Here is a 72,089-nt window from a genome sequence, read left to right on the forward strand (position 1 = left end):
CTGATTATTCTGAAGCTTTCTGCAGGAACCTTTTCGGTAATAAAGCTGATTCTATCAGAAGTCAAAGAAGCCGTTTTGTTTATAGACGTTCATAAATACACAAGATCAACGACGTTTATAGTTAACCTAACCGAACTCAACAACGAACACATTCTCTATTATACAAACGTCGATTTGAGCACTCAGAACTACTTATCATCTTCAAGCTCAATATACAGAAAAGCAGCACACGCTTCATAGTAGATATCTAATCTTTTGAGATTATATTATGTTGACTGTTTCTTACTTTCTCTACAAGCTATTCACGTAACTATATCTTTGAGAAGAGTTTGTAAACTGGAAAAGAGTTTTTTCCAGTACTTTGTTGTATTTGTTTTACTGTGTTGTGTAACTAAGAGTTTCAGTAGACTAAGGGTAAGCCCTACTGAAGTGGGTGTGTACAAGTGTTGTACTATAAAATCCAAAGTCTTTTAGTGATACCTCCTGGAAATAGAAAAAGGGGAGACGTTGAAGATTTTATCTTCGAACTTCCAGAAACAACCACTGATCTACTGCCTACTGTTATATTGTATTTCACCGTACTTCATCGGATCGTTTCCGCACTTACTTTTGTGATCTGGTGGACTTACTTTCGAACAACATAAGCTATAATCTCTAACAGATTCTAACACCCTTTGCAAAAACACCCAACAAAGGAAAGAGTTTATTCACCCCCTCTAAACTCTATATCGATCCCCAACACATTTAAAATAAACATTTTGACACATTAAATCATAAATATTTAAATAAACATTTTAGCATATTAAATCATAAAAATATCCATAAACATTTAGAACCAACATGACATTCAAAATAACATTTTGACATATTAAACCATAAACATTTAAAATAACATTTTAACATATTAAAAATCCATAAACATTAAAAATAAATATATTAACATCATAAAAATTCATAAACATCCATAATCATTGAAAATAATCATATTAGCATATAAAATAGCATTCAGAACACACTCATGACGTTTACTAATATTTAGATATAAAATTACCGTTTTACCCCTAGACGTAAAATTTCACGTTTTTGACATTTTCTTAATTTAATTGACTCTAGCTTGTCCCAAATAATTATTTAAGTTTACATGACGTTTTAAATTAAGCTTTAAATATAACATATTAATGCGTTTTAATCCCGAATTAAACCAAACCTTAATATAAAATTCTCAAATTAAAAACTTAGACTTTTAGTAATTATTTGAGCTTAAATATAATTTTTCATAATTTTATACATAACGTTTTTATTCTGTAAAAAACTTAGACTTTTCAATTAATTCTTTAATTAACGTTTCGTGCGGCGATTAAATCCCAGATAAATCTAAAACTCATTATTTTGATCCCAAATTTTATACATAATGTTTTTATTATTTATTCTACCCTTCCAAATCATGAGCCACTCCCGTGGACCCATGGTTTCAATTTTAGTTATAAACTTTTTGTTTTTGACACAACTTCAAACACACTGAGCCATCTCTCAATATACTCGAGCCACGCCCGAGCCACCTCGAGCCAAACCCAAGCCAACCCATCTAGGAACCCTCTTGGATCATTAGAACCCATTGGACCTGACCCTAAGCTCCAGAACCGAAGCTACACATAAGCTGTAGAAACAGCCCGAAAAACCCACCTAGGCACCCTTGAGCCTAAATCGTTTTTCCATGAGCCAAGCTCGAACCCTCTTGATCCAACCTCGACCCAGACCCTCTATGGACCCTACAGGACCCTTAGTACCCTTAGGAATCAACCCAATCCCCTGAAACCGAAGTCCCCAACCAAGCAACACAAACTGGCCGAGACTCCTACTTGGCATGGGCTCTTTGAGTCTGTTGCTAGGACCTATCCAACCCAACCAGGCGCTGAACCATCCCCTCTAGCACCCTTCTAGGACCCTAAGGATCTAACCTAGCCCAGCCCAAGCCCTTTGGCCGAGCTCCTTCACCATCTGCGCAAGCTGCCCTCCTGCACGCCTCCCTTGCTTACCTCTCGGGTGGGAGCTAGGACTCCTTCCAGCCCCTGGTGTACGAGTACTAGCATGGCTAAGACTCCACCATTGACTCATACATGGTACTAGCCCAGCCCTGGTCCCAACCGAACCCAAGCTAGGCCATCAAGCCCTCAAAACCGTGCCCTTCCTACACCTTGACAGACTATGATTTCAACTTGATCGTTTCTGGTGTGCAGCGTTTGTGTGCGTGTTCTAGGACTCTAAAAATTGTGTAAACTTGTCCCTTAACATCCTATCCCATGTCAGCCCCCTTCGTGCAAGGTATATATATTATGTTTTGGACATAGAAACAAAAGTTATTGTCATAGCATGTAGTAAAAACGAAAATAATTCAAAAGGGATCCTGTTTTTCATGCAAACTTTAATCAAAACAGTAATAGGATGTGATCGATGAGAAAAAAGAGATGTATGGCTTGGCTTTACGTATTTAACGTGCGATTATTTGTTGACGATTGAAGAACAACCGGGAGGAGGGCCTTGGCATGAATTTCTTTGCAACTTTTGAAATTTTCTCCTCAAAATATATTGTGTGTGCTGTGACTAGTGATGGAGAGAATTGTAAGTTGATAGGAGAGTGGGGCGTGTGGTTTAATGGAGATGGTTTGTATTTTAAATACTAATTAACTCACTAACAAAAACTTAGGCCCATTACGAAAGTTAATTAGACCCAAATGGCCCATTAGTGCTTAATTAAAATATTCTTTAATAAAATTTGTGAAATTATTAGCCGGGTTGCCAAAACGTTTGTATTTTTTTTGAAAATCCAACACCGATAAAATTACGTCCCGACGTATAAAATCACCTCAAAACTCATTATTTTCAAAAATAATAAAAAGCATCACCCTTCATTTAAATAATTTAAAACAACTATTTAATAAAAACATTTTCTATTTTTCAGCCCTCGGTTTTCGTTCCTCGATCGCAACTCGAATAACCTTTAAAAATATATTTTAATGCAACCATGTAGAAAAATATATTTTAAACATGTCAATATACACAACATAATTAATTTATGCAATTAAAACAATTAATTGAAATGCACAAAGAATTTAATAACTTGCGTGTATGTGGTTCGCGTAGACTTTTAAATTTTCAGGGCGTTACACGACCGTAACTTTTGAAAAAACGAAACAATGCATAACCGAAATTATACTTTTAAAACAAATTCATTTATCTTAGATCTGGATGAAAACGTGAAGAACGATTTTGTTGATAGGATTTTCGAATCATCCTTGGATCTGAATAACAGTAGAACTTCGATACTCGACAAAACATGGGAGGGAAAAACTTGAAATCTTGAGAGGACTTTGAGAGCAAATTCTCGAAATTATGACTGAATTTTGGTTGTGAAATTTCGAATGGGATAAGGTGATATTTATATGTGTTGGAACATTTCATGTTCGCAATCTTGATTTTGATGTTAACAAAACTTGTTATTTTGTTACTAATTGTTTATCGTAGTGCGCAGGATTCTGCAACTGATAAGAAGCCGAACTGATAAGTTATCTCGCTTAATCTAAAGCTTTTGAGAACGCCAAATGATGGTGCCAACTGATTGCCTAAGCTGAATCAGTCCAACTGATGTATCGAAGAACAGTTCAACCGATTGATCAGTTGCTAAGTAATTCAGCAGAAGACCTTCAGAAACCCGACCAGCTGATGAAGAGCTCAACTGATGTAAAGCCCAACTGACCAGTTCAACTGAACCATTGTAATCAGTTCAGCTGACGAGACAACTGATTTCACCAAACCAGTTCAACTGACGCATCAGTCATGAATCAATCAGTATGGAGAACACAACAAACTTATTCAATGGAATCCAGCTGTGCGCACTGGGTAAAATATCTGTACTATCAGTAGTACAATTAATGGACGTTGCAGCAAAGATTAAAGCTGAGAAATTCCTGGAGACATGTCAGAAAAGTCGAGAAACAAAGTCCAAGGAACGAATTCAAGCTGCAACGGATACAATAAATGAGTCTCACTGTACGATCAGTTTCTCGCCTATATAAATAGAAGATCAGTGAATACTCAAAAACATATAACAACACAAGAAGAGAAAAGAGAAGAGAGAGCACGCTTAATACTTATCAGCTTTCAAGAAGCAATCAGCCCAGAGGGACACTTCAACGTGTTATCAGCTTAGTTTAGAAGCTCATTTCCTTCAATGTGTAGAAACACCTTTCTGGTGTATTCCTTGTTCAGTTTCCACACACACACACTCGCTCACTCTACAGTCTTGCACAAAGACGTTATACTTGTGTATGTAGTCTTTGATACACATACGTTAAACAAGTGTTGGCTGAAAGGTGCCGCCTTCAGTCTAGGCTAGGAGTTCAATTGAGGCAGTAGTGTAAGTTCTAAGCTGGGTGGGTTTCTACAAGTAGTTGTATAATCAAAGTCTTCTAGTGAATCCTACGTGAGGTGGTAGAAGGGGTGACGTAGGAGCAGTTGAAGTCTCCGAATATCCATAAACATATCTTGTGTACTTAACTGATTAACTATTGTTTTCAAACTGACTTGATCAGTTAGAGCATCCGTCAGTTCAGTTTTCACCATAATTGAACTGATATATGCTACAACTGATCCCCTGCTTTTCAGTTATTCAGTTTACATAAGTTAAAATATTTTTTAATACAACAGGTTTCTTCAGGGATGATTACTTCGAGTTTCTTCCGCTTGGTTTTAAACCAAACTCGATTTAATTTATCGGTGTTAACATTCTTAGAACACGAGCTATTGCAGCTCATTGGAGAATATAGTGTTCGAATCATCTTCGAATGTGCTAGCACACTCGATCCTTCAATATATAATGAGGTGAAAATCTTACCATAATTCGGTTGATATTTTTTCCATAATTTGATATGCTTCTTTCATACATAATATCATACCATACTTGGGAAAACGTGTTCAACAAATATCCTTAATTTTTGAAATTTGATGTTGGAATGTATGGTTGAATGTAGACTGTTTTTTTTCTTGTACAATTTATAATGTATCTAAACAACATTGAAATTTGAGAACTTTCTTGTTAATAAAACTGCACTGTATGTAATATTTTCTTCCAAATTTGATGGATACTCAAGCCCTGAATTTCGAAATCCTTGAATATTTGCACTGGATTTTCGAATTTCATGTATTTATTGAAAATTTTGAATATCATGTATTATTTAATATTTTCGAACTTATTATTTCTACAATAATACCATAATTCAAAAATATATTTTTATACATGTCTATAACTAAATAAATAATTACATGTCCAGAATTTTGGATTCTTACACAATAAATATAAGAATAAAGGTATACTTGATAAGAGGGAATAAGGTGAGAATAGAATGAGCATTCTCATCTCATTCTTTATATTCATGCCTGGCAAGACTTTAAAATGAGAATATTCATTCTAATGAGAATGGTTATTCATAATAATTATTTTTAGGTATTTTTATTTTAAATATTAATAAGAGAAAATGATGATAATTTAATAATGATGTTAATATTAATAATTTAAAAAAATAATATAGTTTTATGACAATGTTAATTTTAAAATATAACTACCATTCAATTCTCATCTTCATTCCATTTTAAGATTGATTTCATTCATATCTTATTTAATTCATTCATATCAAGCATGTCCTAAAAAATTTAGACCCAAAGAGTCAGGGTTCAGAGCGTTCAGCTCAAAAGGCTCATCAGCTCAGTACCCGTCCAAAGGGATGCCTGGGATACTGTGCAAGAGGCTTCAAGAAGGGTTAATGCCATGGACAAGTCATTAAGGTATGATTGCAATACGAGGTTGTTGCTAATTTCAAAGTATATTTTATAAAATTTGCAACTTATGGAACTTTAATAATCTTTGGGCAGTGAGGGTAAAAAAAATGTAAATATATATACAAAGTTTTTACATGGTGAACACCCACTGTCGGAATTTATATGACCACCGACTGAAGTAACGTCTGTCTATTGGATGTACAAGATACTATATCAGCGATACTCATATAGGTGTCTATAAACATCACTATGGACACTTTTGTAAGCACTATTTTTAATTATACATCTAATATATGACTTTTATCTTATTAATAATCAATTTATTTTTTTGACAGCATTAATAATCAATTTATGATATATATATAATTTATACTAGCCCAAACCCAAAGTTAAATCCACTCCAATCGGGCCACGATTCCTCTGCTTATGATACTTCCATATGCTACACCCCTTAATTGGTCGACATGTGTAGCTTATCTGTTTTTTTTGTTTTTGTATTTTGTTTTTTAAATTTTCGGCAGTATCTCATAACGGCGATGAGGATTTGCTAATTGTTTATGGTATTTCGCTCGATTTATAAACAAATTTAATATAATCGCTTCATATTTGATTCGATTGATAACATTTTAAGAACCGAACTATTGAATTTTTATTTATTTTGTGATTTATTTATTCACTGTCATCAAAACACCTGATCGATCCTGACAAAAATATCTGACTTGTAGATAAGTTAATTTTTTTGTGTATATAATTATTTATTTAAATATAGGCTCATATAAAAAATGTATTTTCTTATTGTCAAAATAATTAATTTAAAAATATTAAATAATACATGATATTCGAAAATCCAATATAATATATTCAAGAGTTTTGAAATTTAAGTATGTGATATCAATCAAATTTGTAAGAAAATATTATATGCAAGAAAATTTTCGCTCAAAAAGAAAGTTAATAAATTAAATATAATTTAGATATGTCATGAACTTGTACAAAAAAAGAAATATACATTCAAACACCTAGTCCGATACAAAATTTGAAAATTGCATATACTTGGGGATCAAGTTTTCAAATTTTCGTAGGTGAATATGTATGGAAGAATTATCTCAAAATTATGAAAAAAAAATAAATCGAATTATAGTAAAATTTTTACATCACCACTTGTAATACCTCCACCCAATTATTAAAAAATTATACCTTCAAATTCACTCTATATTTTGAAAATATTTTCCCAAGTGTTGCAATATTTTCGAAAATTTTGCAAGGCGAAGTTTTTTCCATTTTTCGAGTGTTACGTTCAGGCCAAGTTAACTAAATCCGATCATCACTGTTCCAAATATATTATTATATGTTATGAACAACATATCCAAAATTCAGCCTAATCAAATGGTTAGGTTTTTGTATATAGCATTTACAAGAAACCTGCTCAAATTTTAGACGAAAACATCATATCTACGATATTTCGTTCAAAAACAGGACAAAAAGACTTCAAACCAGATCTTCACTGTTCATATTTAGTTGATGTAATTGTGAACGTAATATGAAAGTTTAAGCATGATCCAACGGTTCAATAAGTCAGCTAATATCCTGCAAGATGACTTAATTTCCGGTCGAAGTGCTGTTGCATTTTGGAATTTCCTTTTGCGTGATTCTTATGTGGCTTTCGAATTCTTCAAGCAATAATAAGGTGAGTGAGCTTGTTTTTAAAACTACTAATTTTGTTTATGACTTTGTTCATTTGTTAAATTTTAGGTCAATCATTATTATTATTCTTCTCTTTCTTGTGATGTGATACCCCCATATTTTGGTACTGTAAGGATTTAACTGGATATGAGTGGGAATATCAACATATGATAAGTTTATGGCCCTTACATGGTGTGATTGTAACCGTTATGTGGTCTCGCCTCCTTAGAAGAATAAAAATTAGGGATTGATATTACTAAACTATGGAAAGTAGAGAAATCTCAGTACCTATGCTAATTTTATTTTTACGTTTGTGCACATAATATATGTTATATGAACTGTGCTATGCATGGTATAATGTTTTCAAAGATCATGTGTATTTGTTATGCATATGCACGAACGACCTCACTTATTAAGTGACAATCATATTACTCACCCCTTATTCTACCCTCCCAAATAAGTTAGAAGAGGAAAATGAGAAACATGAATAAGACCAGTTTTGAGGCTGATAATAAGAAGGATCAATAATTTTATTATAGTTTTCCCTTATTTAATTTTAATTCAAGTTGTAAACGCTTTCGCAAATTTTTATCGTTTTCAGAGTTAATGTTGTAAAGAAAATTTTATTCTATAGTAATTGTGAAATAAAATGATTTTTGTTTATATTGGAATACGAGGTTTGTTGTTTCACAATTATGTAATTTTTGAACAATGCTGGTGTCGACTAACCTCAGTTTCGGGACGTAACAAAAATTGTATTATTTTGGTGTGAATCTTATGCTAAAATATAGATAAATGGTAGGAAATTAGCTGATCACGTCAAATACGTGACCGTTTTGTCTTGAAAGTGCATATGATTTTATGTATTCTTTGAAAAGAGCTAAAGCTATTTTGTATAGGGATAAAAGAGTGAAAATAGCTTCTTCTTTTTTTTTTTTTGGCTATTTTTTAATTTTTTATTATTAAAAAAAGTTGCATGTGATGTTTGCTTGGATGATTTCTCAGCCACTCGGCTTCTTCCCCAGCTTTATCTAATGCTATGAACTCGGATTCCATAGTGGATCGAGCTATAGATGTTTGCTTGGATGATTTCCATGACACCGCTCCTCCACCTATTGTGAATACATATCCGCTAGTGGACTTGGAGTCTTTTGTGTCAGATATCCAATTGGCATTACAATATCCTTCTAAAACTACAAGATATTTAGTATATATCAAACCATAGTTCAATGTATATTTTAAATATTCAAGCACTCTTGTTAAGGCTTTCCAATGTTCTTTACTTGGATTACTTGTGAACCTACTTAACTTGTTTACTGAATATGCAAGATCCGGACTAGTACAGTTAGTCAAGAACATTAGACTACCAATTATCCTTGCATATTCAAGTTGTGAGATGGGATCTCCTCGATTCTTTGCTAAATGAACACCTAAATCTATAGGTCTTCTAGCAAGACGACTGTTTAAGGCACTAAATCTTTCAAGTACCTTTTCAATATAGTGGGTTTGTAATAAAATAATTCCATCAGGTATTCTAAAGATTTTAATCCCTAATATAATATCACATAGCCCCAAGTCTTTCATATCAAAAGAATTTTTCATCATATTCTTGGTATTTATAATTAACTCATGATTACTTCCCATAATCAACATGTCGTCTACATAGAGGCATACAATAACATAAGCTTTTGCATTACCTTTAATATAAACGCATTTATAACATTCGTTGATTTTGAAACCATTGACTTCAATGTGGTGTCAAACTTTTCATGCCATTGCTTAGGTGCTTGTTTAAGTCCATATAGTGACTTGACAAGTTTCCACACCTTCTTTTCTTGTCCGAGAACAACAAACCCCTCGGGTTGTTCCATGTATATTTCCTCTTCCAGTTCTCCATTCAAGAAAGCTGTCTTCACATCCATTTGGTGAATCTCAAGGTTATGCAACGCAGCAATAGCTATGAGAATACGAATTGATGTAATCCTAGTAACTGGAGAGTATGTGTCAAAGAAGTCATATCCTTTCTTTTGTTTGAACCCTTTAGCCACCAAGCGGGCTTCATATTTATCTATAGATCCATCTTCTTTGTGTTTCCTTTTAAGGGTCCACTTGCATCCTAAAGGATTACAACCCGGAGGGAGATCAGTCAACTCCCAAGTATGATTATGCATGATGAAATCTATTTCATCATTTATTGCTTCTTTCCAGAAAGGGGCTTCTGGATTGAATAGAGCTTCTTGAATAGTTCTTGGTTCATCATCTAACAAGTAAGTCATAAAGTCAGGACCAAAAGACTTTTCAACTCTTGCTCTCTTTCCACGTCTTGGTTCTTCATTGATTTCTTTAGAATCAATAATAGATTCATAAGACCATTTATTAGAACCTTCTTTTCTTTCCTTACAAGGAAAGTTGGATTCAAAGAATATGGCATTCCTTGATTCTATAATTGTTCCTTCACTTATATCAGGAATTTTTGACTCATGCACCAAAAACCTATATGCACTACTATTATAGGCATATCCAATAAAAATGCAGTCAACAGATTTGGGTCCTATTTTAACTTGTTTTGGCTTTGATATTTCTACTTTCGCCAAAGACCCCCACACTTTTAGGTATTTGTAAGATGGTTTGCGACCCTTCCATAATTTATATGGAGTTTTATCTTTCCCTTTGTGTGGTATTTTATTAAGAATGTGGTTTGCAGATAATATTGCTTCCTCCCACAAGTTTTGAGGTAAGCCAGAATTTATCAACAACACGTTCATCATCTCCTTAAGAGTACGATTTTTACGTTCTGCAACTCCATTTATTGAGGTGAGTATGGTGCTGTAGTTTGATGAATTATGCCAGAGTTAATGAAAAATTCTTCAAATGGAGCCACATATTCTCCACCTCTATCACTTCGAATCATTTTGATTTTTGTACTCAATTGATTCTCAACCTCATTCTTATAATTTTTGAAAGCTTCTATAGCTTCATCTTTGCTTTTCAATAGATAGACGTAACAAAATCTTGTGCAATCATCAATGAATGTTTTGAAGTACTTTTTCTCACCTCGAGTTTGCACAAATTTTAAATCACATACGTCAGTGTGAATTAATTCGAGTGGTTTAGTGCTTCTTGTCACAGAATGGAATTGAGTTTTATCCATCTTTGCTTCAACACAAATCTCACACTTATCTTGTGGATTTCTTTTAAATGAAGGTATTACATTTAAATTTGCAAGTCTTTGTAATGTGTTGAAGTTAACATGCCCTAATCTTTCATGCCATAAATTAGAACTTTCAAACAAGTAAACAGAATAATTAACTTTATTCTTCGCCTCATGGCGGTAAACATTCATTACATTCATCTTAAAGAGACCATTATCTTGGTACCCTTTGCCTACAAACACACCATTCTTAGTTAGGACAAACTTGTCTGATTCAAACACAAGTTTAAAGCCAGTCTTACTCAACAAAGATCCAGAAACTAAGTTCTTTCGAATGTCTGGCACATGCAGCACATTCAACAATGTTATCTCTTTTCCGGAAGTCATCTTCAACACCACTATGCCAATTCCTACGACCTTAGACGTCGTAGAGTTTCCCATAAACAATTTCCTATCACTTACAGAAGTGTAGGATGAGAACATATTATTTTCAGCACATATGTGGCTAGTGGACCAGGTATCTACCCACCATTCCCTTGGATTATCCACCAAATTGGTTTCAACCACAACTGCAGATAGATCAAGTTGTGATAGATCTATCGGTACATTCCTATCTTCGATGACATTGGCTTGCCTTAGTTTCTGATGTTTGTTGTCTTTCCTTGGAAGACGACATTCCTTGGCCATATGATTTGGTTTGCCACAGTTGTAGCAAGTTCTTTTGAACTTCTTGGCCTGCCCTCGTTTCTTCTCATTTGTAGGGCGCTTTCTCTTGTGACTAGTGCTAGATTCTGTCAGATTTGCCTTGGCTTCGGTCTCCATTGCTCTTTTATGTGTTTTGGCTTCAGAAGTTCGACTATCTTCTTCAATTCGAAGCCTCACAATCATATCTTCAAGTTTCAACTCCTTGCGCTTGTGTTTAAGATAGTTCTTGAAGTCTTTCCACATTGGTGGCAATTTCTCAACTATGGCCGCCACTTGAAATGGTTCATTGATATCCATCCCCTCTGCCAATAAGTCATGAATAATAATTTGAATTTCTTGTACCTCACTTATCACAGATTTGGCGTCCACCATTTTGAATTCTAGGAATTGCCAAGAACGAACTTTTTAATGCCTGCGTCTTCTGTTTTGTCCTTATTTTCCAAGGAATCCCAAAGTTCCTTTGCGGTGTTGACAAAAGAGTAGACACCGTATAATTTATCATCAAGTCCGTTGAGTATGTAGTTTCTGCAGAGAAAGTCACTGTGGTTCCAAGCGTCAAGTGCAGATCTTCGTTAGGTATCAGTGTCGTCTGCAGCAATCACAGGGGGATCTTCCTTGAGGAATCGAGACAGGCTAAGTGTAGTGAGGTAGAAGAGCATTTTATGCTGCCAACGTTTGAAGTCGGCACCAGAAAACTTTGGAGGTTTTTCACCGTGAGCAAGGGGAGCAGGAGTAGTGGGCACGGGAGTGAATGACGCGGTCGACATATCCAGAATAACAATGATAAAAATGAAATTTTGTCTTGCGATTGTTTGATAGATATTACCCTGGATATGTTGGATGTCTTGAAACACGAGCAAAGCGCAACAACTTGAATCACGAACAAAAACGCAACAACAATAAGAGCATGTCGAGGCAAGGAAGATCATTTCTCCGCAAGACGAAATTGCCCGTATAAAGTGCTATACGTTGCAGGCAATCATCCCCAAGATACAACGACGTCTATTCGAGAGTTTGTAGCACTACAAATCTCGAATGCAGTGAACAATATATGCAGCAACTTTCAAGTATTCCGAAAATAAAGAATGCAGCAATATGGGAAGAAGAACAGCGGTGAAAAATTCAGCAGCCTTTGAATATGGTTGGAGGGATTATTTATAGATAATCATCGGTTGCATTGAGGAGACACGTTTCCTCAGACCGGATGCGTAGAGGAGACACATTTCTAGGCAAAGGACACACGGTTTGGTGGAAAAGCAGCCTGGAGCAGGTGCAAACATAGCCAAGAGACGCACACACTGATTGGAGCTTTCGCAAACAGAAAGGCTTGCGCATATGCGCGTCATTATGCGCGCCTTGTTCTGTCCGCAATGCAAATTTCCAGAAAGGTTCGCGCATATGCGCGCCTTGTTCTACCCATGTGCGTAGAAACAGCAAGTCACGCGCATGTGCGCGGATTTTGGGCGCGCATATGCGTGGCATCTTCTGTAATATGCTCTCACTAGCTTCTTATGTGCTTGTCAACAAAATTATTTTCAAATAAATTTTGTCCAAAAAGATTAATACTGGTCAAAGAACGCACCGTCCGGGGCCGGGCCGGGCCGAACGCGCGTGTGTGTGTTTCTCCAAGACACATCCTATTAGCGTTTTCCCACTTCTAAAAACTTCTGGTACCCGTTGAGACCCAAACCCCTAGCTCAAACTAGGAGCTTATAAGGGAGACTTCATATGTCTACTTTTCCAATTTGGGACAACTCCCACTTCCTTTACCACTTTTCTCTTTTATAATTTCTTTTATCCAATAGTTAAAAGCTTTACAAATTCAACAAGTGATTATTGAATCATATGCAAAAATGGTTATAGACGCCCTCAATGGATCATCACTGGACTTAACTAGCTTTCGAGCAATAATAGAAAAATTGCAAAATCTTAGCACCAGATTTACCAAGCTGCAGCTTTACTTATGCAACTAGATCAGAGAGGCCGGCCATCATTTCTATGTGGGTAGAATAGTCTTTACCTCCATCTACTCTTCTTTCGGATGTAATAAACTTTGATTTATTTTAATAATGTTGTGAAAAAGTAAAAATTTACGGTAAAAAGTAAAAATCTCAAACTCTTAAAATTATCACACTACACACTTTATAATATTTTTCTCTCAACTCAATTGTGATTTTCTTCACAAATGAGAGATCTATTTATAGAAAATTTTTACAAATAATCCAAAAATAAAATACATCATTACCTACATCATCACACACTAATTTTCAATATTCAACACCTAATTTTACCTAATTTTCAACATTCAACATTCACATTTTCAACACAAATATTTAACACATTTTTAAATAATTTTTCAACACTCCCCCTTGTGATGATGATCATAATGATTGTATACATTACGTGTTTTTATACTGCCTCGTTAAAAACCTTACTAGGAAAAACCCATTGGGATAAAAACCATAGTAAGGGAAAAAGAGTGCAGTCACGTAAACTCCCCCTCATGTTGACACGAACAATTCTTCACAAATTTCGTAGATTGCGCATCCCAATATTATATATGTGCTTTCTGAATATTGTCGTAGGAAGTGCCTTTGTGAAGAGATCTGATGAGTTTTCACTTGATTGAATGTGACGAACATCAATACATTTATTCTTCTCAAGCTCCTTGGTGAATGCGAAGAACTTAGGAGGAATATGTTTAGTTCTGTCGCTTTTTATGTATCCTTCTTTCATTTGAGCAACACATGCAGCATTATCTTCATATAGTATCACAGGCTTCTCGTCGAATGATAATCCGCATGAGATTTGGATATGTTGAGTCATTGATTTTAACCACACACATTCACGGCTTGCTTCATGTAGTGCAATAATCTCGGCATGATTTGATGAAGTTGTTACAAGTGTTTGTTTCTGTGAACGCCAAGAAATTGCAGTGCCTCCACGAGTAAATACATATCCAGTTTGAGAACGTGCTTTGTGTGGATCAGATAAGTATCCAGCATCGGCATAACCAATTATACTTGGATTAGCATCTTTTGAATACAAAAGTCCCAAGTCTGTCGTTCCTCGTAGATAACGGAATATATGTTTAATTCCGTTCCAATGTCTCTTTGTTGGATATGTGCTAAATCTTGCCAATAAATTTACGGCAAAAGATATATGAGGCCTTGTACAATTTGTAAGATACATAAGAGCACCGATAGCACTTAGATATGGTACTTCTGGACCAAGAATATCTTCATCATCTTCACATGGACGGAATGGATCCTTTTCTATGTTTAATGATCTAACAACCATTGGAGTACTTAAAGGATTTGATTTGTCCATATTAAAACGTTTAAGGATCTTTTCTGTATAATTTGTCTGGTGAACAAATATTCCACATTCTTTTTGTTCAATTTGTAAACCCAGACAATACTTGGTTTTTCCAAGATCCTTCATTTCAAATTCTTCTTTCAAGTATGACACAACTTCTTGAATTTCCTTATTTGTTCCAATGATGTTTAAATCATCAACATATACAGCAATAATTACGCATCCGGATGTTGTTTTCTTAATGAAAACACAAGGGCATATTGAATTATTTACATATCCCTTTTTCATCAAGTGATCACTTAGCCTATTATACCACATTCTGCCGGATTGCTTCAACCCATATAATGATCTTAGTAATTTCACAGAATAACATTCTCTGGGTTTTGAACTTTGTGCTTCAGGCATCTTAAATCCTTCAGGGATTTTCATATATATATTACTATCAAGTGATCCATATAAGTAGGCTGTAACAACATCCATAAGACGCATTTCTAAATTTTCAGATACTGCCAAGCTAATCAAATACCGAAACGTAATTGCATCCATCACAGGAGAATACGTTTCTTCATAATCAATTCCAGGCCTTTGAGAAAAACCTTGTGCAACAAGTCGAGCTTTATATCTTACTATTTCATTTTTCTCATTTCGCTTTCGAATAAAAACCCATTTGTATCCAACAGGTTTTACACCTTCAGGTGTAAGGACTATAGGTCCAAAAACATTACGTTTATTTAGCGAATCCAATTCAACCTGGATGGCATCTTTCCATTTTATCCAATCCTGCCGATTTTTACATTCACCAAAAGATTTTGGTTCATGATCTTCATTATCATTTATGATGTCGATTGCCACATTATAAGAAAATATATCATCAATTTCTTCTATATCTTTTCGGTTCCATATTTTTCCAGTATTAATATAATTGATAGAGATTTCATGATTCTCGTCAGTTTGTGGTTCTGACAAAACATTTTCATCATCATGTGTTTCTTCAGGAACATCATTCTCTATTTTGTGATCATTATGTGTTTCTTCAGGAACATCATTCTCTATTTTGTGATCATTGTGTTTCTCTATGAATTTTCTTTTTCGAGGATTTTTATCCTTGGAACCAACTGGCCTTCCACGCTTCAGGCGTTTAATGACATCATGACTATCTTCAATTTGTTTCTTCGGAATTTCAATTCGAGCAGGGGCATTTGCAGCATGTATATATGATTTAGTTACCCCTTTTGTGTCTGCAAATGCATCTGGTATTTGATTTGCTATTCTTTGCAAGTGCACAATTTGCTGTACATCTTTTTCACATTGTTTTGTTCTTGGATCCAGATGTAACAATGATGATACATACCATGTAATTTCTTTTTCGGTATGTTTCTGTTCTCCCCCTAACATTGGGAAGATTTCCTCATTAAAATGACAATCAGCAAAACGTGCTGTGAACACGTCGCCTGTCTGTGGTTCAAGATATCGAATGATCGATGGACTATCATAACCAATATAAATTCCAATCTTTCTTTGAGGTCCCATTTTCTTTCGTTGAGGTGGTGCAATAGGCACATACACCATACATCCAAAAATTCTCAGATGAGAAATGTCTGGTTCTTTACCAAATGCAAGCTGCAATGGGGAGTATTTATGATATGCACTTGGTCTGATGCGAATTAATGAAGCAGCATGTAAAATTGCATGTCCCCATATAGAAATAGGGAGCTTTGTTTTCATAATCATTGGTCTAGCAATCATTTGCAGACGTTTAATCAATGATTCAGCCAATCCATTTTGAGTATGTACATGAGCAACAGGATGCTCAACAATGATTCCCATAGACATACAATAATCATTGAAAGTCTGGGAAGTAAATTCACCAGCATTATCAAGTCTAATTTTCTTGATTGTATAATCGGGAAATTGATTCCTCAATTTTATTATTTGAGCAAGTAATCTTGCAAATGCAACATTTCGAGTTGACAATAAACATACATGTGACCATCTGCTGGAGGCATCAATCAATACCATAAAGTATCTGAATGGTCCACATGGTGGATGGATTGGTCCACAAATATCACCCTGAATACGTTCAAGAAACATTGGTGATTCAGTTTGGATTTTGGCTGGTGATGGTCTTATAATAAGTTTTCCAAGAGAACATGCTTTACATTGAAACTTATTATTCTGAAAGATCTTCTGGTCTTTCAATGGATGACCATGTGTATTTTCTATAATTCTTCGCATCATTGTTGAACCAGGATGTCCTAATCGATCATGCCAATTGGTTAATATTGAAGAATTATCAATTACCATGTTTGATTCAATGGGACGTATATGTGTATAATGCAATCCAGTAGGGAGCATTGGTAGTTTTTCAATCACATATTTCTTTCCTGATTTATATGTGGTAAGACACATATATTTCTCATTCCCTTCATTCATTGTTTGAGTATCATACCCATGGGAATATATATCATTAAAACTCAACAAATTTCTTTTCGATTGTGGTGAATATAAAGCATCATTGATCAAAAATTTTGTACCATTAGGTAACAAAAATTGTGCTTTACCACATCCTTTAATCAAGTCTACAGGACCTGATATTGTATTCACCGTTGTTTTTGTTGGTTTTAGTTCCAAGAAATATCTTTTATCTCGGAGGATAGTGTGCGTTGTACCACTATCGGGTATGCAAACTTCAGCTTTGCTCATAGCATTTTCCATATTTGAACTTCAAAAAATATGCAATGAAAAAAAATTAATGACAATACATATGTAAATATAACACATATCATAATTGTACAATAAAACATTATCATATAAATACATGAAAAATAAATTATTGTACATTTATATTCTACCACTATATTGTTCATTTTCAGAGAAATCATTGAGAAAATCTGCAGCATCAATATTGTTCATTTCTATCCCACCAACATATTGATCATTTCCAGAGAAATCATTCATAAAATCAGCAGCATCAAAATGAGTTGAATCACTCAAACGGTCACTTCGCTCAGTGAAGTTGGTCTCTTTTTCTTTCCCCTTTATCGATTCTTTATAGAGCTTGCAAAGGTGCTCAGGGGCTCGACAAATACGAGACCAATGTCCTGGAGTGCCGCATCTGAAACAAGAACTTTCAAATCTTTTCGAGTGATTTTCATTAACACTCATGTTCTCATGATGCCTTTTCTGTGGGTGGTTCGTGACGCCCTTTTGAGATGAGTTATAAAAATAACTATCTCTATTGTTTTCAAAACCACGGCCTCGACCACGACCACGACCAATTCCACGTCCACGTCCACGACCTCGACCTCGACCTCGACCTCGACCAAAACCTTGTCTTTGAATTTGATTTTGGTTTCCAGGTTTAAATTCATTTTTACTTACAGCATTTACTTCTGGAAATGCTGATGATCCAGTGGGTCGGGACTGATGATTTCTCATTAGTAGCTCGTTGTTTTTTTCCGCCACAAGAAGACAGGCGATGAGCTCAGAATATCTCGCAAATCCACGCACTCTATATTGTTGCTGTAAAGTTATATTTGATGCGTGAAACGTGGAAAATGTTTTTTCAAGCATTTCCGATTCTGTGACCTCATGTCCACAAAATTTTAGCTGCGAGATTATTCGATACATCGCTGAATTGTAATCACTGACTTTCTTAAAATCTTGGAATCTTAACATATTCCATTCATCACGGGCGGTCGGAAGTATAACTTCCCTTATATGTTCAAATCTTTCTTTCAATCTTTTCCACAGAGCCATGAGATCTTTTTCGATGAGATATTCACATTTTAAACCTTCATCGAGATGTCGACGCAAAAATATTATAGCTTTTGCTTTTTCTTGTGATGAAGATATACCATTTTCTTTAATGGTCTCGCTTAGACCCAATGACTCAAGATGCATTTCTACATCGAGAGTCCATGGCATATAATTTTTCCCCGTAATGTCGAGTGCAACAAATTCGAGCTTTGTCAAGTTTGACATGGTGGTACTAAAAAAAATTATGATGCATTTTATTAGTTAATGAATATTGCAATACAAAGTAATGGATAAACAACAAATACAAGCATTCGTAAAAATAAAGAAAACACATGAGGAGGATATTCTCCGATAAGTACAAGATTCGTGAGTATTATAACCAAAATAATTAAAAATAACTTTGTGAAAGCCATCTTCTTTTTTCTTCAAAAATTTGATGAAGAATAATTTTAGAGAAGAAGAGAAAGTTGGAGTGATTGAATGTGTTTGTGAGATCATATTTATAGGGCAAAAACTAGCCGTTTTGTTACCGTTTATGACCGTTGGTGTACAAGAAAATAAATGTATGTATTTGTATAATTTTATGGTAATAATATGGTGTATATAATATTAGTAATGTTTTAAATAATTATGTATATCATATCACAATATTATAATGAGGTGTCATAAGATATTTTGTTTAAAAACCTTATAGACTTTTATACTTGTCGTATCCCTTACCGGGAGTGTGGGATGTCGTCTTAACATCCTCCCAGGATTTATAACAAGTTTTTTGAAAAATTTATTTTTATTATTTATAATAACATTATATTATATATTAAATATATAAACAATAAATAAATAAACAATAAAATAAATATTATTACTTTTGTTACTTTTTTCTTCTGTTTTGGAGCTTGGAAAAATATGGAGGACTTTTAGAGCTTCGTGCTGATAACGTGCTGTGAAAAAGTAAAAATTTACGGTAAAAAGTAAAAATCTCAAACTCTTAAAATTATCACACTACACACTTTATAATATTTTTCTCTCAACTCAATTGTGATTTTCTTCACAAATGAGAGATCTATTTATAGAAAATTTTTACAATTAATCCAAAAATAAAATATCATTACCTACATCATCACACACTAATTTTCAATATTCAACACCTAATTTTACCTAATTTTCAACATTCAACATTCACATTTTCAACACAAATATTTTTCACATTTTAAAATAATTTTTCAACAAATAATAATTTCTTCCATTAGTTCAAAAAAAATGATGATTGCGGTTTAACTCTCAACCATGATAAATAATAATCTTGCTGAGTCAAAGTGAGATTAAAATTATGATTGAAAATTGGATTAGTTTTTTATATACCAGCCATTATAAATTTAATTAAATATATATATTTGTTCCGAAAAATTAATATATCGTGACCGAAATTATCATTTAAAAGAAATTATATAATTTAACAACACTTATCACCATAACTTCTTAGGGGTGAATTGTGTACGTATAGTTCTATTAATCGTTGCTGATATGATTAATAAATCAATTTTACTTATCCAAAAGATCGTTCAAGCCCAATAAATATAGGAATAAGGATATGTTTTGGTAGAAGAAAATAAAACAGGAATAGAATGAATATTCCCATCTCATTCCTTATAATCATGCTTGATAAGACATTAAAATGAGAATGTTCGAGAATGATTATTGTCATATTCATAACCATGTTCATTCCATCCATTTGGATATATATATATATGATTATTCTCACTCTCAATTCTTATCTATTTTACAAAAAATTTATTTTCATAATAATAATAATAATAAATAATATATATTATTATTACTATTATTTTAGGTACTTTTATTTTTAATATTAATAATAAAAAAATAAAATGATGCTAATTTAGTAATGATAATAATAATAATAATAATAATAATAATAATAATAATAATAATAATNTTTTAAAATAATATATAATCGATAATCATTATTTTTATTATTTTAACAATACTAATTATAACAATAATAATAATATTTCTTGAATAAGTTATTATTTTGAGTTTTTAATTTAAAAATATTGATTATTAAAAATAATTTCATTTCATTCATTTTTTCCTATATCAGTCATTGAAATGAAATATAACTATTATTCCATTATTATCTTCATTATATTCCAAGATTGATTTCATTCATAACTTATTTCATTCATTCATTCATGTCAGTTATGTTCAGCTTAAAAGGTTCAGTCCCAAGAGATGCCTGGGATACTGGTGTAAGAGACGTCAAGAAGTATAAGTTAATGCAATGGACAAGTCATTAAGGTATGATTGTGTTAGACATAACTTAATTGTGGCGATGAGCAATGTGATTTAAAATCAGCAGATCTTTAGACAATATAAAAGCAGTAGTCTTCAGCTAACGAAAACCAGAAGCAGAACTTAAAGTTCTAAGATAACCAGAAGCAGAACTTAGAACTCTAGGAAAACAGAAGCAGAATTCAGTTCAAACCGAAGTAACTTAACGTCTTTCGCATAAACAGAACTAGCCTTGAATGTTACCGTTACTTTATCAAGTACTAGAATTAATTGCACCATTAATGCTGTATGAAGCTATTTATTACGTCTTACCAATTTTGGTATAAAACAAGACTGATTGTTTTGAAGCTTTTCTGCAGGATCTATTTCAGGTATTAAAGCTGAATATATCAGAAGTCAAAGAAGCCGTTTTGTTTATACACGTTGGGATCAAAACTTCTATAAATATACAAGAACAACGTTGATAAAGTGACATACTGATTGCAATACTCACAACGTTGATTTGAGCACAAAAACTCTCTTATCTCACAAAAAGCTTGACATACAGAANTGTTGATACACTAAGAGTTTCAGTAGGCAGAGGGTAAGTTCTGCTGAAGTGGGTGTGTACGAGTGTATACTGTAAAATCCAAAGTCTTTTAGTGATACCTTCTGGAAACAGAAGAAGGGGAGACGTAGAAGATTTTATCTTCGAACTTCCATAAACAACTATTGTCTACTGCCTACTGTTTTTATCATTTCAATTACTGAACCATCAGATCGTTTCCGCACTATTCTGTGATTTTTTGGTTGGACACTTGAACAAGATTAGCTACAATCTCTAACAGGATTTTAGCAACTTCAAAAGAAGAAATCAGAAAAGAAAAGAGTTTATTCACCCCCTCTAAACTCTACATCGATCCCCAACAAGTGGTATCAGAGCAGTGTTATTCTTGTTCTTGAAAATCTACAACAGATGGCACACTTTAGCAAGGTTCCCATGTTCTCAAAAGAAGACTTCGATGACTGGAAGATCCGTATGCAAGCTCATCTAGCAGCTCAAGATGACGACATGTGGTTCGTCATCACAGATGGTCCGTTAAAGATCTTAAAGCCTAATACAACCATTGCTATCACTGATGGTGCGCCGCAAATGGTTGAAAAACCAAGAAGCGAATGGACTAGTGAAGATAAAAAGAAAGTCAATCTGGATAATGTCGCAAAGGACACACTCTATAAAACTCTTGATAAGAACACCTTCAGCAAGATCAAGATGTGTTCAACTGCAAAAGAAATATGAGAAAAGCTCATTAAAATCTGTGAAGGAAATGAGCAGACTAAAGAAAACAAGTTGTCCGTGGCCATGCAAAAATTTGAAAATCTGAAAATGAAGGACGGAGAAACTCTAAACGAGTTTGATGAACGTTTCAGTAGTCTGGTTAATGCGCTAGCAGCTCTTGGTAAAGACTATGGCAACAGAGAAATAGTGCTCAAAGTCATGAGAGCATTGCCTAAGGAATGGGACGTAAAAACTATGGCCATGAGAGTATCTAGAGATCTGAACAAATTAGAACTGCATGATCTATTTGCAGACTTGAAAGCATATGAATTTGAACTGGAAGTACGAAGTGGAGAAGAGCCATCATCGAGTACACCTACCAAGACTCTTGCTGCTACCGCTGTTGCTCCTGTTACAGTTGTTCCAAATGTATCACCTACTACTACTACTGAAAGCACATCTGATAGAACTGCTGAACAGATCAGCAATGATGCAATGTCTTTGTTTGTGAAGAAATTCTCTAGATTCATGAAGAAGAACAACAGAACGTATCAGAATCCTAACCGAAATTTTAAGAAAGAATCACCATCCGGTGATATTGCATGTTTTAACTGTGGAAAAATTGATCACTTTATTGCTGATTTCCCAAAGCCCAAAAAGGAAGAAAAGAAGAAAAAGGAGCACAAGAGGAATGATAAGGAATCCAGAAGAGATCGCAAAGCAATGGTTGCTGAAGAAAATAAGTCCAAGTGGACAGATTCTAGCTCTGAGTCTTCTGACTCAGATGATCATTCAAGCGACAGTGATGCAGAAGAAGTCAAATGCCTTATGGCAGACATCGAATCAACCTTCACATCTGGAGAGATATTTGATTTTAACTCAAATGAATTTACACGAACTGATTTGGTTAATGCACTGCATGGCATGGTAGAAGAGTACTCAAGACTTTCTTAATCATTCGAGGAAGTTAAGACTGAAAATCAAAATTTAAAGGATCAAATCAGTAAGTTTACTTGCTTGCAAGAAAACAGCTGTAGTGATCTGAAAGTTGAGATAAGTAAGTTGAAAACTGCGAATGAGAGAGTAAATGCAGAATACCAGACAATGAGATCTGAAAATCAGAAGCTATCACTACTGGTAAATGCATGGAACAAGTCTTCTGTTTCTTTGGAGAAGATGCATGAGTTATAGAAACAATCTGGAGACAGAAGTGGTCTCGATTTCAGTAACAATGAAAGCACTTCAGAAACTAGTACGAAACCAATACTGGATAAAGGCAAAGGAAAATTCATTTACTTCGTTAAATTCAGTATGGTACATGAACCTGTAGTACTGACTGTTCAAGGTGAAAAGTCTGTAAATCAGACGGACAGAAGAAACCATTATGGTCTGGGTTATATTAAACCTGAGAGTAGAGTCCATTAAAGTGCTGGATCCAGTAGAGGATTCAACTCAGAAGGACAACTCTCTATGAGGGTTAAAAACTACCAGTACTATAATAGTAGACCTGTTCAAAAGAGATACAGACCAGAAACCAAGAATAAAAGGGAAGAACTACATTCTAAAGTGCATTATGTTAAGAATACTAGACCTTCTGTTGCACACACAAAGGTGGATACCCGAAGTACAAAGTCACCAAGAATTGTACAGATGTAGGTTCCTAAGGGACTGATAAGGCTTGGACCCAAATAGACTGGGTACCATTTACTAAAACTTGTGCTTGCAGGAACAGAAGAAAGTCAAAATTAGCAACTCCATATGGTATCTGGACAGTGGATGCTCCAGACACATGACTGGACAAAAGAATCTATTATCAGAAGTGATAAGTTGTACTGGACCAAAGATAACTTTTGGGGACAACTCAAAAGGTAAAACCGTGGGTAAGGGTAAGATTACTCATGGTAACATTACTATAAATGATGTACTTTTGGTTGAAAACCTATGTTATAATCTGATCAGTATCAGTCAATTATGTGACAATGGATATTCAGTAGTTTTTCAGAAGCACTTATGCATAATTAAAGATGTGGATGGATATGCAATCTTAACCGGGAAAAGAGAAGGAAATACATACAGAGTTTCTTGGAATGTAGATCATATTAATGTTCCTACGTGTTTAGTTGCATCTCTCAGTGATAAACATTGGTTATGGCACAAGAGATTGAATCACCTAAACTTTAAGTCAATCAATATTCTCAAAAAGCAGAACATAGTTGACGGTTTGCCTGATATTAATTTCGTTAAAAATCACGTATGTTCTGCATGTCAACTTGGTAAACAGATAAGATCCAGCTTCAAGAACAAAGGTAGTAAATCAACTTCAAGATGTTTGGAATTATTGCATATGGACTTATTTGGTCCAATCCCTATCATAAGTTTAGGGGGAATGAGATACACTCTTGTTATTATTGATGATTTTTCCAGATTTACTTGGGTAATATTTCTTGCTGGAAAAGACCAGACCAGTGGCCTTCTGATCAAACTTCTGAAGAAAATTCAAAATGAAAAATCAGTTTCTGTTATTAAAATCAGAAGTGATCGAGGTACTGAGTTTACTAACAAGGTACTTGAGTTATATTTGGATGAACAGGGCATTCATCATGAGTATTCAGCTGCCAGAACGCCTCAACAAAACGGAGTAGCTGAAAGGAGAAACAGAACTCTTAAAGAAGCCGCTAGAACAATGCTAGCAGATGCTAACATCTCTCAGCGCTTCTGGGCAGAAGCAATCAACACTGCATGCTATACACAAAACAGAACCATGATCAACAAGAGACATAATAAGACTCCTTATGAGATATGGAAAGGGAGTAAGCCTAATGTATCTTATTTTCATGTATTTGGTTGCAAATGTTTCGTGCATAATAACGGTAAAAACTATTTGACTGCATTTGATTCGAAATCAGATGCTGGACTGTTTCTTGGATATTCAGCAGTGAGCAAAGCCTTCAGAATCTTCAATAATAGAACTCTTAATGTTGAAGAATCCATTCATGTTGTTTTCGATGAAGACAGCAATGCTCATGAAATTACTAACACTTCAAATCTGAGTAACAGGTTGGACAACATTCATCTAGAACTGGATAGTGAAGATGATACAGAACCACGTGTCAACGATGCACAAAATCCAGAACCAGACATCCCTATAGTAGAACCAGCAATACAGACACAGGATGCACCAGAACCAGTAGTTGACACTCCAGAATCTATTGACACCTCACTTGAGCTTGGTCCAAATCCATCAAACCAGGAAGAAATCCGTCTAAACCCTTTTATCTGGAGAAAATCACATCCTCCATCCTTGGTTATCGGAAATCCAGCAGCTCCTTTAAGGACAAGAAGACAAATTCTTAATGAATATATGCATGCTGCTTTTATTTCTCAGGTTGAACCAAAGAAGATTGAAGAAGCTCTTCTGGATCCTAGTTGGATTGAAGCAATGCAAGAAGAGCTGAATCAATTTAAAAGAAATGAAGTATGGTTTCTTGTACCTAGACCAACTCATCAAGCAGTCATTGGAACTCGGTGGGTATTCAGAAACAAGTTAAATGAAGAAGGAAATGTAGTTAGAAACAAAGCAAGACTGGTGGCTCAGGGTTTCAGGCAAGAAGAAGGAATAGACTATGATGAGACCTTTGCACCAGTAGCAAGGCTTGAAGCCATCAGAATATTCTTAGCCTTTGCTGCTTTCAAAAATTTTAAAGTTTATCAGATGGATGTGAAGAGTGCCTTCCTAAATGGTTTACTGCAAGAAGAAGTTTACGTCGAACAACCTCCAGGTTTCATCGATCATTTTCTACCACATCATGTTTTCAAATTACACAAAGCTCTGTATGGTCTGAAACAGGCACCTAGAGCATGGTATGACACTCTATCACAATTCCTTGTTAATCAGGATTTCACCATTGGCACAGTAGATAAGACTTTATTCACGTTTGTTAAGAATAAGCACATTTTGTTAGTACAAATTTATGTTGATGACATTATCTTTGGGTCAACTAACCCCAAACTATGTGAAAAGTTTGCTAAGATGATGCAGGATAAATTTGAGATGAGTTTGATGGGAGAATTAACATTCTTCCTAGGACTGCAAGTCAAGAAACTGGAAACAGGAATCTTCATAAATCAGGCTAAGTATACGAAAGAATTACTGAAAAAATATTTTATGGAAACATGCTCTGCTGCTTCCACTCCAATGAGCTCATCTACTAAACTTGACAAAGATGAAAATGGAAACTCAGTATCGTGGTCTTATTGGCTCATTGTTATATCTCACAGCTAGCAGACCTGATATTATGTTTGCTGTTTGTATTTGCGCAAGATTTCAGACTAACCCTAAGCAATCTCATTTTATTGCTGCTAAGCGTATTCTAAAATACTTAAAGGGTACTCAGAATGTCGTCCTATGGTATCCCAAGGACTCATCATTCAATCTTATTGGATATTCAGATGCTGACTATGAAGGATGCAAACTGGATAGGAAAAGCACTAGTGGTTTTTGTCAATTTCTTGGTGACAGGTTGATCTCCTGGTTCAGTAAAAAGCAGATTTCCATAGCCACGTCTACTGCAGAAGCAGAGTATCTTGCTGCTGGAAGTTGCTGCTCTCAAATACTGTGGATACAGCAACAACTCAAAGCTTATGGAGTTCAAGCCTCTGAATCACCCATCTTCTGTGACAATACCAGTGCCATTGTAATCACGCAAAATCCAGTACTTCATTCCAGAACGAAGCACATAGATATCAGACATCATTTTATCAGAGATCATGTACAGAAGAAAAATATTCGTCTGGAATACGTTTCGACTGATCAACAAGCAGCAGATATCTTTACAAAACCTCTGCCTGAGAATAAGTTTTCTTAATTTCGAAATGTACTTGGTTTAATTGATTTAACTTAATTGTTATTTGTCAAAAATTTAACAGTAGAATGTTTGCAGAATAATAAGAAGACAAAATTACATTTACTAAAATTTTATTGAGGAAATAATCTATGCCATGTTACAGCAGCCAGTTTAGAACCTACAAAATCCTGCCACTCAACTATCCAATTATTTAGTTCATGGATTCTTAAACTAGTGAAGGATTCAGTAGAAGAGATCTTCTCTAGCTGATGCCACTCCTTCCACAGCATCGCATGCAGAAGAACTTGATTAGCTGCTAGCTCTGTAAAATGATTGACATCAAATTGTTGTTTGTATCTTCTCGCTACTGCTCTCTATGAACGAGTAAATGCCAAACCATTTTGATAAGAATTCTGGAGATCTTAAATCTTGAACCAAGAAGACATGACTTTTACCAAGACATATTCTTCAATAGCCTTTCTTCAAGTCTTCCAGATAAGGAAATATTCCATCTGTGACAATGACATGCGTACTGCTACAAGCATCAGAATTGCTTGAACTAGACATATCGAACTGTTATTATCTAACATTCTTGTTGTATTACTTATAGACAGGTGACATTTAATGATTGAAGAAGTTGAAGAGTCTCAAGTATTTATAGAAGCTGAAGCGACGGCTCACTGTCTGCACGGATACCAAGAATCATTTATTATTCCTTCAAACTTCGTATCTTCGTATTTATTGCATAGATTCAGGGGAAACAGTAATCTTTCATATTTTCGTGCTTTGTCAGAAGCAGAAGAGAGTTTTGTCTGTTCGATAAGACAAAGTATCTACTGGATTTTGTCAAGAATGCTGACAATACTTCAGCACCTTATAACTTCCAGTAGATATTATCATAATTCGACAAATCCTCTTCTGATTATTTTCAGTAACTCATTAGACAGCCCGCTCTTTTTCATTTTTAAAAAATAACTTTTCTGACACTCTGCATAACCTTTCAAATACTCAACCGTAAACATACTGACACGTGTCCTTGTGTTTACACTGACGACTGTACATTTTGAATATTAACCGCTTCTTATTTCTTGTCACCTTTACGATTCCAAACTTTCTCGCTGCTGCTTTCTCTTGTCTAACATAATCTTCAACGAAATTATCTCAGAGAAATGGCTGGAGCTTACAATCTCAACGCTTATCAAGTTAATTTTTCATCGGTACTTACTATTAAAAATGAAGGACTTGTACAAATGTTTAAGGCTGTTGAAAAATCAGGCCTTTGAAAATTCTTGGAAGCACTTGCCATCATCTATAAGACAGCACTTCTGGAATTCTTCGCCAAAGCAACGGTTCAAGATGGAAAGATCATCCATTCTCAGGGAGATGCATCTATTGCTATTGATGCTCCATTACTTGGATCAACTTTCTTTCTTCCACTCTCAGGCACCTCTGACCTATCAGGTATCTCAAAGGAAAAAATGTCTATTGCTCTTACTACTTTCTCTGCTTCTGGAGAGGAACTCTCTCCCTCGTGTTTCAAGAAGCTTCTGAAGATGGAGTACCAAGTGCTTGCTGACATTGTGGCAAAGGCACTCCTCGTCAAAGCTGGTACTTTTGATCGATTGACAAAGGAAAAGGTTCAGGTGATGGTGGCGATCACCTCGAATATTAAGGTGGATTGGAATTGGTTTCTGTTCAAGATTATGAGAGAAATGGTTTCACAAAAGAGCACTGGTTTTGCTGTTCAAATCAGTCAGATGCTGAAGGATGCTGGTTTTCCATTCACTACTGATCAAGATGCTTCTTCTGTAACTATGGCCGATGCCGATAACGTGCTTGCTTTGCGGCCTAAACCAACTGTGGCCGAATTTGTTTCCATGAAAAAGGAAATTGGGGATACTCTAGTCGAGGGTCATGCTCCCCAAAAGAAAATCAAAAGGAAGAGAGTAATTATTTTGACTGATTCAGATAAAACTGTATTTGAAGAATCAGCGGCTCCTACTCAAGCATCTCTTCCAGTAGCAACACCCAGCAAAAAGAAGTCGAGAACCACCATCCGTATCAATAAAAATGTGGCCGTTGCTGATTTGGATACTGTCCCGTTGAGACAAGTATTTCCAGAAGCCACCCAAACCAAAACCAAGTCTGCTTCGGAACCAGTAGCACCTCCCTCCCAACCAGCAGTTACTTCTACTGTTTCACAACCAACTACTACCTCCTCTTTCATCAAACTAGCGGTCATCACTGCTCCATCAACATCAACATCAGAACCTATTGTTACACCTATTACTGGAGTTGTGATTCGAGAGTCATTGGCCGGATCATCAACTACTCGAACCTCACTGCCTATTCCTACAGGCAAAGGAAAGGAAAGCTGTCTGATGAACATCAAGTTCAACCCCCCAAAATCTCAGTGCAAACTGGTATTGAACTTCATCTTCAAGAGATTGAAAAATCTGCCAGGGACGACATGTTGTTCTTTGATGAATGGCTAAAGATGAGAGCATTTCGCCCTTTCACTCACTTACGCACTGCAGGCGTATTTGTTCAGATCGTGAAGCATGAGAAAAGAGTTTTTGCTATTGCAAAAACCAAAAATGTTATTGAAGCCATGAATCGGAGAAATTATATCCTTGATCAACTGAAACAAAAGGCGATGGACTCTGTGTTGACAACTTTAAAGTCAAATTTTGATCCAATGAGTCCTACTGCTCCTCATGATCAGGATATCATTCAGCTTATGACTGATCAGCTGCAGACTTTGGCTGAGCTAATTTGAGCTCAAGAACAGGTTTTTACTAAGCCTCTACCTTACAGGTTAGGCATGGTACCCGAACTTCTACAGACACAGACAGTTGAGGAAAGGATCACAGTTCCTTCCGGAGCCAAGGTCTCTAGTACTCCTACATCACCGGACCTGCCTGCTCAATCATCATCTTTGATCTCTGTTCGAGAATTAGCTTCAGTGGATGAAGTAATTCAGTCTATTGTTCTTACGACGACTGCTACACCTCCACTAACTCAAGCTAATGAAGTGGTATTCTCCGAAGCTCAAAATGAACCTCAGCATGTGGAAACATCATATGACAATCCTTTACCGAATCTTGAGAACTTTTCTGCTGAATATCAAGCAGAAATAAAAGATCTACTGAATATGCCATCTGACTCTATCCCTTCAGAGCAACCACCAGAGACCATTGAAGCTACTCATCAAGATGATAGTACGGCGCCAGAATTTATGGTTGAAGAAACTTCTGTTGCTCCATCTGTTGATGAGGAAACTCATGTAGCACCTCCTGTATCTGCCGCTCTAGACTTAAGCCCTGTTGAACCTGGCACCTCTGCTGGTTCAAAGAATGTGATTCCTCCCATTGCTCCAACAGAATTAGAACATTCTACTGCATTGGTCTTATCCATTTCTGACTCAGCTGCTGCTCGTACCGCTGAAATCAAGCAGCGTATGCTCACCAGAACTCCATCTCCAGAACCGGAACGGTTTGATATTGAAATTGAGATTGATACTTTGCAAAAGGATCTCCACAATCTCTTGAAATAGTAAAGGAGCTATCTCGTGAACATGATGGAGAAGTCAGTGGTTCTAAGTTCTTTCGAGACCGCATATCTAATGAACTAATTAATACGGCAGAATCTGTAAGTAAAATGTATGCTGAGACCATTGTCTTTCGACAAAATGTTTCCAGAAGCCAAGGCATCATCGTACTCGGTCAAACTGACATACTCAAATGACTCACCGACCATGATGAGGTAATTCGTTCAGTCTCCACCACCTTGGAATCTATGGATGCCAAGATTGAGTCCCAGTCTCAATCTCTCAATGCTCTCAATGAACGAGTATCTAATCAGGCACCATATCTGGAAATGCTCAACGATGGTATTCTCAATCTTTCTAGCCGCATGGATGATTTGCTGTCTCGAGTACTGGCCACTGATGCCAAAAAGGGGGAAGCAGAACCAGAAGGAGGACAAGCAGAAGGAAGAACAACTGGAGATATAGCAGAATCGTCTGCCAGAAGATATCAAGATGCTGAAGAAACCATTTACAGGGACATTGACATCGATAATTAAAACTTTCGTTAATTATCTTAATATAATTATGTTTTATCCTGCCATTATTTTTCTGCTAATATTCAGGTTTTGACATCACCACAAAGGGGGAAATTATTAGACATAACTTAATTGTGGCGATGGGCAATGTGATTTAAAATCAGCACATCTTTAGGCAATATAAAAGCAGTAGTCTTCAGCTAACGAAAACCAGAAGCAGAACTTAAAGTTCTAAGATAACCAGAAGCAGAACTTAGAATTCTAGAAAAACAGAAGCAGAATTCAGTCCAAACCAAAGTAACTTAACGTCTTTCGCATAAACAGAACTAGCCTTGAATGTTACCGTTACTTTATCAAGTACTAGCATTAATTACACCATTAATGCTGTATGAAGCTATTTATTACGTCTTACAAATTTTGGTATAAAACAAGAATGATTGTTTTGAAGTTTTTCTGCAGGACCTATTTTAGGTATTAAAACTGAATATATCAGAAGTCAAAGAAGCCGTTTTGTTTATAGACGTTGGGATCAAAAACTTCAATAAATATACAAGAAAAACGTTGATAAAGATTGGGGACAATACTGATTACAATACTCACAACGTTGATCTGAGCACAAAACTCTCTTATCTCACAAAAAGGTCGACATATAGAAAAGTAGCACACGCTTCATAGCATATATCTGATCGGTTGAAGATCATCTTGTGTTGCAATTTCTCATACTCTTCATAAACAGTTCACACTATTCATATCTTGTTGAGAAGAGTTTGTAATATGGAAAAGAGTCTTTTCCAGAACTTTGATTATATATTATTTTATCGTGTTGATACACTAAGAGTTTCAGTAGGCAGAGGGTAAGTCCTGCTGAAGTGGGTGTGTACGAGTGCGTACTGTAAAATCCAACTATTTTCTACTGCCTACTGTTTTTATCATTTCAATTACTGAACCATCAGATCGTTTCCGCACTATTCTGTGATTTGTTGGTTGCACACTTGAACAAGATTAGCTACAATCTCTAACATGATTTTAGCAACTTCAAAAGAAGAAATCAGAAAAGAAAAGAGTTTATTCACCCCCCCTCTAAACTCTACATCGATCCCCAACAGATTGCAATACGAATTTGTTATTGATTAATATGGAGCATTGATGATTCATATATATATTCTAAATCAAGAACGAACAAGCTCATTTCAAAGACAGATACATTAAGTTGTCATTTATTACTAGCCCAAACCTGGTTGATTCCATCCTACATGTAGTCGGGCCACGATTCCTCTGCTCCTATATTATACTTCCATGCTACACCCCATAATTGGTCGACACGTGTAATTTATCTGTTTCTGTTTTTGTTTTTAAAATTTTTAGTAGTATCTCATTAACGGCAATCGGGATTTGCTAATTGTTTATAGTATTTCGCTCGATTTAGAAATAAATTCAATATAATAGTTTGATATTTGATTTGATACATTTTAAGAACCGAATTATAGAATCTCTATTTATGTTGTGATGTATTTATTTACTCACATAAAAACATTTAACCGATTCTAACAAAAATATCTGATTTGTAGATAAGTTTAGTGTTTAATGCAAAAATCGTGAGAACCACAATTTTTGGACATGTAATTGTTTAAATATAGATATGTATAAGAATGTATTTTCAAATTATGATATTATTATAAAAATAATAAATTTAAATAATACATAGTATTCAAGTTTTCAATAAATACATGGAATTCAAAAATCCAGTTACAATATATTCAAAATTTTGAAATTTTAGTATAGGACATCAATAAAATTTGGAAGAAAATATTACATGCAGAACAATTTTTGCTCAACAAAGAAGCTAATAAATTCAATGCAGTCTAGTACATTATGAACATGTACAAGAAAGCAGTCTACATTCAACTACTCGTTCCAATATAAATTTCGGAAATTGCATATACTTTGGGACCAAGTTTTTAAAATTTGGTTACTGAATATGTATGGAAAAATTATCTCAAAATTATGAAAGAAATATCAACCGAATTATGATAAATTTTTACCTCACCACTTATAAATACCTCCATCCCATTATCAAAAATTACACTTTCAAATTCACTCCATATTTCGAAAACCTTCTCCCAAGTTCTGCAGCATTTTCAAAAATTTTGCAAAGCAAAGTTTTGTCCGTTTTCCGAGTGTTACGTTCAGGCCAAACTTAAGTCCGAATCCGATCTCCACTGTTTAGAGTATACTATCATATGTTATGAGCACCATATCCAAACTTCAGCAAAATCCGAAGGTTAGTTTTCGTATATTACCTTCACAATAAAACTTCTCAAATTTTAAGCGAGAAAAACATATCTACGATTTTTTGTCCATAAACAAGTCCAAATGACTTTCAAACACGATCTGTACCGTTCATAATTTAGTTGACATAATTGTGAACATAGTATGAAATTTAAGTCTGATCCAACAGTTGAATAAGTCGAAAAGAATCTTGCAATGTGACTGATTTTTCGTTCAAAAAGCTGCTGCTTTTTGGAAGGGCCTTTTACGTGATTCTTTTGTGGTTTTCGAATTTTTCAAGCAGTAATGAGGTAAGTGAGATTGTTTCAAAACTATTGATTTTGTTCATGACTTTGTTCATTTGTGAAAGTGTCGGTCGAGCGTTATTCTTCTTCTTCCCTTTCTTATGATACGATGTCCTATGTTTTGGCATTGTGATGATTCAACTGGATATGGGTAGGAATTCCAACAGATGATAAGTTTATGGCCTTTACAAGTTAGGATTGTAACCGTTATATGACATCGCCATCTTAGATGAGTAAAAATTAAGGACTGGTTTTAGTAAACAATGGAAAGTAGATGAATCTCAGTGTCTAGGAAAATTTTATTTTACGTTTGTGCACATTATATATGTTATACGAACTGTGTTTTGCATGATATGCTGTTTTTTGAATATCATGTATATTTGTTATGTATATGCTCGAACATACTCCACTTACTAAGAAACGACCATATAATTATTCACCCCTTAATTTACCATCCTCAGATAATTCAGAAGAGGAAATTGAGGAACACGAACAAGAACAGTTTTTGGGCTGATAATAAGAGAGATCAATAAGTTTATTTTAGTTTTCCCTTATTTAAGTTTAATTGTAAATATTTCCACAGATTTTATCATTTTCAGAGTTTGTGAATAAACTGTTTTTGGTTTATATTGTATTACATGACTTGTTGTTTAACGAATTTGTGATTGTTGAACAAAGCCATTATCGACTAACCCCGATCTCGGAAAGTGAAAAATGATTTTGGTGTGAACATCGTGCTAAAATAAAGATAATGGTAGGAAATTAGCTGATCACGTCAAATACATGACCGTTTTGTCTTGAAAGTGAATAGGATTTTATGTATTCTTTGAAAAGAGCTAAAGCTATTTTGTATTCGGATAAAAGAGTGAAAATAGCTGGTTTTTATTTCTGTTTTGCTCTGTTCATTTTTTATTATCAAAGAAAGTTGCATGTGAAGCCCAAAGCTCATATTTTTAGTAATTGTTTTTTTAAAAAAAGGGAAACAAAATTAAACCATAAACCTCTGTTTTGGCAAAAACATTTTTCTCGAGAATTTTACATTTGGTCCAATTAATGTGCATGGTTATTCAAACTAGATGCCTCAGGTCTCTTTAAATTTTACAATCAATTTTCCGTAACGTGATGAAATTTAAACCAAATCAAATATACAAGTAATATAAGACAAACACTCTCATCGTCTCAGAGTATCCAAATTGATAGAATAAAAAGTGATTACTTTACCAATGATCACTATTTGAATGATCACGAGTTTGATTATTTATTAATATTTTTTTGAACGAGAATGTTGTACAAGACTTGTCCAGTATGGTTTACCTAAATGATATAGTTTGCAGAATACTATGTTAGAACATAGATTTATCTAATACACAATAAATGATAAATACCGTGAATTCCATCGTCTTAAAATAATATGTAAAAGGCAAACCCTACTCAACATGAGATATATTAAGAATAATAGAGTAATAATAAGCATTCAATAGATTTTTTTTCTTCTTAAAAAAAAGATTTTTTTTAAAAAAATAAAGAACTTATTTCGTGAAGTAAACTCAATGCCTTGCTATAACTTATATACAAGAATACGCATCAAACCGCATGATCATCAAGAAACAAGTTATCCGATTCACTCCGCCGATTAAACGAGCTCTCCAATATTGTCTCCAAAATCGGTTTCTATGACCTCGATTCGAACTGTACTAACACCACCGATACTCCCTTCCAACGAAGCCCCGTTAGGACTACTCATAGGTGAGGTCCTAAACATGCTCCATCGATTTGGACTACACATCGGTGAGGTACCAACTCAAACCTGACGAATCTCGACTTTTTCTCGAGCCGGACATGGACCCATTATTCCGTGCTATGGAAGCTAGCTCCCTTGCTATAGGGGCTATGTCCAGCGGCGATACATTGGATTGAAAAAGTGAGAAAGGGAGTAAGAAATATACTCGGCATGACTCCAAAACGACGTCGAGCTTTAGCGGCGTAGAGGCCCCGGACAGTTGCTGAGCCTGAGTGAATAGAAAACTTAGTGCTGGCTTTCCTGTCAGTTCACTTACTGTGACATGATTGTCCAACTCCTCAATGTAACCATTCAAATATATGATCTTGATTTCTTGATTCTTGATGATCTTTAATTTACAAGAAAAATTGCAGCCCACACTACAACAAAAATAGCTTTTCGCAGCGCGCTATTAACACATTAAAAGCACGCCGTTAATATTATTATTAACAGCGTGCATATTTATGTGCGCTGTTAATAGTATTAATTTTTTTAAAAAAAAAAATCGTGTGCACTATTAACAGCGCGCATTCAAAGCACGCCGTTAATAATACTATTAACGACGTGCTTTTTATGTGCGCTGTTAATATTATTAAATTTTTTTAAAAAAAATCGTGTCTATATATTAACAGCACGCATTAAAAGTACGCCGTTAATAATACTATTAACGGCGTGCTTTGAATGCGCGCTGTTAATAGTATTAATTTTTTTAAAAAAAATCGTGTCTATATATTAATAGCGTGCATTTAAAGCACGCCGTTAATATTATTATTAACGGCGTGCTCTTTATGTGCACGCTGTGAATGAAAAAAGCGCGCACTTATTTTCTAAGCGCGCTCATTTTTCATTCTTGTGCGCCGATTTCTTTTCTTTCATTTCTTTGCGCCGATTTCTTCTTCTCAAAATCCTTCTCGCCCTCTCTACATATCCGCCATCTTCGCCGCCACGTCCTCCTAACCGGCGCCGCCTGTGTCGTTATTGTTGATTTCAGTCTTCAGATGCCCTAATCTGAAAGGTAAGCGACCTTCGCACGATTCTGTAATAATTAGGAACAATCACTGGTTTTGATAAATAATCCGGTAATTATGTTATGATTGCTCTGTAAATGTAGGTCTTGATTTTGATGTATCTTTGGTTTCATTGAAATTACTCATTGAAGTAGGTGCTCATCCATTTGGGCAGTTTCATCGGATTGTATTTCTGTGAATTGGTTATGTGTATTTCTGCGAATTGCTTACTAAACTAGCTTAAACTTGTAAAAGTTGAAGCATGGTAGTGATGTTTCGTCATACTTTGCGTTTTTTAAAAGCTTGGAGATGTTACCTACACTAAAAATGATTCCACATTTCTCTGCAATTGAAATGTAATCTAGCTTTCAAGTAACTTCATAAAGATAAGAAATTTTGGCAGCAAGGATAGTTATACATCTCACAATTATTCCTTTTATTTTGTTAAGGTGCTTAATTAAGTAAACTGAAAACATTAGTTGTGAAATATCTGGGATACAAGCTCACAATACTTCAGAATATTCTTATTACTTATAATCTTTTATTCAATGTTCTTGATACATTCGCAGCCAATGATGGTTATTATGACAAATCTGATGTACCTCTTAGTTACAGTTTTTATGCTAGGTCTTGCCCTCAATTGCCCATGATAGTGAGTCGTGATGTTTGGGCAGCATTTTAGAATGACAACAGAATCGCTGCTTCCCTCCTCCGGTTACACTTTCATGACTGTTTTGTAGACATAATAAGTCTCCTAATAACTTGTTATTAGACTTGTTTGTCCTAATAAACATAATGATTATATAATAAGAGTAGTAGTAAATGGTCTTTCAAAATTATGGATTGAACTGGTATAGTAACTTGAGTTAATTGTTTTCTTAGAGTGAAGAATGATGCAAAATAGTTACTGATGAATCCCGTTATGCACAGTTTTTGTTGCGCCATCTATGATCATATGGCATGACAAAACTGATAAGGATTTTAAGTTAGAACATGGACGGACTGCATTTCTTGATGTTAATGGAGTTGCTATATGCTTTTTGTAGGGATGTGAAGGTTCTGTGCTTCTGGATGACACTAAAGTATTCAAGGGGGAAAAGAACGCTGGACCAAACCACAATTCTGCAGCCGAGAAGTCAGCAAACGAACAGTCGCCATCACCTTTCGACCCTCTAGATGCCATCAGTGCCAAGTTTGTAGCAAAGGGTCTTGACATTGGGCTCACTAGTGCTCTATGCCATTTCAGTTTCAACTTTCAGGTACCCAACCTACAATTTTCGCTCAAAAACTATTGGATTTTCATAGGTCCACAATTTTTTTAGGACTAAGATAAGAATCATTCCGAAATTCAACTAATAAGTAAAATAAAACTATTGTTTTTTTAATTGACCATTATCACTTGTGTTTTGGAGCATGCATTCTGTGCATTTCACTGATTTTTGTAGTATAATTAATTTTTTTAGTTGTTAGAATGTATTTTTATTTTTAATTTTACATTTTTTGAAAAGGGTAACGTGTTTCTTTTGTTCTAGAATATTTTTTTGCCCTTTTTAATTTTTAAATAAATCTTATGATATTTATTTTGTGTTTTTATTGTTTATCCTTTTATTCTATCGAGGTTGATGATTCCCATGAATAGTTATGGAGAAAATACATTGGTGAAGTCTATTTAAGTTTTTTTTATATTTATTATGTGGTGTTCTCTTACAAAAATGTTTGGAATATTTTGGAAAAGAAAATTTGGGATAAGATCTGACACCTAAGTAATTATATCATATAAATTAAATTATCATCGTGTATATATGTGCGTATGTGTATTGATAAAATATCATAATTATTTCATATAAATGAAAAAGGTTTGTTCACGAGATGGATAAGGAATGGATGCATCTGCCTTCTAGGCTTGTACCCGAGTATGAAGAAGGGGTAAAAAAATTTATAGCACAAGCTCGGAACTATGCAAAAACACATGAAGTAATCTTATGTCCTTGCAAGCGTTGTAAAAATAAGAAGTATATGAAATTTGACCAAGTGTACGACCACTTAATTATTAAGGGGTTCGATCCTTCTTACACTATTTGCGTCTTCCATGGTGAAACTTATAACTCACAATCTCAAGCTGAAGGTAGTTCAGGAGGAGTTCAGAAAGAGGATGAAAGTAGAGAGGCATATCACTTATATAAAGATGTTTTTTTGCCCGAAGAAGAGGTTGGACACACTATGTCTGAGGCAAAAGATTATGATTTTGATGATTTATTAAAAGATGCGGAAACTCCTCTCTTCCCTAGTTGTACATCTTACACAAAGTTGTTAGCAGTCGTTACACTATACAATTACAAGTCTACTAATGGTCACACAGACAATAGTTTCAATGAGCTCCTTAAGATCTTATGTGACATGCTTCCAGAAAACAACACACTTCCAGAAACTGTTTATACGATGAGAAAGTTGTTGAAACCATTTGATTTAGGATATGAGAAGATTCATGCTTGCCCAAATGATTGTTGTCTATTTAGAAAGGAGTTTCAAGATCTGGACTCGTGTCCAAAGTGTGGATCCTCAAGATGGAAGGTAGACAAAGTCACCTCCAAAGTTTGTAAAGGAGTTCCTGAAAAGGTCCTACGGTATTTTCCAGTGATACCAAGACTGAAAAAGATGTTTAAATCAAAACAAAAGGCTGAAGAGTTGATTTGGCATTCCAAACACAAAAGTCAAGATCATATGATGCGTCATCCAGTTGATTCAGTAGCTTGGGATACGATAGATCATAAATGGCCTGATTTTGCATCAGATCCTAGAAATCTCCGCCTTGGTCTTGCAACAGATGGATTCAACCCTTTTGGTGACCTTAGTTCCAGATATAGTTGCTGGCCAGTTATTTTGGTAAATTATAACCTTCCTCCATTGTTGTGCATGACAAAGGAAAATCTTATGCTGACATTACTGATTCCAGGTCCGAAGCAACCGGGAAATGATATAGATGTATACTTGGAACCCCTTGTGGAGGATTTGAAGGAGTTGTGGGACACCGGTGTGGAGACGTATGATGCATTTAGCAAGTCAATGTTCAATCTGAAGGCTATTTTAATGTGGACAATCAATGATTTTCCAGCTTATGGAAACCTAGCTGGATGTGTCACAAAAGGGAAACTCGGTTGCCCAATATGTGGTGAAGACATATGTTCTATGTGGCTTAAGTATAGTAGAAAGTTTGCATACTTAGGCCACAGGAGATTTCTTGCTCATAATCATCCATTTCGTCTGAAGAAGAAGTGGTTTAATGGGAAAAAAGAGAGTAAAGGAAAACCTAGACCTTTGAATGGGTTAGAAATTGCCGATGCATTGAAAGATTTTGAAAATGACTGGGGTAAAAAGCAAAAAGGTGAGACTGTCAACACTTTGAGGAAAAAGAGGAAGAAGCAGGATAGTTCAAAAGAGGTACAAAAACCAGTTCATAAGTGGAAGAAAAAGTCAGTTTTTTTCGAGTTGCCATATTGGAGTGTAAGTTATTTTGCACTCTATTCATTAGATTTTGAAATTTTTTTTATTTTTTGTTCCTAAAATGTTAGAAATATTCTGAACTAACACTATGAAGCTTGTTGATGGTTACCTTTAGGTCCTCCTGCTACGTCATAACTTAGATGTGATGCATGTTGAAAAGAATGTCTGCGAGAATATCATAGGCACATTGTTAAACCTGAAGACAAAATCCAAAGATGGTGTGAATGCTCGCAAAGATTTGGTACACTTAAAAATTAGACAAGAATTACATCCTCAAGAAAAAGGAGAAAATAAATATCATTTGCCTGCTGCCCCGTACACACTGTCTAAAAAAGAAATGGATGTATTTTGCTATAGGTTGAAGAAAATAAAGTTACCCGATGGATATAGCTCAAATATTGGTAACTGTGTTTCTGTTGAAGAGCGCAAGCTTATTGGGCTGAAATCTCATGATTGCTATGTTCTGATGCAACAATTGCTATCAGCAGCATTGAGAAATCTTCTACCGAAAGGTCCACGCAATGCTATATTTCTATTGTGTGCATTTTACAATGAATTATGTCAAAGAGTATTAGACAGGAACCGTTTAGAACAACTCGAGGAAAATATTGCTGAAATTCTATGCATGTTGGAAAGNTTCCTCGAGTTGTTCTAAACGGTTCCTGTCTAATACTCTTTGACATAATTCATTGTAAAATGCACACAATAGAAATATAGCATTGCGTGGACCTTTCGGTAGAAGATTTCTCAATGCTNTTGACAAATTTTATATTATATAAATTTTTAGATTATGCTATCAACACTTCTTTAATGTGAATTTTACTTTGTGATTTAGATTTATGAAAATACTAAAAGAGTATGTGAAGAACCGGGCAAGACCAGAAGGTTGCATAGCCGAGTGTTACCTCGCAGAAGAACGAATGGCATTTTGTAGTGCTTATATAAAAAATGCTTCTAGTATTGGTGTTCGTTCTAATAGGAACGATGATTTGGAATATGGATTATTAGAAGGTCGTCCAATTTCTAAGGGGAAAGAAAAGATATTAGAGGATCACGTGTTACAAGCTGCACATCGATATGTGTTGTTCAATACTGCAGAAGTTGAACCTTACTTACAGTGAGTGTAGTTAGTTTCATACTGTTAGTCTTGATCTATTTCATATCTTGTGTATTCTAACATCTCCATTCAATTATTTTAATTAGGATGCACATTGACGAGCTTAAACAAACAGAACATCGTTTCTAAAGTAACGAAACATTGTTACAAAAGCAGCATATGGAAACATTTGATGAATGGTTATCAAAACAGGATCATGTTAACTCTTCAAACCGAATTCAATGGCTAGCACATGGTCCAAGAAAGCACGTTACATCTTATACGGGATATATTGTAAATGGACATCGGTTCCACACAATTGATGTTGAAAGGTCAACACAAGATAGTGGTGTTTCAATTGAAGCCGATACTGTTTGTCAATCTAATGCTAATGACAATTCACATACAGTAGGAAGACTATCATACTATGGGGTTATACGGGATATTGTTTTGCTAGACTACTATTCTTTCAAAGTGCCTGTTTTTCGGTGTGATTGGGCCAATCTTGGAACTGGTATCAAAATTGAAGATGGTTTTACAATGGTCAACTTACACCAAGGACTAAAAACTTTTGAAAGTGATCCTTTCATTTTAGCATCACAAGCAAAGCAAGTATTCTATTCCAGGGACAATGATGAAACAAATTGGTATGTGTTGCTAAAAGCGCCGCTTCAGGGTATTATTAACATGAATGTGCTTGAAGAAGATGCTTATACGTCATCAACATCTCTTGATGTGTCCCTACTCGAGATTAACATTACTGAGAAAGAACCGTACTCAAGGAATGAGTGTGAGGGAATCGATGTGACTGAGACATGAAGGAAATTTTCAGGGATATATTTTATAGTTATTTATTTTGATTGATACATTTTTTCTAAAGTTACGTAACTATTTATTTAGTGTTTAATATATTTGTTTGCTTGTTTATTTTCAGTGATGCATCATGTCATATTACATGTTTATCAGGTTATTAAAACACCTGATTCTCAAAACACAACTAACATTGTTGATGATGCAATTAGCCTTGTGTTTGGCAAGGAAGCTCGGGGTAGAGTGCGCGGAATGGGCTTCGGAGTTGCACCATCGAAAGTCGGAGCTTCTGCGAAACAAAATGGAACTATTCAACAACTTCAAACTATGGTACAAAGCCTTCAACAACAAATGCAACAAAATCAACTAGAAATGCAAGAAATGAGGTCCATGTTTTTACAAAATATGAATAAACAAAATCAGCAAGAACAGGTTAGTAAAAACAACATATAAAAAATATGTTTGGTATATATACACACTTAAATGCTTCTGAATTATCATGATTACATCGTTTGACACGATTTGATTGTAAAATTAGGTTGCTAGTGGTGGTAATGGTAGTGGTATCGAGAATGAAGTTGGTAGCAATGGTGATATCGATATTGGTACCAAGAAAAATGGTGATTTTGATCATGTTTCTCAGGTAATTAACTTTAAATTATGTAATTTTAAACTGCAAAATTGTTACAAAAATAGACACGGTTGAATCAATAACTTTTCATTGTTTATCTACAGTCAAATTTGAGGAATGTGAGTCCCGGAGATATTCGTGCTAATACCAAATGTAAGCTGCTTCATTGGTGTGCTGATGAATTAGTTGTTGCAGAAGGTCGAATTGCATCCACAGATCCAAACACAAAAGTGCATCACGTTGTTCTTGGTAGATCTTGTTGGAAAGTCTGGGTTGATAAGGTTTTGGTGGAGAAAGTGGACCTAATTCGACCAAATGATGAAATGCAGTTTCTCGAGGACGCGATAGGAAGCACGGTCGCATGGTTATCTAAATTTATAGTATTGTGCGATTGATACATATTTTGTGTTGATTAAACTTTTGGTTTTTCAGACTTTCTGTTTTGATATAATGAAACACAATGACTTTTATCAATTTTGTGTTGATTAAACTTTTGGTTTATTGTGTGTCCAATCGATTGATTTTTTTTAACGAATTTGATTTTATCGGCTTGCAAAAGAACGATGTAGAATTTGTTTGCATACTGCGTATATGAATATTAACATCATACGATGCACGCTGCAGATAATATTTCGCGCGTGAACGGCGTGCGTATGAGCGTCGCGGATACTATTATCAACGGCGTGCGTATGCGCGCCGCGGATAATAGTATCCGCAGAGATTATCAACGGCGTACGTATGAGCTCCGCGGATATTATTATCCGCGACGCGCATACGCACGCCGTTGATAATCTTGGAGTTTTAACAGCTTGCAGTTGTACAGCGTGCAATGCGCGCCGTGGAAAATGGATTTGCGCGCTGCGAAAAGTCATTTTTGTTGTAGTGCCATTTCTAGTTTTGGCACCCTTTAATTTGTTTTTTCATTTTTTCAGTTTTGTAGTGAATTTGTGTCATGTCCCAAGACCAATGTTAGTTGACACTGGCGTTGTTTAACAATCACATAATCTCCAAAAAACAAGATTCGTAGTACAATATAAACCAAAACCAATTTATATCATAATTTGCATAGAAATAACATTGTCTTTACAACGGAATTACTTAAAACGATAGAAAGCTGAAGCGTTTTACAACTTAATTATACGTAAACTTAACTTAAACGTCTTTGTGTGTCCCTCACCAACCCAAAACTGGTCTGACTCTTCTTTCTCGATCTGTTCTTCAGAATTATCTGGAGAGGGTAGAGTAAGGGATGATTGATATGGTAGTCACTCAGCAACTGGGGGCCATTAAAGCACATTCATAACAATATACATGAATTTCGAAAAAAAATACCATGCATAATTCATATCATAAGCATATTTTTGACCTCGGCACTGAGATTTCTCTACTTTCCGTGTTTTACTAATATCAGTCCCTAATTTTTGCTCCTCTATGGGTGCGAGGTCGTATAACGGTTACAATCTCATCGTGTAAGGGCCATACTTATCATGTTTTGGGAGTCACACCTATATCCAATTGAATCATCACAGCGCCAAAACACATAACGTACGATAATCTTATCAAGAAGGGGTAGAAACAGAATAATGATGTTCGACCGAAACTTTCAAAAACGAAATAATTTTATACGCAACATATTTTAAAACAAGCCAACTTACCTCAGATCTGAATGCTAAAAACGTGGATGGCACTGCTTCCTAGCTAAGATTTTCGAATTCTCCTTGGATCTGGACTGCAGCAGAACTTCGCTATTCGACAGAACTTGGAGCGAAAAATGTCGAAAATATGGAGTGTTTGAATGGTGTGAATTTCGAATGACCTAGTTGTGGTATTTATAGGGGTGATATGAAAATCTTACTATAATTTGTTGATAATCTTTCCAAAATTTCAAGATGCTTTTTCCATAATTTCAAGATAATTTTTTTCATAATTCAAGATTCTTCTTACAAACATAATATCATGCCATAACTGAAAAAAAATGTGTCCACCGAGTAATTAAATTTCAAATTTTGACTTTGGATTGGATGGTTGAATGTAGACTGCTTTCTTGTATTGATTCATAATGTATCTAGACTGCACTGAAAATTTGATAGCTTCCTTGTTGAGAAAACTGTCTTGTATGCAATATTTCCTTTCAAATAGATTGATATTCAACTTAAATTTTCGAAATTACTTTGTATCTTGCACTGGATTTCAAATTTTTTATATTTATTGGCTTGAAAAATTTTTGAATACTATGTATTATTTAATATTTATGAATTTATTATTATTTAACATAATTTAAAAATCTCTTAAAAAAAAACATAATTTAAAAATAATATCTTATACATGTTTGTGATCAACTAATAATTATATTTCCAAAAATATTCGGATTTTCACAATTTGAATGTTAAGATTTGAGAAGAAATTGAAGTGCTATTTATGATCGATGGCCAATTTTAGTATTTTTTCTACGAATTAGGAAGATTGTTGGCCAATCACCAAGGAAAAGTGTTTTGGACTCATTGGTTTAAGTATTTTTTTTAAAAAAATTATTAATGATTAGTAGAAATCGACTTGGAGAAGAAAGTCAACCAACACAAATTTAGGAAATTCATTAGAATAAAATGGATTTTTCGAGATATATTATTCAATTAGTTAAAAATAAAAATAAAAAAATTGATGGCAAAACCTTGTATTAAAAAAAAACACATGATTCATTGCCATGATTTAATTATTATAAGTTTGTAGCTGCCCAAATCAAGCATGTTAATTTAATTATTTACATCTTATTCAGTGTGACAGTATATTATTTAAGGACAATTTGGAGAAAAATACATCTTTCTATTATTTATTTAACATTCAGTACCCATCAGTTTTTTTGTGTGTTTTAATATATGACAAAAGTCCAACTTACATTTTACTCCATGTGTCATGCATTTTTACCTTTTTACTCTTTTTAATTAATAAAAATTGTATAAATCCCTATTTTTGTTGGTTATCTTCTCTTTCCACTCCTCCTTCCCGATGCATTTGGATGACATGTACATTTAATTTAAATATTTTTTTATATTTAAAAAAAATAAATTCGCAACTAAGCATTGAATTTTTTGATATACTTAGTTTTACTTGCGAAATACTTAATTTCAATTTTAAAATACTTGATTTAGTAAATGAGATACTCAGAATGGGTATTAAAATACTGGATATTCGAATATGAAACGCAAGTTCACCAAGTGCTCGCATTTTCATCCAAGATGCATTTGGATGACATGTTCATTTCATTTAATTATTTTTTTATTGTTAAAAAAAAAACAAATTCGCAAATAAGCATTGAACTTTTCAAGTACTTAGTTTTATTTGCGAAATACCTAATTTTAGTTTTAAAATATGTTGGAACTTTTCAAGTTCGCAATCTTGATTTTGATGTTAACAAAACTTGTTAATTTGTATTACTAATAATCTATCTTAGTGTGCAGAAGCTAGGATCAGTCTCGTATTATTTACATCGCAAACTGAAGTTCTAACTGATAGCACAAACTGAATCAGTCTAACTGTTATGTCAATTGAGCAGTCCAGCTGATTGTCCAGTTGATAGGTGGTTCAGCATGAGAACCTTAGAAGCCTGGCCAGCCTAAGGAGTTTTCAACTTATGAAGAAACCCAGCTGATCAATCCAACTGAATGAGAGTGAAATCAGTTCAACTGACGAGTCAACTGATTTCACCAGCCCAACTGAAGATCAGTTCAGCTGACCAGTCCGAAGCATCAGTCAGAATCTTTCGGTTGTAGATGAAGACAAACTCTTTCAGTGGATTCCAGCTGTGCGTGAAGGTACAAAGCCATTGTCCAGTCAAATGACAATAACGGACGTTGCATCAGAGCATTAAAGACAAAACTTTTCAAAGAGCAGTCGAAAAGTCGAGACACAAAGTCTAAGAAACGAATTCAAGATGCAACAGATACAATAAATGAGACTCACTGTACGATCAGTTTTTCTGCCTATATAAAGAGAAGATCAATGAAGACTCAACAATAACAACAACAAGAAGAATAACAATACAATGAAAATAAGAGAGAAAATAAAGGGTACACACATTGCAAATCAGCTTTCAGAACATCCTTGTTCAGTTCTCACACACAAACACTCTCAACCACTCAAATACCGTCTTGCACAAAGACGTTAAACTTGTGTATGTAGTCTTTGACACATAGACGTTAAAGAAGTGTTGGCTGGAAGGTGCTGCCTTCAGTCGTAGCTAGGAGTTCAGTTTAGGCAATAGTGTAAGTCCTAACTGAGTGGGTTTGTACAAAATGTTACATAAATCAAAGTCTTTTAGTGGATCCTACCCGTGGAGGTAGAAGGGGTGACGTATGAGCAGTTGAAGTCTCCGAACATCCATAAACATATCTTGTGTATTTAATTGACTAACTGCTGCTTTCAAATTGTTTTTAATCAGTTAGAGTATCTATCAGTTCAGTTGTCACCATTATGAATTGATGAATGCAAAAACTAATATACCATTTTTCAATTATTCAATTTACATAAGATAAAATGTTTTCTAATAACAGTCTTCTTCACGAAGGATTACTTCGAGTTTCTTCCGCTTGGTTTTAAACCAAACTCGATTTAATTCATCGGTGTTAACTTTCTTAGAACACGAGCTATTACAGCTCATTGGAGAATATAGTGTTCGAAATGCTTTCGAAGGCACTAGCACACTCGATCATTCAAAAAACTTGATTTGGTAAATGAGATACTCAGAATGGGTATTAAAATACTGGATATTTGAATATGCAACATAAGTACACCAAGTGCTCGCATTTACATCCAAGATCCAAGATGCATTTGGATGACATGTTCATTTCATTTAATTATTTCTTTATTTTTTAAAAAAAAAAACAAATTCACAACTAAGCATGAAACATTTTGAAGTACTTACTTTTATTTGCGAAATACCTAATTTAAATTTTTAAATACTTGATTTTGTAATTGAGATACTTATAAAAGTTAATAAAATACTTGATATTCTAGTAGGCAATGTAAGTTCACCAAGTACTCGTATTTCCATCCAAGATGCATTTGGATGACATGTACATTTCATTTAAATTTGTTTTTTAATTTTTAAAAGAAAAACAAATTCGCAACTAAGCATTGAACTTTTTGAAGTACTTAGTTTTACTTGCGAAATACCTAATTTCAATTTTAAAATACTTGATTTGGTAAATGAGATAATGAGAATGAGTATTAAAATACTGGATATTCAAAAATGCAACGTAAGTCCACCAAGTAGTCGCATTTCCATCCAAGATGTATTTGGATAACATGTTCATTTCATTTAATTATTTTTTTATTTAAAAATAAATAAATTCTCAACTAAGCATTGAACTTTTTCAAGTACTTAGTTTTACTTGCGAAATACCTAATTTCAGTTTCAAAATACTTGATTTGGTAAATGAGATACTCAGAATGAGTATTAAAATACTGGATATTCGAATATGCAATGTATGTTCACCAAGCGTTGGTCTTTCCTTGAAAGATGCATTTGGATGACGTATTCTTCTCATGTGATATCTTTTTGGCAAAAAAAAAAAAAGAAATTATCAACTAAGCATGAAACTTTTAAAGTACTTAGTTTACTTGATAAGTACCTAATTTCAGTTTTAAAATACTTGATTTCATAAATGAGATACTCAGAATGGGTAATAAAATACTGGATATTCGAATATGCATTATGATGCAACTTCAATGTAATTGAAATTTTAACAAATAAATTGTTCATCACTCCTCATGAAATAAAAATAACAATTTATTTCGGTATACAAAGAAAGAACTTACTTTTACAATGGGACAAGAATGCTACTATATTTTTTTAAAAGTGCGTGCTTATTTTGATCTACAAACAACTTACTTTTATTCCATGATCAGTAATGAACTGTGTTAATTTCTTTAAATGACATGAATAAGTATCCTAATGAATCTTAGTTGGAAAAACCAACAATGACTGAATTTACGTTGCATATTCGAATATCCAATATTCTATCACGTATTATGAGTATCTCATTTACCAAATCAAGTATTTTAAAATTAAAATTAGGTATTTCGCAAGTAAAAATAACTACTTCAAAATGTTCCATGCTTAGTGATCGAATAAAACTTGCACTGTAAAATCCTTAAAAATTAATAATATTCAAGCTCGAAATAATCGCAAGTGCACAATGTCAAGTAATAATATAGTATACAAGAGTACGAGTATCGTTCCTCTATGGACTGTATTTCTCAATTATGATTCTCAGTTATTCAATCTTTAGCATCGATACTTCAGATGATTGTTTACTACTACGATTATTAAATAAAAACTCAATGAATGGTTCAAGGATTAAATAATGAAATAAATAAGCTAGAAAGATTGATTAAAATTCAATGAGAAATGAATTTGTTGGGAATCTCGGTTCACCTACCCCTCGTTAATCTACTTAATTCGTTCATCAATGATCTATGCTTTTGACGTGATTTCCTATCCAATTGAACAATTCCTCTCAAGCTATGCCAAACTAATTCAACTAAGTGAAGTAATTAAATCTCTTTAATTATCTATCAAGGGTGAATTGCATGTCTTTTTATGAAATCCCCTAGCTTTCGACCTATTGGACTATGGCTATCGACGTGTATCCGACTTCATATTTTATGTAAATTGTAAATCTACAGATTATGCTACTTGTTCCTATCACGGGCTATTTTCTTGAAGAACGTTGTCCGGAAATCTTCAAATCTTTGCTCCAAGCCTTTTTTCTCTTTCAAAGATTTGTGGTTGCTGATAAGTCCTTGAACATGTCATCCAAATGCATCTTGGATGGAAATGCGAGCACTTGATGAACTTACATTACATATTTGAATATCCAGTATTTTAATACTAATTCTGAGTATCTCATTTACCAAATCAAGTATTTTAAAACTGAAATTAGGTATTTCGCAAGTAAAACTAAGTACTTGAAAAAGTTCAATTCTTAGTTGCGAATTTGTCTTTTTTGTCAATAAAAAAATAATTAAATGAAATGAACATGTCATCCAAATGCATCTTGGATGGAAATGCGAGCACTTGGTGAACTTATGTTGCATATTCGAATATCCAGTATTTTAATACTCATTCTGAGTATCTCATTTACCAAATCAATTATTTTAAAACTGAAATTAGATATTTCGCAATTAAAACTAAGTACTTGAAAAATTTCAATGCTTATTTGTGAATTTTTTTTTAAATAAAAAAATAATTAAATGAAATGAACATGTCATCCAAATGCATCTTAGATGGAAATGCGAGCACTTGGTGAACTTACGTTGCATATTCGAATATACAGGATTTGAATACACATTCTGAGTATCTCATTTACCAAATCAATTATTTTAAAACTGAAATTAGATATTCGCAATTAAAACTAAGTGCTTGAAAAAGTTCGATTCTTAGTTGCGAATTTGTTTTTTTTTAAATAAAAAAAATAATTAAATGAAATGAACATATCATCAAAATGCATATTGGATGGAAATGTGAGCACTTGGTGAACTTACGTTGCATATTCGCATATCCAGTATTTTAATACACATTCTGAGTATCTCATTTACAAAATCAAGTATTTTAAAACTTAAATTAGGTATTTCACATGTAAAACTAAGTACTCGAAAAAGTTCAATGCTTAGTTGCGAATTTGTTTTTTTTAACAAAAAAATAATAAGTAAATGAAATGAACATGCCATCTAAATGCATCTTGGATGGAAATGCGAGCACTTGGTGAACTGGCGTTGCATATTCGAATATCTAGTATTTTATTACCCATTCTGAATATCTCATTTACTAAATCAAGTATTTTAAAATTGAAATTAAGTATTTCGCAACTAAAACTAAGTATTATCAGTAAATTTTAAATTAACTATAATAATAACTATTTTTTTTTACAAAAATAAAATCTTATTTTATTTTAATAGTCTTATGTTATTTTTGGTAATTATCATCTAAAAATATCTTATAATACCGAACAAATCTACAGTTTTAAACTATGTTGTCTTATTTTATCCAAACACTTTAACAACTTATTTTTAAAATATGACCTCACAACTCATAATATCCTAAAACAACTTATAAGATGTAAGAGTTTAGAACTTATTTTAAATTAGTTTAGTCAAAATTATCAAAATCTAATTTTGACAGCATAAATGTTATAAATTGCAAAAAGTCAAGCATAAAAAACGAAAAGTTGTACTTTTTCCTAAAAAAATGTTTACAAATTCTTTTATGATTATATTTATATGTTTCTAGATATCGGACTTTAGCCCAATGGTCTCATCCATCAGCTTAAGCCGGCTCCTTCCCCGAGTTCGATCCCCCTCCTCAGCGTGCGTTGTAATAAAAAAAAATGACTGAATTATTTTTGTAGACTTGATTGCTTGATACATATTATGGATGGAGTATGTAATACTTTGGTTCTTAAATTTTTTGTTGTGCTAAATTTTTATATATATAATTCATGATCCTTGTTAAAATGATGTTCAAATATGACAATAATTACTATTTTGTGTGCCCATATTAATTACTATATTTATCCCCCCTAGCCCTAAATTTAGAGATTTTTATTTTATTTTATTTTTTTAGCATAGATATGTGAATCAGGTTATCCATGCTAGCTCTAGTCCGAGCGAACTGTTTCTATATCTGATCTCGTAGGATGCATCACTTCCCCTCTTACATTTATTTCAGTTGTAATTATTCCTTATCTAGCTGAATAATAGTTTTATTTTAATTCCAAAAAAATAAAATAAAAATCTCTGAATGGATTAAGAAGGATCAGGCAACTTATCATGAGAAGAATTTGATGAGAAAAGACAGTTTCAATGCCAACGTAAAGAGTGGGTGCAATAATTGTCCATATTAGATAGAGCAATCGAAATATTATGCTTGAACTATTGTATAATTTAAAAGATTTCAGTTTTACCATTACTACAAGCTATAACTTTTAGTAAAGCGGCAAGAGCCAGATCCTAAAACTCGTATCAGAGTCAAGGTCACATGCTCGATTCTCATTTATTGCAAGGAATGCAATATTGAGAGGATATTGTTAGGTGCAATAATTGTATCTATTAGATATAACAATCGAAATATTGTGCTTGAGCTGTTGTACGGTTAAAAAATTTGAGTTGTACTGTTACCACCAATTATAGTTTTGGGTAAAACAATAATTGCTAGTTCTTGAAAAAAGACTTTTGAGAGTGTCTTGTGCTATAGGTAAGATTCAATTACCAAATTTACAAACTTTCATAACTATAAACCCGTAAAATATAACTTTTGTCCAAAATATCATATTTACTAAAAAAGATTTATCAAAAAAATTATATTTGATATTTAACTTTCGGATGCAACCCGTAAAATAGAACTTTTACTAAAATATCATATTTACTAAATTTTTTTATCAAAAAAATTATATTTGATATTTAACTTTCGGACGCAATAATTTATCTTATTGAATAGTGATATATGCGTGTGGGGGTATTTAAAAATTTAACTTATTGTCTTTTTATTGAAAATAATAAAATGTAAAAAAAAAATATTTTCATTAAAGTTTGGTTTAATTTAGTAAGATATTAATGTAATCATATTAAATTTAACTCTGAATCTGATTAAGTTCATAAGAGCTTGGTTTAATTTGTAAATGAGTTTCTAATATTTTTCTTCAGAATTTTGAGTACTATAATTATTGTTGGGTCCCAGAAATATTAAAAATCTTGTTTTTGATAATAACTAAAACGAAATGCATCTTCTCTAGCAAGACACAATTTTATCTTCTAAATTCTTTGCATTTTTTTTATAAGATTTTACTTTAAAAATTTTTTTTTCTAAAATATTGAGTTTCTTAAACTCTAAATTTGATCTTTATTATTTGTAAAATTTTGTTTCCAAATGAAATACTATTGTCCTTATTTTGTAGGAATCTATTCGAGCTTATCAAAATCAATACAAGTCTATATATATTGAAGGATAACTGATGCACAAGGGTCGAAAGTGCGAGAGAAAAGCAAGACGAGTGACATACGAGAGATTTTTATGAAGAACTCGCGAAAACAAAGTAACGCTATTTCCTTGTGTTGCCGTGACGTGTTTGAGACATTTGAAGACAACACCCGTACAAAGTATTGATTGCAGAATTGTTTTGTTGTACCGAATTTCTGCTGCACAAATTTGCATTATTGTGTTTGGCTTATTTTTGTTATTGAGATTTTAGGATGCAATTTACTCCATTGATTTGTTAAATAAGATAATTTTTTGTTTCTTCACTAGTATTGATTTTATAAACTCAATTTCTTTTCTATTGATTATTTTGTCCCGAGGCATCACACAAGTGTATTCACTTGCACATAAATATTTCCGTGTTATTTTAATTATTTGTGTGTGATATTATTTCCCTGCATGTTGTCACAAGGTGAACCAAACGAATTCCAAATCCAAATACACTGTTATGGAAGAGTCACAACATCTGAGACAACACTTATCTGATACATACAATTATTACCATTCATGTTAAACAAAATACTTTCATTTGGTATCAGATACAACTCTTGATGTTACTAAGCAAGATTCTGGTTATTTTTGTTTAACAAGTAAAATTCAATGGCAACGCCGCACTACGACCACCTGTCTTGGATTGATCCAACTACCCTTTTGGAAAGTCAAAATAAAATTTTATCTCAATTCTATAGATGAAAGACCATGACAATAAGTTTTCAATGGTTAAACTCCAAAAAAAAAAATTTGATGAATATTGTGACAGTCTGATCAAACTATAAAGTGAATGGACAACTGATGAAGTCCAAATTTCTAACTATAATTCAAAAACATTGAATATCATCTTCACATCAGTTGATATAAGCATGTTAAAGTGAGTGGACAACTGATGAAGTCCAAATTTTTAACTATAATTCAAAAGCATTGAATATCATCTTCACATCAGTTGATATAAGCATGTTCAGTCTAATCACCAACTATGTTTCTTCTATGGATGCAAGAGAAATCCTTCAAAAAAGTTGTGAAGGATCTGAATGTGTAAGAAGAACAAAGTTAAGAATGCTAATCTCTAAATTTGAATGTTTGAGGATGGAAAAAACCGATGCAATCACCGAATATGATCGTCGCTTGAGAGAGATAACCAATGAAGCGTTCAGCCTTGGAGATCGAATTTCAAATGAAATATTGGTCAGTAAAGTATTACAATATCTTCTGGAGCATTTTTATATGAAGATCTTAGCAATTGATGAAGCATGAAATACAACTTAGCTCGCACTAAATGGCTTGATCAGTTCCCTCTTCGTACCTTTGAGATAAACATGGACTTACAAAAGAAGGACAAATGTAAGACTATTGCTTTCAAAGTTTCTAATGACTCCTACAACGATCTTCTTTAATTTTCACAAGAAGTCATTGAGTCGGACCTCTGTGAAGACTCTATTTTTTTTTAATCACAAAGAATTTTGGAGATTATTTGAAAAATATTAGAGACAAAAAAAAAAAAAGACTGGACAACAATCAAAGTTTCCAAGTCTAATTTCTCCTGAAAAATTTCAAAGGTTTCCATCTACCCTAAGACAATTTCGACATAGGAATGAATGCAAGAATCAATATGATCCTAAGAGGTTTGATTCTCTGCAATGTAGAGATTCCATTGATTTTGTACATTATGCGAATGAATGTGAGAATAAGCTTCGCAAAAACACAATAAAGTATATTCCTTTAAGTGATAAAGAATATGATGAAGAGCAAGAATCTATACAAGAAGAAAGTCACACTTCCCTAACTGCACTTTTGGAATAAAGATGCTGGTTGCAAGTCAATACATCAGGTGTTGTCTCTGGTGTTGCAACACCCGGCCGGAACATCACTCAAAAATCAGCATGTCTCAATGCTACAATTTCTGGTAATTTAAGTGATCAGGAAGTTGATGACTGAGAAATCAACCTGAAAAGAGTAAAGAAATTGTATGAGGAGTTGTATGTTGATTGGATCATGAGAAATAAAATTAACACAACTCTCTCAAAATAAAATACTGAGCTAAATGGTGTAGTGGCCAAATTTGCAATAATCCTAAGTAAGAAGGATTTTGAATTTCGCAAGACCAAAGACGAACTTGAAACAACTCAAACTCTTGCTAAGTTTAACACAAGTACAACCAAGCCTGACTCTATGTTAATGATGTGAAAGGATGGTAAGGTTGGTCTAGTTTTCAACAACAGTATGTTTGAAGTTGGAAAATCATCAAAATCAATTGTATTTGTAAGAGAAAGCAATATCACATCAAGTATACCACAATCACTCCTATTGCCAAAGTTTTCACACCAAATAAGCAAGTCTTAACTCAGAAGCTGAAGCAAATAAAACACCACTTTATTTGTCATTATTTTCACAAACAAGATCCTATCAAACCGTACTGTTTTAATCTGAGACATGACTACATGTACTGAAATCAAATGTTGCTCAAAGTGTCGCACAATACCTATTGCAACACCTCCAACAAACTAAGTTAAGTGAAGAAATTTTGGACACCTGAGACTAAAATTAATTGCCATGTTGTTAGGATCAAGCACTTACCAAGAGGCCAAAATCTATAGCTGTTAGCCAAGACGCAACTTTATTTTCTTATACTTGTGGTAGGACAGAGTGCACTTACTTAGGTGCTAATGGGTCGGGCTGTTAGGCCCATGAGTCCAGGGAGCTGCATGTCTATCTATTAGTGATGTCTCATATCCCTTAGAGATCAGTCTTACCCTTTCCCTACCGTTGGCCCTGTCCCCAGCAGAGACAGTATTTGTAACGTCCCGAAAATTTGAAGGTCCACGTGAACCACACGCATGCAAGTTATCAAATTTCTTATGTATTTTGTTAAATTGTTTTAATGCATTAAATGCATGTTTATTGCATGAATATGTGTTTTANGTTAAATTTTTTTAATGCATTAAATGCATGTTTATTGCATGAATATGTGTTTTAATTCTTGGTTTATTAAAGTTCATGCATAATGACTTTTAAATTGCATTTCGAGCTCGAACAAGGAACGAAGACCAGAGATAACTAAGTAAAAATATTTTTATTAAATAATTATGTTTAATTATTTAATATAGTATGTATTTAAGTATGATTTTTGAAAATGGGCCTTGATTGAATATTTTTACTCGTCGGGTCATATTTTTAATCAGTACGCGAAATTTAGCGAGACAGTGGACTTTTTGAGTGCTCGGACAATATTTTTAAAAACGTATCTAAACGAAATATTTTTTGAGAGTGTTATTGGGCTTGATAGTTTTTTTTAATGCTTAATGGGCTCAAAACCCTTTTAACCCTTTTAGTTTTAATTAAGGGTCCATTAGTGCATTATATTTTGATTTAATTACATCATTAAGAAAAAACCAGCAGCAACTCACGAAATCCTCCATAGCTTTCAAGAAAATCCTTCCCCGCTTCTCCGATGCAAGTCCTACATTCATATATTCGAGTTTTTTAGCACAAAAACATTAAGGCACGCGTCTTATCATTCTTTTTCTCATCATTCATGCTATGTATGCTGATATATATGTATTTGCATGAGGAACTCTTTTATTTACCTGTGGCATCGTTTTTGCAAAAGTTTGACACGAAATATGCATTCTCTTGTTTCATACTCACGTTTTTATGATTCTTTGTGCAAGGGACAGCCGAGTAAGGGTCCACTCGGCTCCTAGGGGGCTGTACATGTTGAGGAGTAAGGCTTCAAGGGGCTAGAGTTGGTTGGGGTTCGAGATTTTTGTAATAGCCGATTGGTTTCCTTGGGTGTATGTCTCGGCTATGGCTAGATGGAGAGGTTAAGGTGTTGCATCCGTGCATGGCTTGATTCCAGCCAAGAAGATGACCCTCTTGGGTCCATGACAGGGCTGGGAGAGGGCTATGAATAGCTGGTGGTGGTCTTGGAACCGATCGAAGGGGTTTGGTTGAGGTCGGTCTCGGTTGAAGTCCTTTGGGTGTTTCTCGGGTTAATGCGCATAACGGCATGCATGGGGATGGAGGGTAGGGTCATGTAGGTTCAGGAGGGTCCAAGGGTTGTCTAGGAAGGGTTGGCTCAGAGCTGGTCCTTGTCGGTTTGGGCTAAAGTCGAGAATTCGAGGCTATGTTAAAGCTAGGGTTTCGTGGTAGGTGCGCTTGAAATTTCCAGCAACTTTCGGGTGCGGTTCGTAGTTCCTAAGGGGTCTGGAACGAGTGGTTTAGGGGTTAGTCGTGTAGGTTCAAGTCATGGTTTAAGTTGGGAAAGATTTGGTTAAGTTTCGGGTTGATTTAGGTAAAAACCTGGACCCCGATCCAAGTTTTAAAACAAATCATGTAAGTTATTGAACGGGCTCGAGGTTTCCTCTAGGAAATATTTTTAAATATGTTTTGAGGTGTTTTAAGGAGTTTGGTTGGCTTCAGAACGAAATTTTGAGGTCCAGGGAAAAAATGGTCAATTAGGGTTTCCAGGAGCAAAATGATCATTTTGCACCCCGGTCGAGTTTTAGTCCTGGTAGCGCCCTAAATACGATTTGTCACGTTTTTAAATGTTTATGTTATCACGAATATGACTTTTTATGTAAATATGAAAAATACGTTGCATGCTTGATTTTAAGGAAGATTACATTTATGTATGATTTTTATAAGTGATGAATATGATGACACGTTTTGAAAGATGAGAGTTGGTTGTGACTAACATGTATATGTATACGATGATATGTAAGGCCAAGGCTCAGTGGATGGGTAATACTTTCGTCGATGTCCCCGCCGTCGGGTACTATAGTTATACGTAGATGGATCCATCGAAAAGATATGGACTATTTGGGCTTCGAACTTCCATAAACAAATTTCTGTTTATTTATTTTGAGGTCTGCCCTATGTCCTACTATGAATTTGGCATTCGAATTTACATAAACAAATTTTTATGTATTTAATTTAATTCATTTAATTATTGTTGATTTGAGATTTATGGTTGAAGTGTTTTATGTGATTTATAAAATACCAAATTTTTGTATTGTTTGATAAAATTATTAATCATACTATTTTTCAATTTTTAAATTTGTACGTTTCTCAAATGTTTTCCAAAATATTTGATAAGTTTTAGAGGGGTTATTTTCATTGTCTCCCACTTGGTTTAAAAACTAAACCCGATACCGACTCATGAGATTTCGAGATAATTAAAAAAAAATATATTCGAAATCAAAATTAACAAACCCAAGTGAGATAGAACATATTCAACCTTTTCAATTCAAATTTGAAACTAAATTATTTTGTTTGATAATTCACGAACGGCTTGCAAAATTTAATATTTTATTAGTATAGTATAAAAATATATTAAATAATATATTTTAAGCCTTTCAAGCATTGGTTTTTTATTAATAGACTATAAAAGTTACAAACATGCTCAAATATTTTGAATCAAAACTATGTTACCATTCGAATTGAGCTCTTATATAGTCATTCAAGCTTGAATTCGAGCCTTAAATTTTATCGAAACTGATCATATATATCATGCTGTGGCAAAGGTGCCTGCTGCATCTGCTGCAACTGTTGTTCTTGTAACTGTTGTTGTTGTATCTGTTGCTCGAAGAGACGAGCCATCCCTTCTAAAGCACGAGTAGCAGCATCCCCCGGTGGTGGTGGTGGGGGTGCATTCCCTTGATGATCCACACTGTTCTCGGCTTGGTTTTCATTAACGGGGGCACGTCTAAGAGGCATTTTATCTGAACGTTTTTCAAATTCTAACGTAACTAACATACATTTAAATCTAAGTTCTCTAATCATGTGACCTATCCTAACTCATTTAGCAATTTAAGCATGTAGAGTATAAATACTCAAAATCTAGTAAACATGTAACGTAAACATATTATTCATGTCATCATGCAGGTATCGACATATTAAATCATATAAAGCATGTAAAACTTACAAATTGAGGCTTGACGACTGATCTTTCTGGCGCTGATGGTGGCACAACCCTTTACAGGACCTTTGCTCTGATACCAACTGAAACGTCTAATTATTCGTTTTCTTAAAAAGTACTAGAAATTTTTTTTTTCTTACCCTCAAATTTTCGGCCTATACATATACATAAAATATTTTTACACCATTTTTAAAATAGAACATCGAACTAGTACTTGAAAATGCAAAGGGAAATCGTCAAAACAATAAATCGTAAAGCGTTTTACCAAACCTAAAAAGCAATAAATGTTGAAAAGTGTAGCCCATACTAAACCTCTCAAAAATCTCTCAAAAAACATAAATAAAATGTTGTAAAAATCTTTAACTTAAAATCATAAATTTAAATGCGGAAAATAGAAGCGCTGGTCCTCGGGTTATATGCACAGACAGTCCAGCAAGATCACCCATCAAGTCCTTCAACATCATAATTATTAATATCACATGCATCATACACACCTAGTGAGTCTAAAGACTCAACACGTCATATCCTTGATAACAAATATTGCGTAATACAATTCACATACAACGGTGAAAAATACTTGTAATTAAAATAACATTTTCATGACGATGCATAAACTTTAAACTTATACATTTTCTTGAAAAGTTTCAGATCAACATATTCATGTCCATATCAACATATTCGTATTCATATTCAGATCGTGATTGTCACTCGTATTCTTAATCGTATTGGGGCGATGGATCCATCTATAGAAAATCACAGTACTGGGCGGCGAGGACACCAGCGACACTCTTACCGGTCAACTGGGCCTTGGCCAACGTATTAACATATTCGTATTCGTATTCGTATCCGTATTCAAGGAAACACGATTGTCGGGCTCCCACTGGGACCATAACCCTCACGTTATCTCCAACATGTAGTAGTCACAATCCCTTCACATCCTTCAACATGTTATCATCACTTAATAAAAATCATGTCTATACATATCGTTTTATTTTTGAAACCAAGCATGCAACATATCTTTTAAATGTCCAATTTAAAACTTAATAATTCACGAACATTTAAAAATCATATTTCAACATATAAAAATTCATAAACATCCGTAATCATTGAAAACCATCATACTAGCATATAAAATAGCATTTAGGACACTGCCATGACGTTTACTAACTTTCCGATGTAAAAAGATCGTTTTACCCTTGAACGTGACATTTTTCGTTTTTGACTTTTTCTTGATTTCTTTGACTCTGACATGTCCCAAATAATTATTTAAACCTAAATTAAAATTCTCATAATTTTATTTAGCTTAAAAAACTAGGCTTTTTAATTAATTCGTAATTAATCGTTTTGAAGGCGTTTTAATCCCGAAAAATTCCAAACTTAAATATAAAATTCCTAAATTTAAAATTTAGTCTTTTTATATTATTTTATCACTTATGAACCACGACTCGACCCCTGTGAGCCGTTTTTCCATAATTTTCGTTTAGAAAACTCTAACTTGACCCTAATTGGTTAGCACCGAGCCATCTTTCGATTTTCTCGAGCCGCCCTCTAACCATAGTGACCCAAACCCTGACCAACACCCTTAGACACCCTACTGGACCTTAGGAACCCACGGAAACCACACCCAAAATCAAAGCCAAACCCTATCTATTGGTACATGCACTTGCGTGTCCCTCCTTGGCTTCTCTCGGGTAGGAGTCCTTGCTGTGAAGGACTCCTCCCAGCCCATTAGCTCGAGTCCTAGCATGTCTAGGACTCTTCTCTTGACTCCCTCGTGACCTTGGCTAACCCCTGGAACAAGCCGAACCAAGCCCAGGCCTTGTACTTCCTAAAACCGTGAACCAACAAGCCACAACAGGCCAAGTATGGTTCCATCTTTCGTGCTTCATGATTTTCCCACGTTTTTGTGTGTTTCTAGGACTCTATATTCATGTAAAATAATTTCTAAACATGTCTTGATCATGGCAGCCCCTTTAACACATATAAAACATGAATTTGGAAATTAAAAAAACTAATTTAGAACCCATAAGCATGTAGTTACGAAAATTTATCTTGTGTGCTAATTTTTTCCCAAAAAAATCATGCATAAACAAATACTATGGTGTGATGATGTTTTGAAGGAAAGAATAGGCATGTCTTTGCGTAATTTACGCACGAAAAACCGTTGACGATGACGAAGAACGGAGCAAGACCTTGGCTTTGAATTTCCCTTGCTTCCACCGATTTTTCCCTTCAATAATGATGATGGTGTGTGCCGTGTGGTGGGATGGAAATTCAGAAGAGTGGCGTGAAGAGTTGTGGGGTTTTAGGAGATTTAATATATTATATATACTAATTAACTACTAACAAGGCTTTATGCCTATTAAGCCAACAATTTAGGTCCATTAGTCTTAATTAGGATTTAATTAGAATATTAAAATAGTTTTGGTAAAAATAGTTTGTGAATTAAATAACCGGATTGCCAAAAAGTTCGTATTTTTGTTGAAAAACCAACACCGATAAAATTTACCTCTCGGCGTATAAAATCACCTCAAAACCCCTTATTTTCAAAAATATGGAAAAACCATCAACCATATTTTAAATAATTAAAAATATTTTACGTTTTTTCAGCCCTCGATCTCCGTTCCTCGATCGTAACTTGAATATTCCTTAAAAATACAATTTTATGCATGATGATAATAAAATCATATTTAACATGTAAGCATGTATGTCACATAATCAATTAGTAATTAAAATCAGTTAATTACTCATTTTTCATGTTTCTTAGATTCGCATGCAGTTGAATTACGTCTTCTTAATTTTGAACCTTACACTAATGATTGAAATAAAACATTTTTACAAACTTTGAACAATGAAACTGAAAAATGAAAATTGACTAAACTGAAAAACTATAACAAAGAATCTGTAAATAAATATTATAATTTGATGAAATTTGCAAAGTTTTTGCTTGAGTTGTGTGTTTTTCTTCTCTGATTTCTCCTCATTTTTGTTTAATCACTCTAAACTTGGTTTCTTCCATTTTCTCCATGATGTTGTAGGTAGAGTAGTTTCCAGTTATGAACTCATGAACCAGTCAATCTTTCAACTGTCTGTAATTCATCTAATCAAATTATTTGACATGATGGGCCAACATCCACTTCCTTCTTTGTGGACATTTACTTCATTTTATTTTTGTGCAACAAATGTTCCCCACTAAGGCAATTGGCCAACATGTCATTTTGCCTATATATAGATGCATCGACCCATACCTTCATTCGGAACTCATTAGACCTAGTAATCTTCTTAGCTTAGAGAGACATTGGGTGCTAATGATCCATGAGCTTACACTCTTCAAGTCCCAAGCTAGAAAATGTGCTTGTAACAGATAACTATTAAAGAGTAGCTCTAACTTTCCATACAAGAGACATAACTAAAAAATGACAATTGCATCAAGCTTTTGCCTACCTCAACCTTATTCATTTTCAATTCCATCAAAATGTTGCATCATGAAGTTGTTTTCTCCGGTTTGTAAAGTCATCACATCACTGTCAAAGGGACACTAGAAGTGTAACATCCAAAAAGCCAACCCACGTAAATCACATGCATGCAAATGATTTAACTTCCTTAATTGTTTTATTTAATTGATTTTAAATACTTACTTAATGTATATTATATGATTAAAGGTCTAATTGCGTGATTTCATGAGAAATTAAGATTTTATCCAAATATTCGATAATAAGCTGGGGAAAAGGAGATTAGGGACGACCAAGATAAAATATTTTCAAAGCTTATTAATATGATTAAATTTTTCTAAAAATAGCATAATCCAAATTATTTTACGAGACGAGCACGATTTTATCCGAGAAGTCGGTTTTGGGCAAACGAGAGACTTTTAAAAGATCAAAAGTATTATTTTTGAAAATTAATTTTTATAAACTTTTATTTTTAATTTAATAGGTGTTATTGGGCATAAATTACCTAAGATTAGTAGGCTCAATTGCTCCTAAACTCAAAGGTCCAAAACCTAAGCCCATTAATATGCAAATTAAAATCTATAAAATAGAAACCTAGGGTCTTTTGGCACCCCAGATAAGCCAAAAATTCACACACACACCATACACACATATTTTTGAAAATTTGAGGAGGAAGAAACAATAGTCTTTGTCGTCCGTTCGTCCTTCTTCACGTCCCACGCCAACTATCGTATATTCGAGCGTTCTAAAACGTAAAAGCACGCTTCTAAACTCTTCTGATGCACCATTCAAATAATAATATGAATTTTTTTTTATGTATTTTAGCATGAAAAATATTTGAATACGAATCGTTTAATGTTTTGATAATTATTTTCAAAGTTTTGATGATTTTACGATGCATTTGTAAACGTTATGAATTCTAAGGGACATGCTGCTAATATAAGATGTTAAAGGGCTAGGAAAAGTGTCGTTTAAGGGACAACATGAAGGGTGGAACCGAGCATGGCTAAAAAAAGAAGAGACCTAGGGTTTGATAGGGTATTATGGGCTTTGCATGTGTTCTAGGCCTCGGCTAGGAGAGGTGGTGCACTAGGGCAAGGCCAGGGCCGGTCAGGGACTTGGTGTGGGTCGTGACTTGGGGCTAGGAAGAGTCCTAGTAGAGCTGGACTCATGGGCGCATGAAGGGAGAAGGGGCCGCTGCTACTAGGAAGGGTAGGGCTCGAGTTTGGAAGCTGGGCGTGGAGGTGGTCTGATGTGATAGGCTAGGTGCAGAAGGGTTCGGGTGAAAGAGGATCGGTTACGGTGCCCGAATGCACAACGGAAGTTTAAAAATCAAAATTTTTGAAGGAAAATTTTCGGCCACCACATTTTTCAAGTGTAGCAAATACAAAAACACAATATGACATTCATAGGCTGTTTTAGAAAATATACCTATCAATCACAATGGATTGATGATGGCTCAAACTTAGTTGTCAAACAACTAAGCTCTTCAAAAGATGACAATCTACAAGCTTCACCTTTCTTTTGGACTCCTTTCTTCAAATTAGGTACACCACTAACAAGGTAGATCAACTCTAATTTTGCACTAGAAAAATTAGAGCATTTTTCTTTGAGAAGTGTGTGCTTTCATCAACAATTGAAGAAAGAAAAATGGAGATTTTATCTTCAAATTTTTCGTCCAAAGGGGGTGGAGAGGAGAGAAAGGAAGACTTTTCTTGGTTGTGGAGAAAGTTAAAGCCAAAAAGTTGCATGCCAAGCCTTGAACATTGAAAAAGTTGTCTCCCAACTCTTCACCTCCCCATGCACATTCTATTTGGGCTTGTAACAATTACAAGGCCCATGGACTTTAATTTAATTGTCTCAAACAAATTTGAGACCAATTAAACCTTACTTGATTTTACTCAGGCCCACTAATTTAATAATTATTTCTAATTGGGCTCTACAAGGCCCAATGTTGTTTAATTAATCCAACACTTGAATTAATTTAATTATTTGGACTCTACTAGGTCCACTAGTGTTTAATTAATTCAACACTTGAATTAATTTAATTTAGTCCATAATAATGTATATGAAAATCACAATTTTCAAATACATTACTCGTTTGGCTAACTTTTAATTTAGGAACACTTCCTCAAATTAAAAGTTACATTCTCCTTATAGAAGTCATACTTCTATTTTATTTACACTTATAAACTCTTTTATAAGTCGTTCAACACATTGAACTATTTTACTTCTCAACGGGATATAGAAAGTTAGCACTTGTGTGACCCTAAATGGTTTATTGATACAACTAGTCGTGGGTTCACATCCCCATGTGAATCGGACTAAACATGTCCTTATACGAGCATACCCCANACCCGAATGCGCAATGAAAGTTTAAAAATCAAAATTTTTGAAGGAAAATTTTCGGCCACCACATTTTTCTAGTGTAGCAAATACAAAAACACAATATGACATTAATAGGGTGTTTTAGAAAATATACCTATCAATCACAATGGATTGATGATGGCTCCAACTTAGTTGTCAAACAACTAAGCTCTTCAAAAGATGACAATCTACGAGCTTCACCTTTTTTTGGACTCCTTTCTTAAAATTAGGTCCACCAATAACAAGGTAGATCCACTATAATTTTGCACTTGAAAAATTAGATCATTTTTCTTTGAGAAGTGTGTGCTTTCATCAACAATTGAAGAAAGAAAAATGGTGAATTTTGGCTTCAAATTTTTCGTCCAAAGGGGGTGGGGAGGAGAGAAGGGAAGACTTTTCTTGGTTGTGGAAAAAGTTAAAGCCAAAAAGTTGCATGCCAAGCCTTGAACATTGAAAAAGTTGTCTCCCAACTCTTCACATCCCCATGCACATTATATTTGAGCTTGTAACAATTACAAGGCCCATGGACTTTAATTTAATTGTCTCAAACAAATTTGAGACCAATTAAACCTTACTTGATTTTACTAAAGCCCACTAGTTTAATAATTATTTCTAATTGGGCTCTACAAGGCCCAATGCTGTTTAATTAATCCAACACTTGAATTAATTTAATTATTTGGACTCTACTAGGTCCACTAGTGTTTAATTAATTCAACACTTGAATTAATTTAATTTAGTCCATAATAATGTATATGAAAATCACAATTTTCAAATACATTACTCGTTTGGCTAACTTTTAATTTAGGAACACTTCCTCAAATTAAAAGTTACATTCTCCTTATAGAAGTCATACTTCTATTTTATTTACACTTATAAACTCTTTTATAAGCCGTTCAACAAATTGAAATATTTTACTTCTCAACGGGATCTAGAAAGTTAGCACTTGTGTGACCCTCAATGGTTCATTGATACAACTAGCCGTGGGTTCACATCTCCATGTGATTCGGACTAAACATGTCCTTATATGAGCATACCCCAATTGCTCCATTCTTATTTATCAACTCCTTGATAATAAGAACGTCAGAACTCAAGTCTGATAGTACCCAACCAATCATGTTAAACGCCTAGCAGCATCGCTTACATGATTCCCTAGGTATCAAATGATAGTGCCTGCAAGAACCATTCAATTATGGTTAGCGTACAGTACGGTCCCTTCATCTCATATATCCCGACCGATTCGACAACCATTGGTATATCGAGAGTTGTCAATGAATCGATACTATGTGTCATGTCGTAGTTGCATCGATGGTGTAATCTATGAAACCCCTTTCATAATTACCACCATACTCTGATCAGAGATTTCATACTACATACACATAGGATATCCATACCCGAAGGTAAGCGGTGAATCCCCGACTACAATGCATCGACTCCTATATGTTTCGCCAAAACACCCAACCTTGCCACCTGATGACCCCATGAGAGTCGGTAAACAAGTCAAAGTGTAATGCTAGCACATAGAGTCTCAATGTTGTCCCGGGTCGTAAGGACTAATGGTGTACAACCATAAACTAGGACGTTTCCACTCGATAAGTGAGAACCACTTGGAAAGTCCTTTATGGAGGGTTGTTCAGTGCACTCTACCAGGAGCACCTATCTGCATGCTCGGACATCACAATGTCCCCTACCAATGAAACATGGTACTCACATCGCAGATACTAGTCTCGAACTCGAGCGGCCTATATCCTTCTTAGCGGCGGCTGAATCGACTAGGAACTGTTTAGAATATACAGTATTGCAAATATGAGTTTCATGATACTCATCATATGAGCATCTCATATTCTTTCTACTATATGTATATTCAAGGACTTTATCAATACAACTAGCATGGGTATACAGATGAAGAAGTGCCAAAACAATAATTTCAAATATTATTAAAATAAAGACTGTTTATACATAGAGTTTCATTGTGAACACTCGGTCAACACTTGGCTCGACGTGCACCTACTCTAACAATCTCCCACTTGCACTAGAGCCAACCACCCATATGCTTCAAACCCATCGATTCGCGATGCTTCTCGAATAATGGTCCAGGTAAAGGCTTAGTTAGCGGATCAGCAACATTATCTGCGGAGCCCACTTTGTCAATCGAGACATCTCCTCTTTCCACTATCTCTCGGAGGATGAGGTACTTTCTCAATACGTGTTTGGACTTCTGATGAGACCTCGACTCTTTTGCTTGAGCAATGGCTCCCGAGTTATCACAAAACACCGGGACAGAAGCAACTCCATTAGGAATTATGCCCAACTCTTGGACGAAATTCCTTATCCAAACAGCCTCCTTTGCTGCAGCTGATGCAGCAATATATTCTGCCTCAGTGGTGGAATCTGATGTACTGTCTTGCTTGGAACTCTTCCAAGAGACAGCAGCACTATTGAGCATGAATATGAATCCAGAGGTTGAATTCGAGTCATCGATATCGCTTTGGAAGCTAGAGTCGGTATAGCCTTCCAATTTCAGTTCTCCACCCCCACAGACCAAGAACAACTTATTGGTCCTTCTCAAATACTTGAGGATGTCTTTCACAGCTTTCCAATGTGGAAGACCAGGGTTCGATTGATATCTACTCACTACACTTAGTGCGAAAGCCACGTCAGGACGTGTAGATATCATCCCATACATGATGCTACCAATCGCAGATGCATAAGGAATGCTTGTCATCGCCGCTATCTCTGCATCAGTCTTGGGAGACATAGACTTGGATAGGGACACGCCATGACACATTGGTAGATGTCCTCTCTTGGACTCATCCATCGAGAACCGCTTCACGATGGTATCAATGTATGTGNTCCTGCATTGAGAACTTACTTGCTAACCACATTTTAGTTGATTGCAACATTCTTACATCATTCCCAATGAGTAGAATGTCATCAACATAAAACACCAGGAATGTCACAGCACTCCCACTGACCTTCTTATACACACAGTGTAACTTCCGGAAATCAGTCCACGCAGACCGTATATATGAAAATTATTAAATTGCTAAAATATTTTAATTAAATGATTTTAGATGCATGAATGATATATTTTGAGTGACTAAATGATTAATTGTGTAATTTTGTTTGATTCATGATTTAAAAATTTTCAGACGAATATCGGTGGTTGGCCGGAACGGAGACGACTAAGGTGCTAAAATTTTTTAAGCTAAATTTTTACTTAAGAAAATATTTATTTTAAATATTTCAAAAATTATTGTATTTTTAAGGACAAGTTTAAATTAATTGGTGGGAAATGAATTTTATGTATTTCATAAAGAAATTTTTGGAAATATATATTTTAAATATTTTAATTTAAGCCTAATTATTTTATTAATTTTAATGGGCCTAATTTATTAATTAAAAAACAAGTGTTGATGAAGCTCATTAATTAAAAAGTTAAAAAAAGCCTTTTTGTTTTTTATTTATTTATTTAAACCTTAACCCACACACACCTAAACACCTACACACACCCCACGAAACACACACAATCACGTAAACCAAATTGTAGAAAGAAGGGAAAGAGTGCAGCGGCCGTAGGAGTCTTGGGCAAGGGAGTTTCGATTTTTTTTCTCCTTCATTCTTCACTTTTCTTCCTCGTTCTTCCTTCAATCAACGATCACCCAACTCCCATGCATCCCAAGGTGGGTTTTGGGTAGAGTTTTGACAAGAAAAAATGGTAGAAAAAAATAGAAATCATCCTCCGTTCGTCGCCGACTTTCACCGCTACGATATTCGTATTTAGGGCGTTTAAACGCAAAGGCACGCCATAAATCTCCTTTTTCTCATCTATCACACCATATTACATGTTTTAATTATGTTTGCATATAAATATGTTGGACTTTTTCTTATTTTCGTTTTTGTGTCATAGCATGTCAAAAACTCATGTTTTTAGGTTCTAAAACTTGTGATATTAATGCATAAAGGGGCTGCCATCATAGGGCTATGAGAAGGGATGAATTTGAGGGGGTTTAAGGTCCTAGACAAGTTGACACAAGGGCTGGACATGGGGTAGGATGGGGCTGCTCGAAAATAGAGTACTTGTGTGCAAGGACTCTTCGACGAGGACTCTTTAAGGGCCAAGGGTACTAGCTGTTGTTAGGATGTGTTAAGGGGACAAAAAGGGGCTGTAGGATGGTTTGAAGGGGGCTGTGAAGGTCTGGACAGGAGGCTAAGGGTTTGGAGGCGAGGCAAGCCAAGAAACAAACCAAATATGGGATAGGGTTTGTGCAGAAATTTTCAGTACGTAGCATAGGCTGTCCAGAGGCTTTAATTGGCTTGTATTGGCTTGAAAATAGTTTATTTAGGTGGTTATAAGCTTTGGTTCAAATTGGGGAAAGTTTGGTTAAGTTTCGAGTCCATACGAGTCAAAACCAGGGTGTACGTCTAAGTTTAAAAACAAATCGATGAATTTAACGAAAATCCTAGTTTTAAGCTTTATAAAATTATGAAAAATTATATTTAAGCTCAAATAATTATTAAAAGTCTAAGTTTTTAATTTGGGAAATTTTATATTAAGTTTTGGTTTAATTCGGAATTAAAACACAGTAATAAGTCTTACTTAAATATTAAATTAAAAGACCTTGATTTAAGCTAAATAAAAATATGAGAAAATTCATGTAAGCTTAAATAATTATTTGAGACATGTTAGAGTCAAGGAAATTAAGAAAATGTCAAAAACGGGAAATTTTACATCTAGGAGTAAAACGGTCATTTTACACCTAAAATTTAGTAAACGTCATGGCAGTGCCCTTAATGCTGTTTTATGTGCCAATATGATTATTTCAAATATTTATGAATTTTTTTATGACATGAATTTTAAATGTTTACGCTTTATTATGTCAAAATGTTATTTTATAAGGTTATGATTTAATATGTTAAAATGTTTATTTTAAATGCTTGAGATTTAAATGCATATTTTAAATGTTTATGATGTTGAAATGTTTATTTAAAATATTAATGGATTTTTATATGTTGAAAGATTTCTTTTAAAATATTTATGGATTTTTATGAGGAAACGATAACGTTAAAAGACATGTTGCATGCTTGGTTTAAATTAAAAACGTTATATGCATGTTTAAAATTTTATAAAGTGATGAGAATATGAAACGTTGAAGGAAGTGAAGTAATTGTGACTAATACGGTGATATGTTGGAAATTTCGTGAGGGTTATGGTCCCAGTGGGTGCCCGACGATCGTGTTTCCTTGGATACGGATATGTATATGTATACGATAATATGTTAATACGTAAGGCCAATGCCCAGTTGACCGGTGAGAGTGTTGCTAGTGTCCCCGCCGCCCAGTACTGTGGTTACATGTAGATGAATCCATCGCCCAACACGTAGACGTAGACGTAGACGTAGACGTAGATGAACACGAAAGTCACCATTAACGATCTGAATTCAACGAAAAAAAAAGGAATACGTATATGTGGATGATAATATGAATATGAATATGTTGATGATGACATGAATACGTTTAAGAAAATGTTTATGAAAATTTTATGGAAAATATTTTTAAAGTTTATGCATCATGAAAATGTTTACGAAAATGCTCATGTTTAAAGTTTATGCATCTTCATGAAAACGATATTTTAAGTACAAGTATTTTTCACTGTTGCATGTGATCTGTATATGTAGTACTTGTTATCAAGATTATGGTGTGTTGAGTCTTTAGACTCACTAAGTGTGATTGATGCAGGTATTTATGATATTAATGTTATGGGAGGTCTTGATGGTTGACTTGACTGGACTGAAGGTGCACATAACCCGAGGACCGACGTTAGTTTTCCGCACTAGTTATTATTTATGGTTTTAAGTTATGTTAAGAATATTTTAAGACTTTTTATTTATGCTTTTGAGTGATTATAGTATGGGCTGTATTTCTCAAATATATAGTTGGTTGTGTTTATTTTAAAATGATGTCTAAAATATTTTATGTAATTTTTGTGGTTCGGCCGATGCTAGGGAGGTTTTAAAAAAAAAATTTCTAGTACGTTTTAAGAAAACGAGTAGCAGACGTTTCAGTTGTTATCAGAGCAAAGGTCCTGTAAAGGGTTGTGCCACCATCAGTGCCGGGAAGATCAGTCGTCAAGCCTCAAATTGTAAGTTTACATGCTTTATATATTTAATATGTTGTTACCTACATAAGTACATGAATTATATATTTACGTCACATGTTTAATAGTACTATGAGCATATATGATTTATATGCTTTAGAATTTTTATACGTGAAATAAAAAATTATTTGATTTCAACGCATGTTGGTTTTGTAGTGGAATTGGACTATGTTGATTTTTGGTTTTTAGTATTGACGTTCTACTTTTTGGGCTATAAGTTAATTGTGAATATTATGAATGTTTTTGGGATACGTAGATTTTCTAAGAAACTATTTATGATTCGTGGTTACTAGTTGAATTAATTTTTGGGAATTACTCGTAAGTAATAATTATTCGAGGATTTTAATGATATTTGGGAGTATAAAAATGTATAAATTGGGATCTTAAGTTTGATGAAAGGTAAGATTAGTAATAGGAATTGATTTTTGGGTAAATAAGTTAAATTTATCGAAATTATGTTATGAGAAACTTGTAGAAGAAAATTAAGAATGCCAAAAACTTTTGGGTTAACTGTAGGAATTTTGAAATTAAGGACCAATTAAGATAATTTTTGAGGAAATTAAGAATTTATTTTTGCAATTGCTAAGGAATTTGGGGACTAGTTAGCAATAAGAACAAATTGAATGGTTTAAATAGTAAGAATTTTGAGGATTTAGACTTTTTAAGAATATTTGGAACTTTGGAATATCTTGGTTATAATGTTATTAGGAATGTTAATCAAGGGTTTTTAAGGATGAATTGATATTAGGCTTGAAAATCTAAGCGTTAGCGGATGCGTTTGGGATTTTAAGATTGAAATTTGATAGGATGATAAATATTTTGGTTATAAAATAAGAAAGTAATATACGATAAGTATGGTCGTCCATCTTTTAATATTGGAAATTATAAGAAAAATTGAAATTCGAGGTTATAATAATATAGCACTAAGTCATTATGAGTCTTTTTGAGTTACAATTCGCAAATAAGGATTTAAAAGGAAGATTTATTCGAGATCAATGAGACATAAGGACACCCTAAGATTTAGTAATTTATCAGAGTGCGCAGCGGAAGCGTGAATTTTTGGGATACTAGAACTAAGTCTAAACTTTTGATTATCGAGGATAAGCGAATTTCGGGGACGAAATTCAGTTTAAGGGGGGGTAGATTGTAACGTCCGGAAATCAGTCCACGTAGACCGTATGTATGAAAATTATTAAATTGCTAAAATATTTTAATTAAATGATTTTAGATGCATGAATGATATATTTTGAGTGACTAAATGATTAATTGTGTAATTTTGTTTGATTCATGATTTAAAAATTTTCAGACGAATATCGGTGGTTGGCCGGAACGGAGACGACTAAGGTGTTAAAATTTTTAAAGCTAAATTTTTACTTAAGAAAATATTTATTTTAAATATTTCAAAAATTATTGTATTTTTAAGGACAAGTTTAAATTAATTGGTGGGAAATGAATTTTATGTATTTTATAAAGAGATTTTTGGAAATATATATTTTAAATATTTTAATTTAAGCCTAATTATTTTATTAATTTTAATGGGCCTAATTTATTAATTAAAGAACAAGTGTTGATGATTATAGGGTTGTAAACGATCCAAACCAAACCAAACAGTAGCATGCTTGAGCTTGGTTTGTTTAAGATTGTTTGAGTTCGAGCTTCTATTATCAGACTCGAGCTTGGTTTGTATTGAAATTACTGAGCTCGAGAAAAGCTCGAGCTCGGCTCGTTAAAAGTTAGTTTATCATGTTAATCAAGCCGGCTCGAACTTGATTCATTAATAGCTTGTTTATCATGTTTAGCAAGCCTGGCTTGAGCTCGGCTCGTTTTCGAGCTCGTAAAGCATATAATTGAG

The 72,089-nt window shown here is 34.2% G+C and overlaps 2 protein-coding genes across 2 annotated transcripts; both read left to right on the top strand.

The window, feature by feature from the left end:
* The first annotated feature begins 33,496 nt into the window (after window positions 1-33,496).
* On the top strand, window positions 33,497-40,438 carry LOC140962626 (uncharacterized). Its single transcript, XM_073421575.1, has 6 exons — window positions 33,497-33,501; window positions 36,438-36,469; window positions 36,852-36,934; window positions 37,329-37,474; window positions 38,139-39,783; window positions 39,899-40,438. Exons 1-6 carry the CDS (start codon window positions 33,497-33,499, stop codon window positions 40,436-40,438), a joined length of 2,451 nt encoding a protein of 816 aa, XP_073277676.1.
* Window positions 40,439-41,861: 1,423 nt separating this feature from the next.
* Window positions 41,862-42,717, top strand: LOC140963495 (uncharacterized). The gene is made up of 3 exons (XM_073422841.1): window positions 41,862-42,121; window positions 42,228-42,332; window positions 42,425-42,717. Exons 1-3 carry the CDS (start codon window positions 41,942-41,944, stop codon window positions 42,713-42,715), a joined length of 576 nt encoding a protein of 191 aa, XP_073278942.1. The 5' UTR covers window positions 41,862-41,941; the 3' UTR covers window positions 42,716-42,717.
* The last annotated feature ends 29,372 nt before the right edge of the window (window positions 42,718-72,089 follow it).

The sequence above is a fragment of the Primulina huaijiensis genome, chromosome 17, assembly GCF_012295235.1.
Source record: "Primulina huaijiensis isolate GDHJ02 chromosome 17, ASM1229523v2, whole genome shotgun sequence".
NCBI lineage: Eukaryota > Viridiplantae > Streptophyta > Magnoliopsida > Lamiales > Gesneriaceae > Primulina > Primulina huaijiensis.

Bases quoted from the DNA above. Each gene is read 5' to 3' on its own strand.
- LOC140963495 (XM_073422841.1), top strand. From the start codon at position 41,942: ATGGGCTTCGGAGTTGCACCATCGAAAGTCGGAGCTTCTGCGAAACAA. The intron at 42,122-42,227 runs GTTAGTAAAAAC...TTGTAAAATTAG, and splicing joins AACAAAATCAGCAAGAACAG to GTTGCTAGTGGTGGTAATGG. The intron at 42,333-42,424 runs GTAATTAACTTT...GTTTATCTACAG, and splicing joins ATTTTGATCATGTTTCTCAG to TCAAATTTGAGGAATGTGAG.